Source organism: Balaenoptera ricei, chromosome 1 (assembly GCF_028023285.1).
Source record: "Balaenoptera ricei isolate mBalRic1 chromosome 1, mBalRic1.hap2, whole genome shotgun sequence".
In the NCBI taxonomy this organism is placed as follows: Eukaryota; Metazoa; Chordata; class Mammalia; order Artiodactyla; family Balaenopteridae; genus Balaenoptera; species Balaenoptera ricei.
In genome coordinates, this window is record NC_082639.1 from 39,840,683 (window position 1) to 39,901,630 (window position 60,948).

Consider the following 60,948-nt stretch of genomic DNA (forward strand, 5'->3'; position numbering starts at 1 on the left):
TATGGCCTTTATTATGTTGACGTAAGTTCCCTCTATGCCTACTTCCTGCAGGGCTTTTATCATAGATGGGTGTTGAATTTTGTCAAAAGCTTTCTCTGCATCTATTGAGATGATCATATGGTTTTTCTCCTTCAATTTGTTAATATGGTGTATTACATTGTTTGATTTGCCTATATTGAAGAATCCTTGCATTCCTGGGATAAACCCCACTTGATCATGGTGTATGATCCTTTTAATGTGCTGTTGGATTCTGTTTGCTAGTATTTTGTTGAGGATTTTTGCATCTATGTTCATCAGTGATATTGGCCTGTAGTTTTCGTTCTTTGTGACATCTTTGTCTGGTTTTGGTATCAGGGTAATGGTGACCTCGTAAAATGAGTTTGAGAGTGTTCCGCCCTCTGCTATATTTTGGAAGAGTTTGAGACGGATGGGTGTTAGCTCTTATCTAAATGTTTGATAGAATTCGCCTGTGAAGTCATCTGGTCCTGGACTTTTGTTGGTTGGAAGATTTTAAATCACAGTTTCAATTTCAGTGCGAGTGATTGGTCTGTTCATATTTTCTATTTCTTCCTGGTTCAGTCTCGGAAGGCTGTGCATTTCTAAGAATTTGTCCATTTTTTCCAGGTTGTCCATTTTATTGGCATATAGTTGCTTGTAGTAATCTCTAATGATCCTTTGTACTTCTGCAGTGTCAGATGTTACTTCTCCTTTTTCATTTCTAATTCTATTGATTTGAGTTTTCCTCCTTTTTTTTCCTTGATGAGTCTGGCTTATGGTTTATCAATTTTTTTAATCTTCTCAAAGAACCAGGTTTTAGTTTTATTGATCTTTGCTATCATTTCCTTCATTTCTTTTTCATTTATTCTTGAACTTATCTTTATGATTTCTTTCCTTCTGCTAACTTTGGGGTGTTTTTGTTCTTCTTTCTCTAATTGCTTTAGGTGTAAGGTTAGGTTGTTTATTTGAGATGTTTCTTGTTTCTTAAGGTAGGGTTGTATTGCTATGAACTTCCCTCTTAGAACTGCTCTTGCTGCATTCCATAGGTTTTGGGTCATCATGTTTCATTGTCATTTGTTTCTAGGTATTTTTTGATTTCCCCTTTGATTTCTTCAGTGACCTCTTGGTTAGTAAGTAGTGTATTGTTTAGCCTTCATGTGTTTGTATTTTTTACAGATATTTTTCCTGGATTGATATCTAGTCTCATAGCGTTGTGGTCAGAAAAGATACTTGATATGATTTCAATTTCCTTAAATTTACCAAGGCTTGATTTGTAACCCAAGATATGATCTATCCTGGACAATGTTCCATGAGCACTTGAGAAAAATGTGTATTCTGTTGATTTTGGATGGAATGTCCTATAAATATCAATCAAGTCCATCTTGTTTAATGAATCATTTAAAGCTTGTGTTTCCTTACTTATTTTCATTTTGGTTGATCTGTCCATTGGTGAAAGCGTGGTGTTAAAGTCCCCTATTATGATTGTGTAACTGCCGATTTCCCCTTTTATGGCTGTTAGCATTTGTCTTATATATTTAGGTGCTCCTATGTTGGGTGCATAAATATTTAGAATTGTTGTATCTTCTTCTTGGATTGATCCCTTGATCATTATGTAGTGTCCTTCTTTGTCTTTTGTAATAGTCTTTGTTTTAAAGTCTATTTTGTCTGATATGACAATTGCTACTCCACCTTTCTTTTGATTTCCATTTGCATGGAATATCTTTTTCCATCCCCTCACTTTCAGTCTGTATCTGTCTCTAGGTCTGAAGTGGGTCTCTTGTAGACAGCATAGATACGGTCTTGTTTTTGAATCCATTCAGCCAGTCTATGTCTTTTGGTTGGAGCATTTAATCTATCTACATCTAAGTAATTATCGATATGTATGTTCCTATTACCATTTTCTTAATTGTTTTGGGTTTGTTATTGTAGGTCTTTTCCTTCTCTTGTGTTTCCTGCCTAGAGAAATTCCTTTAGCATTTGTTGTAAAGATGGTTTGGTGGTGCTGTATTCTCTTAGCTTTTGCTTGACTGTAAAGGTTTTAATTTCTCCATCAAATCTGAATGAGATCCTTGCTGGGTAGAGTAATCTTGGTTGTAGGTTTTGCCCTTTCATCACTTTAAATATGTCCTGCTACTCCCTTCTTGCTTGCAGAGTTTCTGCTGAAAGATCAGCTGTTAACCTTATGGGGATTCCCTTGTATGTTATTTGCTGTATTTCCCTTGCTTCTTTTAATATTTTTTCTTTGTATTTGATTTTTGATAGTTTGATTAATATGTGTCTTGGAGTGTTTCTCCTTCTATTTATCCTGTATGGGACTCTCTGTGCTCCCTGGACTTGATTAACTACTTACTTTCCCATGTTAGGGAAGTTTTCAACTATAATCTCTTCAAATATTTTCTCAGTCCCTTTGTTTTTCTCTTCTTCTTCTGGGACCCCTATAATTCAAATGTTGGTGCATTTCATGTTGTCCCAGAGGTCTCTGAGACTGTCCTCAATTCTTTTCATTCTTTTTTCTTTATTCTGGGCTGCAGTAGTTATTTCCACTATTTTATCTTCCAGGTCATTTATCCGTTCTTCTGCCTCAGTTATTCTGCTATTGATCCCTTCTAGAGAATTTTTAATTTCATTTATTGTGTTGTTCATCATTGTTTCTTTGCTCTTTAGTTCTTCTAGGTCCTTGTTAAACGGTTCTTGTATTTTCTCCATTCTATTTCCAAGATTTTGGATCATCTTTACTATCATTATTCTGAATTCTTTTTCAGGTAGACTGCCTAATTCCTCTTCATTTGTTAGGTCTGGTGAGTTTTTACCTTGCTCCTTCATCTGCTGTGTGTTTCTCTGTCTTCTCATTTTGCTTCACTTACTGTGTTTGGGGTCTCCTTTTCGCAGGCTATAGGTTCGTAGTTCCCATTGTTTTTGGTGTCAGCCCCCAGTGGCTAAGGTTGGTTCAGTGGGTTGTGTAGGCTTACTGTTGGAGGGGACTAGTGCCTGTATTCTGGTGGATGAGGCTAGATGTTGTCTTTCTGGTGGGCAGGTCCACGTCTGGTGGTGTGTTTTGGGGTGTCTGTGACCTTATTATGGTTTTAGGCAGCCTCTCTGCTAATGGGTGGGGTTTTGTTCCTGTCTTGCTAGTTGTTTGGCATAGGGTGTCCAGCACTGTAGCTTGCTGGTCGTTGAGTGGAGTTGGGTCCTGGCGTTGAGATGGAGAACTCTTGGAGATTTTCGCTATTTGATATTATGTGGAGCTGCAAGGTCTCTGGTGGACCAATGTCCTGAACTTGGCTCTCCCACCTCAGAGGCAGAGCCCTGATGCCTGGCTGGAGCACCAAGAGCCTATCATCCACACTGCTTGGAATAAAAGGGAGAAAGAAAGAAAGAAAGAGAGAGACAGAGAGAGAGAGAGAGAGAGAGAGAGAAAGAAAGAAAGAAAGAAAGAAAGAAAGAAAGAAAGAGATAAAATAAAATAAGAGAAAATAAAATGAAATAAAATAAAGTTATTAAAATTAAAAAAATTATTTAAAAAATTTGAAAAATAATAAAAAGAAAGAAAGAAAGAAGAGAGCAACCATACCAAAAAACAAATCCACCAATGATAACAAGCGCTAAAAACTATACTAAAAAAAAAAAAAAAAATCTGACAGAAACTTAGGACAAATGGTAAAAGCAAAGCTATACAGACAAAATGACACACAGAAGCATACACATACACACTCACAAAAGGAGAAAAAGGGAAAAAAAAAATATATCATTGCTCCCAAAGTCCACCTCCTCAATTTGGGATGATTCGTTGTCTATTCAGGTATTCCACAGATGCAGGGTACATCAAGCTGATTGTGGAGATTTAATCCGCTGCTCCTGATGCTGCTGGGAGAGATTTCCCTTTCTCTTCTTTGTTCGCACAGCTCCCGGGGTCCAGCTTTGGATTTGGACCCGCCTCTGCGTGTAGGTCGCCTGAGGGCATCTGTTCTTCGCTCAGACAGGACGGGGTTAAAGTTGCAGCTGCTTCGGGGGCTCTGGCTCACTCAGGCGGGGGTTGGGGGGGAGGGAAGGATACGGATGTGGGGCGAGCCTGTGGCGGCAGAGGCCAGCATGACGTTGCACCAGCCTGAGGCACGCCGTGCGTTCTCCCAGGGAAGTTGTCCCCGGATCACGGGACCCTGGCAGTGCCGGGCTGCACAGGCTCCCGGGAGGGGCGGTGTGGAGAGTGACCTGTGCTCGCACACAGGCTTCTTGGTGGCGGCAGCAGCAGCCTTAGCGTCTCATGCCCGTCTCTGGGGTCCGCGCTGGTAGCCGCGGCTCGCGCCCGTCTCTGCAGCTCGTTTAGGCGGCGCTCTGAATCCCCTCTCCTTGCGCACCAGGAAACAAAGAAGCAAGAAAAAGTCTCTTGCCTCTTCGGCAGCGCCAGACATTTTCCTGGACTCCCTCCTGGCTAGCCGTGGCGCACTAGCCCCTTCAGGCTGTGTTCACGCCACCAACCCCAGTCCTCTCCCTGCGATCCGACTGAAGCCCGAGCCTCAGCTCCCAGCCCCCGCCCGCCCCGGCGGGTGAGCAGACAAGCCTCTCGGGTTGGTGAGTGCTACTCAGCACCGATCCTCTGTGCGGGAATCTCTCCGCTTTGCCCTCCGCACCCCTGTGGCTGCGCTCTCCTCCGCGTCTCCGAACCTCCCCCCCTCCGCCCCCCACAGTCCCCGCCCGCGAAGGGGCTTCCTAGTGTGTGGAAACCTTTCCTCCTTCACAGCTCCCTCCCACTGGTGCAGGTCCCGTCCCTCTTCTTTTGTCTCTGTTTTTTCTTTTTTCTTTTGCCCTACCCAGGTACGTGGGGAGTTTCTTGCCTTTTGGGAGGTCTGAGGTCTTCTGCCAGCGTTCAGTTGGTGTTCTATAGGAGCAGTTCCACGTGTAGATGTACTTCTGATGTATCTGTGGGGAGGAAGGTGATCTCCACGTCTTACTCTTTGGCCATCTTGAAGTCTGCCCCAGTATATATTTTTGTTTTTCACTAATCAGTCAATGGCATTTTAAGAAAGAAAATTAAGAGAGATGAAAGTGTCTTTAAATTTATCCACATATTTACTATTTCTAGAACTTTTCTCCTCTGATAGCTTGGAATTTACATCTGGTGTAATATTCCTTCACCCTGAAAACTTCACATTACATTTATGGTAGTGCAGAAATGCAGGCAAAAAATTCTCTCTGTGTTTATTTTTCTGAAGATTTTTGACTTACATTTTAATTTGATACAGAATTTAAGGCTGACTTTTTTTCTCTTGAAACCTGTTTCTCATTCCATATTGTTGGACCTTATTTTACTTCTACTGAGAAGTCAGTAGTGATTCTTATCTTTTGTCCCCTGTATCTAACATGTCTCATTTCTCTGGCTACTTTTAGTTTTAAACAATTTAATCATGAATGCCTTGGAGTGTTTTCCTTCATATCAATATTTCTCCTGCTTCCAGAGATGTCAAATACCTTATTTTTTCATTGTTGAAATGATTCTTACCTAGACTTCTCCCAGCCTTCTTCTTACAAACAAACTGTCAGAAACATTCTCTTTCATGTCTCCATGGGCACTTGCAAAAGAGTTTCTTTGAGGTATATAGCCAAATATGTCCTTAGTATGTCGTAAATACGTAAATCCTTAATTTAATGACGAGTTAAGAGATCCCAGAAAAGATGGGTTATTTTCATTTCCGCATTCCATGGATGTTAGCTCCCACTGTCCCAATCCTCATCAGTACTCAGTGTTATCCATCTTCTTAATTTTGCTCATCTGATCGGTAAGAAGTTTTATCTCTTTTTTCTTATATTTGTATTTATCTGATTACTAGCAAGATTATGAATTTCTTCATACAGGTTTAGATATTCGGATCTACCCTTTGTAGATTCCTTATTTACACAATTTAACAAATTATTTATCACATTTTCTGTCTTTTTCCTCTGTGATTTACAGGTATTCCTGTGTAGGTATTAATCCCTTAATATCATTAGGCTTTGAAAATATCTTCCCATCATGTCAGACATCTGCTGTCTTTGTCTATAGTGCCCTTAATTTAGCATAGATACTTAAGGTTGTCAAATTAATTTTCCCCATACAGTTTATACTTTGGGGTCTTATTAAGAAATCCTTTGCGCTCCAATGTCACAAAGACATTATCCTGAGTTTTTATTTGTATGTTTTTTTCCCATAGAGTAAGCCAGTTTTCCTCAAGAACCCCTCCTTTTCAACAAATATGTGATTCCACCCGTTTTTAGTCAGGACTTTGGCAAGGAACACAAGACAGATTCAGATGACATTCTGAAGAAAATCAGATGAAGAAAATGTTTATTTAAGAATGATTGGTCATTTTCACAATGTTGATTCTTAAAACCAAAGAGCATGGTATATCTCTCCATCTGCTTGTATCTTTCATCAATATCTTATAGTTTTCTGCATACAGGTCTTTTGTCTCCTTAGGTAGGTTTATTCCTAGGCATTTTATTCTTTTGGTTGCAGTGGTAAATGGGAGTGTTTCCTTAATTTCTCTTTCAGATTTTTCTTCGTTAGTGTATAGGAATGCAAGAGATTTCTGTGCATTAATTTTGTATCCTGCTGCTTTATCAAATTCATTGATTAGCTCTAGTAGCTTTCTGGTAGCATCTTTAGGATTCTCTATGTATAGTATCATGTAATCTGCAAACACTGACAGTTTTACTTCTTCTTTTCTGATTTGGATTCCTTTTATTTCTTTTTCTCCTCTGATTGCTGTGGCTAAAACTTCCAAAACTATGTTGAATAATAGTGGTGAGAGTGGACAACCTTGTCTTGTTCCTGATCTTAGAGGAAATGGTTTCAGTTTTTCACCACTGAGAATGATGTTGGCTGTGGGTTTGTCATATATGGCCTTTATTATGTTGAGGTAGGTTCCCTCTATGCCTACTTTCTGGAGAGTTTTGATCATAAATGGGTGTTGAATTTTGTCAGAAGCTTTTTCTGCATCTTTGAGACTCTCATATGGTTTTTCTCCTTCAATTTGTGAATATGGTGTATCACATTGATGATTTGCATATATTGAAGAATCCTTGCATTCCTGGGATAAACCCCACTTGATCATGGTGTATGATCCTTTTAATGTGCTGTTGGATTCTGTTTGCTAGTATTTTGTTGAGGATTTTTACATCTATGTTCATCAGTGATATTGGCTTATAGTTTTCTTTTTTTGAGACATATTTGTCTGGTTTTGGTATCAGGGTGATGGTGACCTCGTAAAATGAGTTTGGGAGTGTTCCTCCCCCTGCTTCATATTTTGGAAGAGTTTGAGAAGGATAGGTGTTAGCTCTTCTGTAATAGTTTGATAGAATTCGCCTGTGAAGCCATCTGGTCCTGGACTTTTGTTTGTTGGAAGATTTTTAATCACAGTTTCAATTTCAGTGTGAGTGATTGGTCTGTTCATATTTTCTATTTCTTTTTGATTCAGTCTTGGAAGGTTGTAGTTTTCTAAGAATTTGTCCATTTCTTCCAGGAAAAACTGGACAGCTACATGTAAAAGAATGAAATTAGAACACTTCCTAACACCATACACAAAGATAAACTCAAAATGGATTAAAGACCTAAATGTAAGGCCAGACACTTAAAACTCTTAGAGGAAAACATAGGCAGAACACTCTATACACAAATCACAGCAAGATCCCATTTGACCCACCTCCTAGAGAAATGGAAATAGAAACAAAAATAAGCAGATGGGACCTAATGAAACTTAAAAGCTTTTTCACAGCAGAGGGAACCATAAACAAGATGAAAAGACAACCCTCAGAGTGGGAGAAAATATTTGCAAATGAAGCAACTGACAAAGATTAATCTCCAAAAGATACAAGCAGCTCAATATCAAAAAAACAAACAACCCAATCCAAAAATGGGCAGAAGACCTAAATAGACATTTCTCCAGAGAAGGTATACAGATTGCCAACAAACACATGAAAGGATGCTCAACATCACTCATCATTAGAGAAATGGAAATCAAAACTACAATGAGGTATCACCTCATACCAGTCAGAATGGCCATCATCAAAAAATCTAGAAACAATAAATGCTGGAGAGGGTGTGGAGAAAAGGGCACCATCATGCACTGTTGGTAGGAACGTAAATTGATACAGCCACTATGGAGAACAGTATGGGGGTTCCTTAAAAAATTAAAAATAGAACTACCATATGACCTAGCAATCCCCCTACTGGGCATATACACTGAGAAAACCATAATTCAAGAAGAGTCATGTACCACAATGTTCATTGCAGCACTATTTGCAATAGGCAGGACATGGAAGCAACCTAAGTGTCCATCGACAGATGAATGCACAAAGAAGATGTGGCACATACATACAATGGAATATTACTCAGCCATAAAAAGAAATGAAATTGAGTTATTTGTAGTGAGGTGGATGGACGTAGAGTGTGTCATACAGAGTGAAGTAAGTCAGAAAGAGAAAAACAATACTGTATGCTAACACATATGTATGGAACCTAAAAAAAATGTTTCTGATGAACCTAGGGGCAGGACAGGAATAAAGATGCAGATGTAGAGGATGGACTTGAGAACACGGGGAGTGGGAAGTGTAAGCTGGGACGAAGTGAGAGAGTAACATTGACATATATACACTACCAAATGTAAAACCGATAGCTAGTGGGAAGCTGCCGCATAGCACAGGGAGATCAACTAGGTGCTTTGTGGTGACCTAGAGGGGTGGGATAAGGAGTGTAGGAGGAAGGCGCAAGAGGGAGGGGATATGGGGATATATGTAAACATATAGCTGATTCACTTTGTTATACAGCAGAAACACAACAATGTAGAGATATTATATTCCAATAAAGATGTTAAAAAAAAGAAGGAAGAGTGATTGGAATTAAGTGAGCCAGCAAGATCCGCAAGGTCTGTCTACAGTGGGAACTTATCACTCCTCAGCATTAATGACAAAGGTTGAAAAAGAGTGTCGCCAGAGCCTTGGCGATCCAGAGCCCTGGGTGATGGGCCATGCACAAGAGCTATAGCTGTAGGGGGATGAGCCCGTTGACGAAGTGTGGCAACAAAACAGGAAGGGAGCAAGGAAAGAGATGCTTTGGCCTCTTTTTCTTCCCATCCTTCAGTCTTCCACTGATGACTCTCATAGGCCAAAAGAGAAGGGGCCCCAGGTGACAGACTTGGTAGAGGTCAGCCCTGCAAGCTACTGAATAAAGAAAAGAAGGAGAGAATGGATCTGAGGGGACAAATGGAGAAGACCTACATACACCACTTATATCAAATACCACATTTTTCTCGACTCTCTAATCTATTCCACTTGGATTTGTCTTTTTTGCACCAATACTACTCTGTGTTTTTTTTCTTTTACTATGGCTTTATTATATATGTTAATATCTGGTACAGTGAATTTAAAACCTTTCTCTTTATTGTTTTATAATTATCTTAGTTATTAATAAATGTTAATTCTTCCACACAATTTTGAGATTAAACTACCCTATTGCTCCTAATATTCTGCTAGCATTGTATTAGAATTTTATGGTCTATATAGTAATATGAAGGCAAATTTTATCTTTAAAATGTTAATAGTTTCCTCCTCCATGAACATGATATTGTTATCCAGTTGCTTAGGTTTAGAAAAATCTTCTTAAAATTCCAAAGAGATCTCACACATTTTTAAAGTTAACTTAATCTGGAGAAAAGTTGTACTATTTTTTCAAATTTATTTGTATTTGTCCATTTTCTTATTACTTTCCATGTAAATTATGTCATCCACCTTTGTTCACTTTTCTCCTTCCTTTCTCATACTTGTGCTACACTGACGGCTTTATTTTCTTATTGTGTTAGATAAAAACCTTTACTTATTTAGATTTAAAGGGAAAGATTACAAAGATTTTTTTTCTCATTAAAATGTTTATGGAGATTTTTATTGATAGCCTTTATCAAGATAAGGAAGATCCTTCCTATTTCCATTTTCAGAGACTATAATCACAATATTCCTTGATATAATATTCTTAAGACATTACAGTGTAGTTTCTCCTTCATAGATAGTTTAAATTGATCCAGATTATATGCTACATAACAAACACTGTTTCATGCTTTACTTTCAAGGAGAGGCAAGTCAAGTTGAAACCTATTCTTGCTTGGGAATTGTTGATTCCTGATGGTAAAAATGAGTTTGAACAAGCAGTCCTACACACTGGGTGAAGTTGTCACCTTCACATTTCTCTTGTGAGGGGAAATTATATTAGGCTTGAAAAATAAGCAGTTGCATGCAGGCATCCACTGGGGTTCTTACAGAAGGCCCTGCTGGTTGCTGTGTGATGATAGCACATCTGCTAGTGGTTTCTGTGGCAGCAGGAACCCAGCTGATCCATGCATAGATCTACAAGGCATGTGGATGAGGTTCTTTCTGAAGGGCCTGGAGTCCTTCTTAGACCCGTGCTCTGTTCTCTGGGAACAAGTAAATGGGAAAATTTGAGATGCATTTATTTGTTCCATCTCTTTCATTACTCCTTTGCTTTGAGCTGCATAGAATGCTATCCAATGCCCTTGACCTTAGGTTCTTTTTATTCTGTCTGGGTTTTGTTTTGATTTGTTTTGTTTGTTTGTTTGTCTTTTTTGGGGGGAGGATGGGTGGTTTTTGCTCCTTTTTCACTTCTTTCCTTACAGAGCAGTTAGCTTTAGAAGTTAAGAAAAGTAATATGTAATATGTATGGTAGGTCTCTCTTACTTTAAAGAGTAGACTTCCTTCAACTTTCATTAGAAAGGAGGTAATAAACAAATAGTTATACGTGTGCCAAGTAGCAACAAGTATATGCTACTCATTCCTTTGGATTGATGATAATAGTAAAAAATATTGCCTATGTTCAAGATATCCCTAAAATAGAGTAAACTAATTGTTCCATTTCTAGATAGAGTAGAAGCCAAGATTATGCCCTAAGTAACTAAAATAACTCTGAGAATTTAAACAAAAATTTAATGAGTTGATTCATTTTATATATACATATGTGTATATATGTTTGTGTATACATATTAATATAAGTTTCATTACTTTATAAATCATGAATATAAATCTCCCACATATATAAGATATAATTTCAGTGATTTTTAGCCCATTTGTGTATGTTTAAGGGTGGGTGAGATACATTCAAAATACTGTATCTGGAAGGAATCTAGGTCTTTAAACAATTTTGGGAAGCTGGTTTACCATTCTTGAGATGCTTGCCTTTGGTCTTTCATCTTGTTTAAGAAAACTTTAAAGATAAATATTGAATTAGTATAAATATTATTTATAATATATTTGTATTATAAAGAATAACAATAAACTGAACAACCACGTAACTGCAACCCATTTAAGAAAAAAAGACATGTAAATTAAACGAGGTATAAGAAGACCGAAGTTGGTTTCCAAGGCTGGTGGGACAGCTTCATAAAGTTAAGGAACCAAGCTTCTTCTTTTTACTTGCTGCTCCATTTTCAGCCTCTTCCACTTCAAGTTCCGAGTTCTGTCTGAGGTATAGCCATAGGATGGCCTTCAGTCTGGCTCTAAGGAGGAAGGGAAGGTGTGCCTCCTGAATTTAGGGATTGAAGAAAATTCTTTACAGTTCTGTTTATATAGCATTTACCAGAAATCAGTCCTATTGTCTCACCTGGCTGCAAGGAATCTGAAAAGTGTAATCTTTGAGTTGTCCAAGTTATTCCATAAACACTGGATGTTCTTTCTAAGTAAGGAAGAAAGACAGAATTGTCTCTGTTAAGAGACAACTAGCAATTTGTATGGTAAGGAGTAATTAATATATTTTAGATATTGAGCCTTTTGAGCTCTAGTTGTTGTAAATGTCTTCTTCTTTATCAGGGCTTATCATTTTACTTTCTTTATAACGTCTTTAGATATAAACACTATTAAATTTAATGGAGTTGAATTTAACATTTGCCATTGACATTTTATTCATAGGAATAAAAGGAATTTGTTCATATTTCAATTTCATGAAAAGTTTGCTGATATAAAATGGTCTAACATTTGCATAGCTTTGGCTTTCACAAAGGATTAATCTTTGTTAATTTGATCCATTCGGGACACATTTGCGTGTGGTGTGAAGTGGAGATTCTAAGGCTCTGCTGAAGAGCTGATACAGGTGAGATAAATCTTGAATTCGGTCTTCATCAAGGAGTTTATTTAAATCTTTCTGAAGAATCGCTGTTAAGTGTTCACCTAGAAGTTGTTTTTCCACAGTAGCAATTAATGACTTTTGGGTGGTCTGATCTAAGTAAGTAATAAGTCTGTCTGCTTCTTCTTCTAGACGTTTGTTAACATGATGAAGATATTCAGGAACCTCTCTTTCCTGCATTAATTTTTGGCCTTCAGCTGCATAAAGTCGGTTAGTTTCTTCCACAAATGGTTGTTCAAAAGAATCCTGATAAATTTGCAAATCAGAGAGCATGCTTAAAAGGCTTCGGGGTAAACTTCCATCAATTGCTTCACTATTCTTTTCCCAAATGGAGGGTAGCATTGAATTTTGAAGAACGTAAGTCCTGTCCAGAAACAAAAAAATGTTCCTGATCATGATCATTTGTCTGCAATGGTTTTGCCAACATCCATCGATCTTCCTTAGAAAAAGAACACTATTCAATGAATCCTCTCTGAACTGATGAATTTGTGCTTTGATGTGATCTTCACAAATCTGTCTCAGCTGTTTGTACAAGTTTGCAGAAATCTTGTAAGAACAGAGATTTTCCACAGCCTGATCGAGTTCTTCTTAATTGTTCTTAATTGAAGTACTATTCTGGATTAGCTTCCACTGCTTTTTTCAGTTTCTGCCGTGTTTCATCTGTGTAGCTTTCTGGTAATTTAGGCTTATCTTTAAAGTTCTTGATCACTAACTTCTTTGCAGAGCCAGGCTTGCTGTTAGCAAAGCTAGAGACGGTGGTAGAAGATTTGGCTAGGCCATTTGCGTGATGCACCGAAGCCACAGAAGAGATTCATATACTCTTATTTTTAAGTTGCTGCTGCTGAGATGTTGCAGCAGTTGGTGAAGATGAGGAGGATTCCTCAGCCATCTTCGCATCAAACCCTACAAACTCCAGGGTGTCTTCAAAACGCAGCTTCTTCTGTATCGGTACGTGGCTGGGAGCAGCCACTGAAACCCCCAGGCAGGAGAAGGACGAGGTTGAAGGGGATGCTGAATCCCTGGGTTGTAAAGGCGTGGAAGAGGAGGGAGAGGTGGAATCAAGTCTTCTCTCTCGTTACTACTGTTACTGCCGCTACTGCTGCTGCTGCTGTTTAACTTTCTCTTCTCGGCAGAGGTGAGTGGTGGTGCTGGTATTACACCAGGGCGGAGCGGTGCTGGTGTTACCATCAGTGGCAGATCTGACCTCCTGAACAGCAGCAGCAGCAGCTGAGGGATTGGGGGGAAGAAAAACCTGTTGGAAACATGAAAATAGCGGGGTCAACAGGCAGACGAGCATCAAAAACCTACGTTTATATGCCTGCGTGCGTGTAGGAGAGAAGGTGGCAATGCTAGAGGGGGAAGGGAAGAAAGAGAGGAGAAACACAGAGGACGAGAAGGAAAGTGAAGGGGACGCCCCTTCACTTCACAACCGGGGGAATGGGAGGGTTTGGGAAGGAGGATAGGCTGACACCAGGAGTGAGCAGAACAAGGGGGGAGAGCGAATAAGGAGACAGACAGATAAACGGCCGTGCCGTCCCCCTCCCCTGCTTTTCCGTCTCTCTCCCCCCTTTCTGCAGGAGCAACTCAGTAAGTCTGTGAGGCTGCAGCTCCTCCTCCTTTTCTCCCTCTTGGCTTGTATGTTTAGGCTTCTTGTATTGTTCCAGTTTAGTTATTACCAATAATGTTATCAGGAAATTTATTGTATATATCCCTTGTGCATTTGTGCATACATTTCTATTGATTATGTTCCTAAAGTAGAATTGCTGGATCATAGGCTATGTTTATTTTCAACTCTAGTAGAAGATGCTAAAGTGCTTTCAAATATCATCCTACCACTGTACTCTCACCAGCCATGAACATGAGAAATGCCCTGTACACTGCATTACACCACATTACATCACATCCTCATCAAAACTTGGTATTGTCGGCCTTTTTTATGGTACCCATTCTAGTGAGTGTGATATTGCCTTGTGGTTTTAATATGCATTTTCCTGATTCTTAATGCGGGTTTCTACCTTTTCTTATCTTTACTGCTATTTGGGTATTTTCTATGCTGAGATTGTTCAAGTCCTTTAACTATTTTTCTTTCAGCATATCTACCTTAAAAATAATTTTTATAATTAAAATTTTGATATGAGCCCTTAATCAGTTGACGTTTTGCAAATATCTACCCCTACTCTTTGACGCTGCTTTCATCTATCACACTCTTTCCGAGTCCACTTATTTTTAAATGGATATATTAAATCACTGCAAGAGACACCTTACCTGTAACTTTTCTCTCCTTTAATACATTCTTTTATATTCTTGTATTGTAAAACACACATCTCAGAACAGATTTACACAGCTTATATTTTGCATTTATGCACTCCGTTTTCCAGCAGGTAAAATCTAGCATTTTATTTACTGACATATTTGAGATTCTTCATGAACCAGATGTTGCTTAACTGTTGAGTATATAAAACCAAATACATGTTCCTAATTCCAGCATGCTAATATGTATCTCCATACTTAAGCAGTGTTTTGTGTTGTTTTGTTTTTTCTCTGTTTAGGATCCCTAGGAAAAAGAGCCCGTGTCCAAATTATTACTAAATGTTTATTGGAGGAGGGTGACAATTTAGGCAGCAAGAGTGAGGGGGGAAATTAGGAAATAAAGCAAGAAAGGACAGGCATTTATCTTCTTACTTCTTCTAATTTCTTGTATCTGACTGATTCAACTTTATCTGGCAGGCAGTTAACACACCATTCCGTCTGATATTTTTTACACACCGTTCTACCTGATTTTTTTTAATGCAGGCCCTCTGTTCAGCTGCTGGGGAATCTAGATCCCACCTCCCTGATGTGGCATTTCCTTTGAATGTGGAAGTAATGGGTGGAGCCAGAAGGTCCATGGATCCAGGCAGGTCAGACCCTGCCAATAACAGTGGGATTATGAATGTTTTGCTAAAGCTGGCTTGTCGCCCAGAGGAGAGGGCACACAAGTGTTCCCATTAAGAAATGAGATAACCTCAGCGGCAGTAGCCAGGTCTCTGAACTGAGCAAGTGGCTTAAGCCAAGATGCAGATGAGGCTAAGTGAGTGTGGGATATGCATATCTGGGTTCTGTACACCTTTTATGCTCTTGTCTACCACAGATGCCCTTCACAGTAGTAATCTCATGAAGACAATGAGCCACAGTAAAGGCACAGGAAGGAAAGAGGAAAAGACATAATCTCAGTGGGTCCGACATCTGTGGTTTGACTAAATCATTTAGTTGCACATCAAAGGGAATTTTCTCAAAAGACAGGATTTCAAAATTCTCTGTTTCTTTTTCTGAGTTACCATGATTCTTGCTGCCTGATCCCACAATTGCTATTTCATTTTCCAGGTGTGATGGAGCTGGCATTTTCTTACGTATCTGGATACTCAGTGGTCATTCTCCTCTTACAGGTGATAGTAATCACCTCAGGTAGGGATATCTACTTCTTTTTCATAGTGTGTCACATCTATAAAGAAAAATAGTGAAGGTAAATGACAGTGAAGAAACTGAGGAGGCTTCTTCACTGCTGTTCCTCAGATTCTACCCTTTCTGTTCTAGTTCTGAGGATAGAAATTAGTGTTAAAACAACCTATGATTATAAAATGTTATTTCAGTTTCTGTGTCTTTCTGAGCCCCAGCTCCGTGCTGCAATGTTGTGCCAAGGAGAAGGGACAGATACCTGGCTAACGTCTACTCTCAGGAGACTCAAATTCTCACTGGCAAGTCATAATGATTAGATCCCTTATATTTAAGAACAAACCACGATCATTTATGTGATGATATGAATTATAAGTTTGGTAGGACCTCAGATAAAGGAGAAGTTGGTGTGAGCTGGAGCTGTCCACAGATTTTTCTTAGAGCAATAGGCCTTAAGTCTGATAATTTGGATACCTTACAGTGAAAAGGATAAACACTCTTGACAGAGACAGGAATGAATTTGGCATAATCAAAAGGAGGAAAAACTAAGATTATGGGAGGAGCTTGTGATAGTTACCTATAACTTCATAGCAAATTATCCCCCAAATTAGTGATTTAAAGCAACCATTTTATTATATCTCACATCTGGTTGGGCAGGAATTCTGGCCAGTGCTCAGCTGCGTGACTCTTCTGTTCCACGTGACATAGACTGAGGTCTCTTGGTATATTCAGCTAGTGGGTGGAGTGTTCCAAAGGGCTCAAGGTGGCTTCATTCACATGTCTAGCACTTTGGTGGAGTAGGCTGGAAGGTTGGGATCCCCTGGGATTGTCAACTGACATGTTAACCCATGGCCTTTCTGTCATGATGGTCTCAGGGTTGTCAGACTTTGTATATCGCTGCTGACGGCTTCCAGAAAGAATGGTACAAAAAACAAACAAACAAACAAACAAAAAAAACAAATGAGACCAGCTCATTTCTTAAGACAGACCCAGAAACTATTGCAGGTTGTCTTCTGCCATATTCTATTGAGCAAAGCAATATCAGAACACACAGTTTTAAGAGGAAGGGACATAGGCACTTTCTCTTCATGGATGGAGCATCAATATATTTGTGGCCATTTTTAACTCGCCAAAAACTGATACTGAAAAAAGCAGCTGGTGTATTTGATAAGTAAAGGCTGTTGTTCAGCAGTAGTGGTCCACATCCCACCTCTCAATATTGGGGACTATCCACATTCCTTTATGAAGTATTTACGGAGTGCCTACCACATTCAGGCAATGCTTTATGCACTGGGGATAATAAAGAGAATTTTTTAAAAAGATAGAGACTCTGTTGTTGTGTGGCTTACATATTAATTGGTTATGAGAGAAAATAAAGATAGGAATTAAAAATATCAGGTAATGATACGTGCTACTGAAGATATGATTAGGGGAAATGTTAAGTGGATGGTGATAAAATTTTTCTCTAAGGAGTTGACATTTAAGCTGGGACTTGAGAGGTAAGAAGGAGGCAGAGATGGGAGGGTCTGAGAGAAGAGCGCTGCTGTCAGAGCGAAGATATCTCTGAGAACAAAGTTCTGAAGTCAGAAAGGACTTGGCATCAAGAATCGGGAAGAAGGCCAATGTGTCCAGAGCAGAGGGACCTAGGTGAAGCATTCTCCTGTGGCCTTCAGAATAAATCCGGTCTCCGACTTCTTCCGCAGAGCAGTTCACTGTGAGCGGCTCCAGGAGCCACCAGGTGGTCCTGGTGGGCGGAAGTGCTGAGCTCAGCTGCCAGCTGTCCCTGCCACAGTGTGCTTTCATGAGCACTATTCCCATCTGGCTTACCTGTACAAGGATGGGGAAGAACTCTCTGGAAAAAGCACTCACAGCTATATGAATCGCACAGTGCTCCTGAAGGACACCCTGGGAGAGGGCAAAGTGACCCTCAGGATCCACAATCAGTGTTCTTGGTGGGGGGCAGTACCACTCTTTCTTTAAAGACCATGACGCCTATGAGGAGGCCATCATGTTTCTGAGGGTAGCAGGTAAGGACAGGAAAGAGTCATCTCCACATTTCCTTGGTAATGTTACCCTGGACCACTTCCTGATATAGTTTGCATATTTATATATGTGCATAACATACATATACATACACTTGTAGGGACTTCCCTTGTGGTCCAGTGGCTAAGACTCCATGCTCCCAATGCACGGGGCCCGGGTTCGATCCCTGGTCAGGGAACTAGATCCTACATGCTGCAACTAAGAGTTCACGTGCCGCAACTAAGAGAGCTCGCATGCCACAACTAAGACTTGGTGCAGCCAAATAAATAAATAAATAAATATTTTAAAAGATACACATGTACATACATACAGATATAAAAGTATTATATACATCAATATATAAATATTTATATATCCATATCTTCTTTTTAAATGCTAATATGGTATATGCTTTGCAGCTTGGTTTTTTTTTTAACATAATTGTATAAACAGAAGGAAACTTCATATCACTGTATGATTTTTTTCCTATTCCTTCTATGGTTGCAAAGTTTTCCATTGTTTGGATGATTCAGAATTATTTTACACATATTCTACTTTTTTTTTTGCAGGTCATCACCATTTTATTTTATTTTATTATTTTTTTTAACATCTTTATTGGAGTATAATTGCTTTACAATGGTGTGTTAGTTTCTGCTTTATAACAAAGTGAATCAGCTATACATATACACATGTTCCCATATCTCTTCCCTCTTGCATCTCCCTCCCTCCCACCCTCCCTATCCCACCCCTCTAGGTGGTCACAAAGTACCGAGCTGATCTCCCTGTGCTATGCGGCTGCTTCCCACTAGCTATCTATTTTACATTTGGCAGTGTATATATGTCCATGACACTCTCTCACTTCATCCCAGCTTACCCTTCCCCCTTCCCATGTCCTCAAGGCCATTCTCTAGTAGGTCTGCATCTTTATTCCCGTCCTGCTTCTAGGTTCTTCAGAACCTTTTTTTTTTTTTTTTAGATTCCATATATATGTGTTAGCATACGGTATTTGTTTTTCTCTTTCTGACTTACTTCACTCTTTATGACAGACTCTAGGTCCATCCACCTCACTACAAATAACTCAATTTTGTTTCCTTTTATGGCTGAGTAATATTCCATTGTATATATGTGCCACATCTTCTTTATCCATTCATCTGTCAATGGACACTTAGGTTGCTTTCATGACCTGGCTATTGGAAATAGAGCTGGAATGAATATTGTGGTACATGACTCTTTTTGAATTATGGTTCCTCAGGGTATATGCCCAGTAGTGGGATTGCTGGGTCGTATGGTAGTTCTATTCTTAGTTTTTTAAGGAAACTCCATACTGTTCTCCATAGTGCTGTATCAATTTACATTCCCACCAACAGTGCAAGAGGGTTCCCTTTTCTCCACACCCTCTCCAGCATTTATTGTTTGTAGATTTTTTGATGATGGCCATTCTGACTGGTGTGAGATGATATCTCATTGTAGTTTTGATTTGCATTACTCTAATGATTAGTGATGTTGAGCACTCTTTCATGTGTTTGTTGGCAATCTGTATATCTTCTTTGGAGAAATGTCAGTTTTTTTTGGATTGGGTTTTTTGTTTTTTTGATATTGAGCTGCATGTGCTGCTTGTAAATTTTGGAAATTAATCCTTTGTCAGTTGCTTCATTTACAAATATTTTCTCCCATTCTGAGGTTGTCTTTTTGTCTTGTTTATGGTTTCCTTTGCTATGCAAAAGCTTTTAAGTTTCATTAGGTTCCATTTGTTTATTTTTGTTTTTATTTCCATTTCTCTAGGAGGTGGGTCAAAAAGGATCTTGCTGTGATTTATGCCATAGAGTGTTCTGCCTATGTTTTCCTCTAAGAGTTTTACAGTGTCTAGCATAAAATTTAGGTCTTTAATCCATTTTGAGTTTATTTTTGTGTATGGTGTTAGGGAGTGTTCTAATTTCATTCTTTTACATGTAGCTGTCCAGTTTTCCCAGCACCACTTATTGAAGAGGCTGTCTTTTCTTCATTGTATATTCTTGCCTCCTTTATCAAAGATAAGGTGACCATATGTGCGTGGATTTATCTCTAGGCTTTCTATCCTGTTCCATTGATCTACGTTTCTGTTTTTGTGCCAGTATCATACTGTCTTGATTACTGTAGCCTTGTAGTATAGTCTGAAGTCAGGGAGCCTGATTCCGCCATCTCCGTTTTTCTTTCTCAAGATTGCTTTGGCTATTCGGGGTCTTTTGTGTTTCCATACAAATTGTGAAATTTTTTGTTCTAGTTCTGTGAAAAATGGCATTGGTAGTTTGATAGGGATTGCACTGAATCTGTAGGTTGCTTTGGGAAGTATAGTCACTTTCACAATGTTGATTCTCCCAATCCAAGAACATGGTATATCTCTCCATCTATTTGTATCATCTTTAATTTCTTTCATCAGTGTCTTATAGTTTTCTGCATCAAGGTCTTTTGTCTCCATAGGTAGGTTTATTCCTAGGTATTTTATTCTTTTTGTTGTAATGGTAAATGGGAGTGTTTCCTTAATTTCTCTTTCAGATTTTTCATCATTAGTGTATAAGAATGCAAGAGATTTCTGTGCATTAATTTTGTATCCTGCTACTTTACCAAATTCATTGATTAGCTCTAGTAGTTTTCTGGTAGCTTCTTTAGGAGTCTCTATGTATAGTATCATGTCATCTGCAAACAGTGACAGCTTTACTTCTTTTCTGATTTAGATTCCTTTTATTTCTTTTTCTTCTCTGATTGCTGTGGCTAAAACTTCCAAAGCTATGTTGAATAATAGTTGTGAGAGTGGACAATCTTGTCTTGTTTCTGATCTTAGTGGAAATGGTTTCAGTTTTTCACCATTGAGAATGATGTTGGCTATGGGTTTGTCATATATGGCCTTTATTATGTTGAGGTAAGTTCCCTCTATGCCTACTTTCTGGAGGATTTTTATCATAAATTGGTGTTGAATTTTGTCAAAAGCTTTCTCTGCAGCTATTGAGATGACCATATGGTTTTTCTCCTTCAATTTGTGAATATGGTGTATCACAATGATTGATTTGCATATACTGAAGAATGCTTGCATTCCTGGGATAAACCCCACTTGATCATGGTGTGTGATCCTTTTAATGTGCTGTTGGATTCTGTTTGCTAGTATTTTGTTGAGGATTTTTGCATCTATGTTCATCAGTGATATTGGCCTGTAGTTTTCTTTCTTTGTGACTTCTTTGTCTGGTTCTGGTATCAGGGTGATGGTCGACTCATAAAATGAGTTTTGGAGTGCTCCTCCCTCTGTTATATTTTGGAAGAGTTTGAGACGGATAGGTGTTAGCTCTTTTCTAGTGAAGCCATCTGGTCCTGGGCTTTTGTTTGTTGGAAGATTTTTAATCACAGTTTCAATTTCAATGCTTGTGATTGGTCTGTTTGTATTTTCTATTTCTTCCTGGTTCAGTCTCGGAAGGTTGTGCTTTTCTAAGAATTTGTCCATTTCTCCAGGTTGTCCATTTTATTGGCATAGAGTTGCTTGTAGTAATCTCTCTTGATCCTATGTATTTCTGCAGTGTCATTTGTTACTTCTCCATTTTCATTTCTAATTCTATAGCTTTGAGTCTTCTCCCTTTTTTTCTTCATGAGTCTGGCTAATGGTTTATTAATTTTGTTTATCTTCTCAGAGAACCAGCTTTTAGTTTTATTGGTCTTTGCTATTGTTTCCTTCATTTCTTTTTCATTTGTTTCTGCTCTGATGTTTATGATTTCTTTCATTCTGTTAACTTCTGGGTTTTTTTGTTCTTCTTTCTCTAATTGCTTTAGGCATAAGGTTAAGTTGTTTATTTGAGATGTTTCTTGTTTCTTGAGGTAAGATTGTATTGCTATAAACTTCCCACTTATAACTGTTTTTGCTGAATCCCATAGGTGTTGGGTGGTCGTGTTTTCATTGTCATTTGTTTCTAGGTATTTTTTGGTTTCCTCTTTGATTTCTTCAGTGATCTTTCGGTCATTTAGTAGTGTAGTGTTTAGCCTCCATGTGTTTGTATTTTTTACAGACTTTTTCCTGTAATTGATATCTAGTCTCATAGCGTTGTGGTTGGAAAAGATACTTGATATGATTTCAATTTTCTTAAATCTACCAAGGCTTGATTTTTGATCCAAGATATGATCTATCCTGGAGAATGTTCCATGAGCACTTGAGAAGAAAGTGTATTCTGTTGTTTTTGTTTGGAATGTCCTATAAATATCAATTAAGTCCATTCTTGTTTAATGTATCATTTAAAGCTTGTGCTTCCTTATTTATTTTCATTTTTGATGATCTGTCCATTGGTGAAAGTGGGGTGTTAAACTCCCCTACTATGATTGTGTTAATGTTGATTTCCCCTTTTACGGGTGTTAGCATTTGCCTTATGTATTGAGGTTCTCCTATGTTGGGTGTATAAATATTTACAATTGTCATATCTTCTTCTTGGATTGATCATTATGTAGTGTCCTTTTTTGTCTCTTGTAGTAGTCTTTATTTTAAAGTCTGTTTTGTCTGATATGAGAATTGCTACTCCAGCTTTCTTTTGATTTCCATTTGCATGAATTGTCTTTTTCCATCCCCTCACTTTCAGTCTGTATGTGTCCCTAGGTCTGAAGTGGGTCTCTTGTAGACAGCATATATATTGGTTTTGTTTTTGTATCCATTAAGCCAGTCTATGTCTTTTGGTTGGAGCATTTAATCCATTTACATTTAAGGTAATTATTGATATGCATGTTCCTATTATCATTTTCTTAATTGTTTTGGGTTTGTTATTGTAGGTCTTTTCCTTCTCTTATGTTTCCATCCTAGAGAAGTTCCTTTAGCATTTGTTGTAAAGCTGGTTTGGTGGTGCTGAATTTTCTTAGCTTTTACTAGTCTGTAAAGGTTTTAATTTCTCCGTTGAATCTGAATGAGATCCTTGCTGGATAGAGTAATCTTCATTGTAAGTTTTTTCCCTTTCATCACTTTAAATATGTCCTGTCACTTCCTTCTGGCTTGCAGAGTTTCTGCTGAAAGATCAGCTGTTAAACTTATGGGGATTCCTTTGTATGTTATTTGTTGTTTTCCCTTGCTGCTTTTAATATTCTTTCTTTGTATTTAATTTTTGATAGTTTGATTAATACGTGTCTTGGCATGTATCTCCTTGGATTTATCCTGTATGGGACTCTCTGTACTTCCTGGACTTGATTAACTATTTCCTTTCCAATATTAGGGAAGTTTTCAACTATAATCTCTGCAAATATTTTCTCAGTCCCTTTCTTTTTCTCTTCTTCTTCTGGGAGCCCTATAATTTGAATGTTGGTGCATTTAATGTTGTCCCAGAGGTCTCTGAGAGTGTCCTCAATTCTTTTCATTCTTTTTTCTTTATTCTGGTCTGCAGTAGTTATTTCCACTATTTTATCTTCCAGGTCGCTTACCCGTTCTTCTACCTCTTCTACCTGCTATTGATCCCTTCTAGAGTATTTTTAATTTCATTTGTTGTGTTTTTCATCATTGTTTGTTTGCTCTTTAGTTCTTCTAGGTCCTTGTTAAACGTTTCTTGTATTTTCTCCATTCTGTTTCCAAGATTTTGGATTCTCTTTACTATCATTATTCTGAATCCTTTTTCAGGTAGACTGCCTATTTCCTCTTCATTTGTTTGGTCTGGTGTGTTTTGACCCTGCTCCTTCATCTGCTGTGTGTTTCTCTGTCTTCTCATTTTGCTTCACTTACTGTGTTTGGAGTCTCCTTTTCACTGGCTGCAGATTCATAGTTCCCATTTTTTTGGGGTCTGCCCCTCTGTGGCTAAGGTTTGTTTAGTGGGTTGTGTAGACTTCCTGGTGGAGTGGACTAGTGCCTGTGTTCTGGTGGATGAGGCTGGATCTTGTCTTTCTGGTGGGCAGGACTGCATCTGGTGGTGTGTTTTGGCATGTCTGTGACCTTGATATGATTTTAGGCAGCCTCTCTGCTAATGGGTGGGGTTTTATTCCTGTCTTGCTAGTTGTTTGGCTTAGGGTGTCCAGCACTGTAGCTTGCTGGTCATTGGTTCTGGGTCTTAGCATTGAGATGGAGATCTCTGGGAGAGCTTTCATCATTTGATATTACGTGGAGCCGTGATGTCTCTCGTGGACCAATGTCCTGAATTCGGCTCTCCCACCTCAGCGGTGCAGGCCTGACACCCAGCTGGAGCACCAAGACCCTGTCAGCCACACGGCTCAGAAGAAAATGGAGAGAAAAAGAAAGAAGGAAAGAAAAAAATAATAAAATAATATAAATTAATTAAAATTAAAAATAATTATTAAAAATAAAAAAATTATAAAGTAATAATAAAAAGAAAAAAAAAGAAAGAAAAAAGTAGAGAGCAACGAAACCGAAAAACAAATCCACCAATGATAACAAGCACTAAAAATATACTTAAAAAACAAAAAGCAAAAAAAGGGCAGGCAGAACCCTATGACAAATGGTAAAAGCAAAGCTATACAGACAAAATCACACAAAGAAGCATACAAATACATATTCAGAAAAAGAGAAAAATGAAAAAAATTGTATATCGTTGATCCCAAAGTCCACCTTCTCAATTTGGAATGATTCGTTGTCTATTCAGGTATTCCACAGATGCAGCATACATCAACTTGATTGTGGAGATTTAATCTGCTGCTCCTGAGGCTGCTGGGAGAGATTTCTCTTTCTCTTCTTTGTTTGCCCAGCTCCTGGGGTTCAGCTTTGAGTTTGGTCCTGCCTCTGTGTGTAGGTCACCTGAGGACGTTTGTTCCCAGCCCAGACAGGATGGGGTTAAAGTAGCAGCTGATTAGGGGTCTCTGGCTCACTCAGAACTGGGAGAGGGAGGGTTAGGGAATGAGGGGCGAGCCTGTGGCGGCAGAGGCCAGTGTGATGTTGCACCAGCCTGAGGTGCTCAGTGTGTTCTCCTAGGGAAGTTGTCCCTGGATCACGGGACCCTGGCAGTGGCAGGCTGCACAGGCTCCCGGAAGGGGAGGTGTGGAGAGTGACCTGTGCTTGCACACAGGCTTCTTGGTGGCTGCAGCAGCAGCCTTAGCGTCTCATGCCCGTCTCTGGGGTCCGCGCTGATGGCTGCGGGTCACGCCCGTCTCTGGAGCTCATTTAGGCGGTGCTCTGAATCCCCTCTCTTCGCACTCCCCGGAACAGTGGTCTCTTGCCTCTTTGCCAGCTCCAGACTTTTTCCTGGACTCCCTCCCAGCTAGCTGTGGCGCACTAGCCCCCTTCAGGCTGTGTTCACGCAGCCAACCCCAGTCCTCTCCCTGGGATCTGACCCCCGAAGTCCGAGCCTCAGCTCCCAGCCCCCACCCGCCCCAGTGGGTGAGCAGAGAAGCCTCTCGGGCTGGTGAGTGCCAGTTGTCACCGATCCTCTGTGCGGGAATCTCTCCGCTTTGCCCTCTGCAGCCCTGTGGCTGCGCTCTCCTCCGTGGCTCCGAAGCTTCCCCCACGCCAGCCCCCACCCCACCCCGTCTCCGCTATTGAAGGGGTTTCCTAGTGTGTGGAAACTATCCCTCCTTCACAGCTGCCTCCCAGAGGTGCAGGTCCCGTCCCTATTCTTTTGTCTCTGTTTTTTCTTTTTTCTTTTGCCCTTCCCAGGTACGTGGGTAGTTTCTTGCCTTTTGGGAAATCTGAGGTCTTCCGCCAGCATTCAGTAGGAGTTCTGTAAGAGTTGTTCCACATGTAGATGTATTTCTGATGTATTTGTGGGCAGGAAGATGATCTCCACGTCTCACCCCTCTGTCATATTGAAGGTCCTCTTATGCATGAGTCTTTGATAAAAGACATCTGTGCTAATCCTTGGTATAGTCACGATGCTCTGATGTGTGTTAATCCTCCCAATATTGTCTTGAGACATTAGGCTGCCTCCCTCCCCTCGCAGCTGCTTGTAGGAACAACTGGCCCCAAGGATGTGCAATGGAGTGGCTCTGGGCTGCTGCAGCCTTGGCCCTCGGCAGCCTCTCATACCTTCCTAACTAATCTCTGTTGAAGGGCACTTGGGACCAAACCCAATTATTTTTTAAAATTTATTTTATTGAAAGATAATGGATTTACAATGTTGTGTTAGTTTCTGCTGTACAGCAAAGTGGTTGAATTATACATATATATATTCTTTTCATATTCTTTTCCATTATAAAACCCAATTATTGATGTTACCTATAGGTTGGCTCCAAGTCATGATTCATAAGCATTTTTGGATTAGAGATCTTCTTTGAGAAATTAATGAAAAAATTAAAATACAAAATTTTACTTATTTTATTTCCTACTCAGTTTCAAGACTATTGAAACCTACCATTTAACCCTCTTGACTATGCATTTAGATGTCATTTAGAAGTGAGATTATACTATATCATATGCCTTATTATGATAGTATCTGAGAATTTAGCAATACCTTTCATTATTTTGCAGTCACCGGGAAGTATTTACATAAGACAATGACTATCAAAGTAAGCAAAAGAATCACTTTATTATTTTCTAAGGCTTTTTCAAATTTATTACACATTTCTGAATACCCACAAACAAAGCACATTACATCTCTTTGTAGCTCCAATTATAAACTCAAGTTTCAAATCTTAACAAAGATGAACACAAAGGACAGCTCTATGAGGTCAATTAGAAAGTAGTAAGAATATGTAAGAGTGTACAAAATGGAATTCTGTTTCCAGCCATATGGGAGGTCTGAATACCCTAAACAACCCTCAGACTACAATAAATATGCTGCAATACCTATCTATCTATCTATCTATCTATCTATCTATCTATCTATCATCTATCTATCATCTATTTGTCTATCATCTATCTGTCATGTATCTACACACCATTGTTTTTAAGTTATTTTTGAGCTATTGAGAAGCATTGCTAAAGGAAATTTTTCAAACAGAAGGTAAATAATACCAGAAAGAGATGTGGACATTGGGAATTAAGGAAGAGTAAGAGAAATGGTAAATATCTGGGTAAATCTGTTAGAATGTTCTTCTCCTCTTGAGTTCTTGAAAAACCATTGACTATTTTTCTCCACGTTGTCCTACTAATTGGTTCTGGATACAGTTGAGGTACAGTCACAGGAAGTGTATAGCAAATTGTATGTCTTAGTCCATTCAGGCTGCTATAACAAAATGCCACAAATCTGGTAGCTTCTAAACAACAGAAATTTATTTCTCACAGTTCTGGAGGCTGAAATGTTCAAGATCAAGGTGCCAGGATGGTCACATTCTGGTGAGGGCCCTCTTCCTGGTTCATAGCTGGCACCTCCCCACTGTGTCCTACCATGGAAGAAGGGATTCAGGGAGCTTTGCATGATCTCCTTCATAATAGCACTAATCCCATTCATGAGGGTTCCAACCTCATGACCTCCGAAAGTCTGCTAATACCATCATATCCGGTGTTGGGATTTTGATATGTAAATTTTGGGAGGGACACAAAAATTTAGACCATAGCAGTGGAGGTAAGTAAAAAAAAAAACCTTTAAAACATGTGTGATGGTGGAAAGCAAAAATCAATATTGTCTGATTGGATTTTAATGTATCTAGATATAGATGTAATATATAAGACAACTACAACATAAATAGGGACAGTAGAGGGACCTAACTGTAGTGGTAAAATTGGGATTCTAAGTAGGTTGTAGAAAGTCGAATATGTATATTTTAATACCTAGAGCAACCACTGAAACCAAACAAATGGACAAAAACTATACAAAATGATAAATTTCAAAGCACAAAAGATAAATTAAAGTGTAATAATAAAAAGTTCAAAGTACTCCAAAAATTCAGGAAAATGGAAACAGAAATAAGAAGTAGGGAAAATATAGAAAATAAATAATAAAACTGTAAACTTAAATCCAAACATATCAATAATTACATTGAATGTAAATTATCTAATTTGTCAATTTTTTCTTTACATGCTTGAAGCCATATTAGGTATATGCACATTTAAAATTGATAAATGTTACTGATGAAAGAGAACAATCATCATTACAGTGTAGCTAATAATGCTTTCTTACCTTAGTAGCTATTTTGTCAAATGTAGTATGGCTACACCAGTAGTCTTTTGCTTTGTATTTGCATTGTCTATCTTTTTCTAACCTTCAATCTTATAAAATCTTTTATATTTAAACTTGTCTGTGTGCTTATGCTTTTATGTTCCTTTTGTAAAAGTCATATAATTAAATTTTAATTTGTAAATCTATTTTGACAATAATTGTCATTTAAATGGATCATTTATCTCTTTTGCTTATTGATGTTTCAAACCTCTAACAATTTTTGTGCTTATTTGACCTTCCTCTTTTATATACATGTTTACATTCTTACATTCACTTTTATTTTATTGTGTATTTTTAGTAATTCCATTTTTATTTTTATAATTTCAATCATTCTATCTGTTATCACTTATAATTGGCATATAATTTATACAGTATTTCTATTATTTAAGTTATTCCCTTAGAAATTATAACAGGTACACTTAACTTACCAAGCTTAAAGTAAATTAATACCTTAAACACTCTCAGATTATAAAACAACCTTGGAATAATTTAATAACGTTTAGCCCCATTCAGTTACATACTGTGGTTATTGGGGATTTTAATTCTAGGTATAGTTAAGCCTCATAAGAGGTTATTATAATCATGCTTTATATAACATTGTTCATTTATATTTATCCATATATTTACAGCTTTTTTTTTTTTTTTTTTTAATCTTTATTCTTTCTTGCAGTTCAGACTTTTCTTTCCGTCTGGCAACCTTTACCTCAACTTTATTTCAATGGCTACAGAATTTTAGGTTGGAAGTTGTTTTCTTTCAGTGCACTGAATATATTATTTCACTCTTTTGGCTTCCACTGCTGCTATTCTATTGAGAAATCTGCTGTCAGTTTGATTGCGACTCTTGAATGTGAACTGTTCTATTCTCTGGCTGATTAAAGAGATTTTATTTGCCTTTGTGTGTGTGTGCATACCTCAGTGTGGAATTCTTTTAATTTTTCATGATAGGGATTTGTAGGGCTCCCTGATTTTCTAAGTTAATGTTTTTTACCAGGTCTCAAATATTATCAACTACCATTGTTTCAAATACTTCCCTTTCTCCATTCTTTAACTCTTCTTCTTTTACAACTTTAGATAACTATCAGTCAGAAATTTCTACTCCATGGTATATGGCTCTTTCCTTCTCTTCTTTATTTGCCACGTTTTCTCTTCATGTTCATGTCTTCCCATTTATACCCAGCTTATTAATTACCTCCTGAAATATGACTACTTTGTTGTGAAACCCATCCTTCGAATTCTCTATTTTAGGTATTATGTTTCAGTACCGTCTGTTCTATTTACTACTTTTCACATGTACCATTGCTCATGTTACTTGTTATCATTTTCTGTCCTGCATAGATTTCTTAGCTTGTCTCTTTCAATTTTTGAAATATAATATGTATAAGTGTTTTATAATATTCTGTCTTATAATTGAAATATCTAAAATTGTTTTGGATCTGTTTCTGATTTCTGCTGAACGTTGTTTTTGTAGCTCTAATTTATTTAACAGATATTTAATAAGGGCCTACTATGTGCCAGGCATATTTCTAAATACTGGGGATTCAACAATAAACAAAAAATTAAAAGACCCTGACCTTCTAGAGCTTACATTTTAGTGACAACATTTGGCATTAATGAAATGAAAACTACCATCTCTAACTTCTCTATTGACCCTTTAAGGGTCTTATGAATATGACAGACTTTTAAAGATTTGAATTGAATGATCATGGCTCCTTCTTTATCACTATTTGTCCATTTGTTACTTAAATAGATTGACTTCGAGCTCCTTCAACATTGTGATGATACCTAGTGCATATTGCATATTCAAATTTTGCCTTCTACCACTGAGCTGCAATTACAAATAATTTTGTTTTATCAAACTGCCCAGTGGCCCATTGTATTACCTCTATGACATTTCTGGAACTCTTTGCTTCTACAGCTCCTAACCAAGAGTATAAAAGCAAATAAGAGTCTGTCTTTGGTTACCTGTGGATAAGTGGGTAGAGATGGCACCTCATAGTTTGCATTCATGGTTCAGCCCAAATTGCATGCACCCTCTGGCTCATCCAAACTACCAAGTCTTATCTTGTCATAAAGCCTGGAGTTGCTGTCACAAAATAGGCTCAGAAAAGACAAGTAAATGAGGGCTAGAAGACAGATTTTCCTTTGTCAATGCTCCCTCTTCTCCTTGTTTAGGGGGCTCTACACATCTGTTTCCCTTATTTGTGCATCTTTTCCAGTCTCCGTTTCATTTTGTTTAAAAAAATATTGTTTTTTTAATCTTCTCTTTTTTCCAGTCTCTGTTTCCAATGACCTGTTCCCATTGTATCATACTTGGATGTGTGATATACGTGTAATCCTGACTGTACTGATGATATTTTTTGCCATACTTATTTCTCGTCTACTGCAAGCCCTGAAGGGTAAGGGAGGCAGCAAGGGTAGGAGCTCTGAGGATGTTGTCTCCTATAACCCCACCTGAATCCCCTGAGTGTTAAGCCTACACTCTTAAAACTTCTGTTACAGGATTAAATAAGCTCTAGAAGAAAATGGTAACGTGGGTTATTCACATGTTTTCTTCTGCATCAGCAGGAAGAACAAGGGCATTTTAGGGTTTACCTCATGTCTTGCTAAGTGCTCATTCTACTAAATTCCAAAATCCCCCTTAACCGATAAAAGAACACATAATTGTGACAATAGGGGTTTTAACATTTACATTAAAGACTCAGCGTCAGCAGAGAAAGACCTCAGCCCAGCCACACCTAGCTGCTGACCAATTAATTGTTGAAAGTTTTCTTTCCACAGGGAAGGTCCTCTTTGACATCTCTATGTAACTCTTCCTTCACCTAAAACTTATGACATGGTAATGAAGACACATGTCGAGGGTCGGGTAGCATATGATCCAAATCATGAACAATTCCCATGTGAGTCACATGTAAGCAAAAAGAAAGAGCAGATGCATAAGAGCCAGAGCAACAAAAGCAGATTCATTTCATACCCTTCTGAATGCCATAGCTCCAAACCCTAATTAATCACTCAACCATTATACTTCTCTGGGACTAATAAATAAGTGTAGTTCCTTTAAGAAATTGGGGGTTACATAGTGAGGAAGAATGGAGATCACATTAAGCTTCATACTCTGCCCTTTCAAGCCCATGAATAAAACTTCAAAAAAAAATCCCACTTACTGAAACTTTTCTCATTTTGCTTAAAGTTCAACATTTAATTCTAGAGGCTTTTTCCCCCATGTGGGCCATAGACACCTAAACTTTAGTCTCTTTTATAATCATTTCTTCCAGTTCTAGATACTGGAAATAGAAATGAGGTAGAGATATTTGGGCAGGGTTACAGAATCTGAATCTTCACTTCTTGTTATTTACTATCCACTGATTATACCAACAATATTCCCAAGGGAAGTAATAAACAGAGGAATGGCTAGGAAAATTAGCACTCCATAGTATTAAGAACTTTCTCCAAAAGAGTTAAACTTCAGCAAGTGGAGATTGGGCCTACTGCTATTTAAATTTGAGTTAAGCCTCATACCATGAACTAAAATGGCACCAGATGGTTTAGACCCATAAGTTCAACAAAGATCTGCCCTGTTGACTTTACTACTACAGTTGTGAAGGAAGGCTAGTACAACAGGGCACAACAGTCAGGAAGAAAATCAGGACAAGGGTAAGAAAGACAGGACAAAAGTGTGTTTGCCCCAGTGGAGTATTTTGTTAAGGCTCTGCTTCCTGCCAGAGATGAAAATGAAGGTCCACATACAGGGAGAGGTAGCATATCATCCAAATAGTAAACAATGTCCATGTAAGAATAGCATGCCAACAAAAAGAAAGAGCAAAAGAAACAGCATATGAGCCAGAAACGGGCTGTGCTCACTCTAACATAAGTTCATTTTGTCCCTTTCTTGCCACTGTTCTAGGTTTTTCCCTTCTGTCAAAAGAGGATCAGGTAGATTCCAAATTGGTCCTAATTTGGTGGTGTCCAAAATATCTACCAGTGCCCTAAGCTTGTGAATCAGGAATGCCCCTTTTCTGAGAGGGGCCAAAGTGTGTGTCTTGTCCTGACTTGTTTCTATCTAAGTCAAGCAATTGCAGAGGTATCAGGCTTCCTTTACCTGGACTGCAATTGCCAAAGGAATGGGTCATAGCTATGATATTTGAGTTAATGTTCTACTTCCAAACCATATCACTTAACTTCTTCCCTGACAAATATATTCCAAATATCCCAATATGGAATTAGAACTGTACGTGTCTTGGGAGAGACTCTACTCCCTTTTCAAAACTGTACTCTCCAAGTTTATAGTAGACAGCTCTCAAATTTTGTAGCTTGCATGATACTTAAACCGTTATCTTTGCTTGTCTTTATGTATCTCTCCATCATTCAAGGCTTCTTGAATGACACTTGTAATTTACATGAAAATGATTGTTTGTTCTTGTTTACACTCTAGTACTTAACTGTACAAAACATTACAGTCAAAGGGGTTCTTTTCTTTCTCCAATTTTGTTCTATATAGAAAATGTAGATTTTCACCTTGATCTTCATTGTCCTGTGGAGGTCAGTGAGTACCAGCATGGCCTCTGATGTACACTTCTCCCCCATATCTAACTTTAATTAGGCTTGAATCTATACACCTTTAGTAATGCTCACTGCTTCCCTAACAGGTTTTCTACAGGGATGGACATTCAACTTCTCATCTGAAACATAGGACACTTGAAGACAGTAGAACCAGTAAAATAAAACTTCGAGGAAAAAGCATTTTGGACTAAGAGCCTGCACTTTTGTGCAAGCCCAAATAGTTTCCAATGTATGAGAGCAAATTAAAATTTTCATAGATGTTCAAAGAGTTCTAAAATATATTACCTATGTATCTTCTTTGCAAATTTACATGAGAAATTACCTGAGCCAAATGTAATTGTACCATAGTTAAGATCTCAAGCTGGGAGAATATCTCATATGTAGGAAAAGTGGTAAGTTAAGAAACAAATAAATGTATCATAAAATCTAAATATTTCCCTGAAATGATCCAAATGTACCATAATCAGAAATATAAATGGACTAAAATCTCTGATTTTCAAACTGAGACTCAAATTGGATGAAATTACAAAATAGAAGATGGTTGGTTTTCAGGACATATGCTATGATGGTTAATTTTATGTGTCAACTTGACTGGGCTATGGGATGCCCAGATAACTGATAAAACATTATTTCTGGGTGTGTCTGTGAGCATGTTGCCAAAGGGTTTAGAATTTGAACTAGTAGACCGAGTAAAGCAGATGGCTCTCTCCAATATGGGCAGGAATCATCCAATCTGTTGAACCATCCAATCCAATAAAACAAAAAGGTGGAGGAAGGGCAAATTCTGTCTTTCTTGAACTGAGATGTCCATATTCTCCTGCCCTCAGACATCAGAGATCCTGGTTCTCAGGCCTTCATACTCCAGGACTTAATACCAATAACCCTCAGTTCTTAGGCTATTAGCTTTAGATTGGGAGTTACACTTTCAGCTCCCCTGGTTCTCAGACATTTGGATTTGGACTGAATTATACCACCAGCTTTCCAGGTTCTCCAGCTTGCAGATGGCAGACTGTGGTACTTCGTGGTCTCTGTAACCACATGAGCTAATTCCTATTAACATATGTCCTGTTACATCTGGAGAATCCTGACTAGAGTGTATGCTTAAAACTTAATGATGAAGTCAGTTTCAGTGCAAAGGGATGAAAAAATAAATACCTGAAAAATAATGCTGCATACTGATATTAATACTAGTAATTACACAGAAAATATAATTGCTACACATTAGTAATAGGTGCCAGTGTTTTAAATTTTAGCCATTCCGGTTGGCATGTGGTGCTATCTCACTGGGTCTTAATTTGTATTTATGTGATGACTACAAATATAACTCAGTGAAATGCATTGGGAAAAAGAATACATTTAAACATGATATACTTGTCTTCTCAGTGCAAAATGAATCCAAGGCAATGTATGAGTGTCTACATGAGACTTAAAGAGAGTGAACTTTTATACCTTAATCCAAAATACCAGAGAAGGAAAAGTTTGACGTGGACCTAACAACTCAAAGAAAGATTTCTGAAGAAGGTGGGGTTTGAATTGGACTTTTAAGATAATTAATGTTTTGGGCTCAGAAATTAGGAGAAAATAAAGCAATAGGGGGCAACACTCAGTGATGCTAAGGGATAGAGTTTTTGTAAGAAAGGCTTGTTTTTAAGCAGTCTTGATTCTCTCTTAGCTCCCTGGTGATTTGAAAAGTTCCTCTGTAAGATCTGAGTGGTGGATGAGAACTAGGAACATGCTAATGTACTTCTCTGATGACACAGTTAAATGAATTGTAGAATCTGAGTTCAGCATATTTCTGAGAATGTGTTGTATCTGGAAATCCTTGGCTTTCCGGCAGGACTGAATTTTTATCATATAGGAATATTTTGTTCAATATTATTAGGTCTGAAGAGTAAATTGAAAAGGACATTTTTTTCTAGGGTTGTACAGGTACACAGATTATTCATTTCCTTTTCTTTAAGCCTAAAACAATCATGGTCCATAAGGTAATTCACATATTGATTTTAAAATATATATATTAATACACTATTATAAATTGTTACACATAAATTTTAGAATCACAGGCACTATATTAAGTTACGGAAAATATTTAAAATGATTTAGGAAAATATTTGTTTATTGCCCTCTCCTTGGGCACATCTAGAAATGCTTAAACTTATTTAAAACATCAATGTTGCTTCTTGGAGAAAAGAACTTCACTTAATTGAGATGCGGTACTGTTTTTCATGGCCAAGATGTGTGACAAGATAGTAAATGAGCTCATTAAAGTCACCTTGTCTTGGGACTCATTTCCTCGTTGGTCATTACTGAGTTTTGATAAACTAATTTTTACTGAAGTGTCAATATTTTGTCATCCCTGAAACATGACATTCTACCACATTGTCCCATTACATTTTAGTAGTGGTCTGAGGTTGGTTAAAGCAGTCGTATAAAGTTCAGTGAACTGGATTTTAAAGAATCATGGCCAACACAACTAGTCACAGGAGGGAGATTTTTTGACTGAACAACTCTTTAGCAGTCAGCAATTTGTACCAAAGGAGCAACATGAGATTTAGTTTAGCAAAACTTCCGATAAAAGCAGTAATGGCTTCAATAACCCTATATGTCTCAGATATTTGTACCCACCATCCCCTATTCTGATGGTTCTCTAAAATATTAGTATTACAGAGAACTCTTTTACATTTACTACTCTATAGTTTTGTTTTCTTGTGCAACATCATCTAATTTTCCACTTTCACATATTTCTGTTAAGTTGATGATTTCGTTATCTCACTTGTCATGACCTAAGACCAGATCCCGATCCAATTGCCTGCTACCTATCTTTACCATAGACACATCAAAATCAATACCCAGAATTGGTACGCCTTCCCCTTCAATGCTCTGTAATTCTGTTTTCCGCACTCCTATTTTTCTATCTTGATTATTAGTATCTCTATTTTTATGATCTCTCAAAAAATAAACCTGGGCATCGCTCTTAACTTTTTTCATCTTCTCTTTTCCTGCCCCCAACACATCCACTTGTTTAATCAGTACTGTTCATTTTTCCCTCAAAATATGTCTTTTAGAAGTACTTCTCACTAATGAGGAATTGACGAATCACATTGGGAACTCCAAGGAGGGCAAGTATATTAGAAATTTTGGAACAGGGAAGGGATAGGAATTAACACCATGCATTTGAAAAATCTCCAGATGACAACCCTAGCTGTCAAATTAAAATAAAATGTAAAATATACCACAAAAATGTTTAAAATATGGGGTAAATTACATGAAGACAATAAAATATAAGAAAATGATTAATAATATATTATTCAAAACTATTATTCTGATGATAGAGACTGTTTTATGGACAAAGATAAATGAACAGAATTGACTTAAAATACTGAAAATCATACTATATCAACCACAGTATATCAGGGATGATTCTTAGAAAAGTAAGGGGTACAAATTGTTGCCAAAATTCTATTCCTGGAGTTTGAGGTAGGGCAGACATTGAATATTAGTGACAGTATATTGTGAGTCATAGATTACAACAAATATATTTCTCGATACCTCAAGTTTATTTAAAAACATACAGAATTGTCTCTTAAGTAGGTTATAGATGAGCTATTTTTAAATAACTCTTTTTTAAATCTTTCATAACAGACTTTTCAATGGTGCACTTTTTTTTTTCTTGAAGGGAAGGGGAAAAAAAAGGAGCAAATTTTCCTAATTATTTGACAAAGCTAGCATATATTGATATGCACACTGTCAAAGAGCACCAAAAAAATAAATACAACTTTTGAATTTAGCCAAGAATTATACATATAGTACTTGTAAGTGAAATTAAACATTACATGAAAATTAACTTCTAGCTCATCCAAGTAGAGGATCAGAGGATCTTTACTATTAGGAAACTTATTAGCATAATATAATGCATCAATTATTCCAATGAGAAATATGATAATGTTAATACAGTTGATGCCATTAGAGTTATTACATTTCAAATGAGTTCCTAATTCAAGAATTAATCAAAAGTAAAATGTCTATTTAACATTACATATATTAACTTTCAAATAGAGAGTATTGGAAATATCAAGTATTATTATTATTAAGTAGCTAGAGAGAATGTTCCTTATTCCTGGCATTAACTCATTTAAGAAGGTAGGTAGGTATGCCTGTAGGAGATGGCCTAAGATACAGAATTTTAAAATGAGCCCAAGATCAAAGAGTAAAAAGCCCCTGTATTTTTGAGATGTTGTTTATATTGGATACCATTGGTAAAAACTTTGGAAGAAGATCTGAGTATCCTGTGGTTTGACTGATACTACACTTCTAGTGGAGTCTGAGGTGAAGATCTCTGAGTCTATATACACCAGAAAGGGGTCATGTTTCATTTGAGAGTATACCCTTACCGAGTCAAGAAGCTAGATACAAACCAAGAAACTAGAAAATGAATTTCAGAAAGTAAAATGTAGAATCAATTAATATAAAAACAGAAATCAAATAAAAAATGTTCAGATTCCCAACAAAAAGAACTGATTTTTCCCCTAGTAAAACAGACACACACCATTGTTAAGATTTGTTATGAAAAAAAGGGACAGGTCATATATAAAAATATAACAGGAAGGAGTAGATAGTTCTGCCTCAAGCCATGACAGAACAAGTGGTTCCTGAACTCTTCTTTGAGAACTACTGAAAGAGATGAATAAAACACGTATTTATAAAATGCTTGAGTACATCAGTGAAAATGGTAAAGTAAGAAACTTCAAAAATCCTTCCCTGGTACAGACTGAATGTTTGTGGTCCACGCCCTTGCCCAAAATTCATATGTTGACACCCTAACCCCTAATGTAACTTACTTGGAGATAGGGCCTTTACAGAAATAATTAAGGTTAAATGAGGTGATAAAGATAGGGCCATGATCCAGTAGGATTAGTGTCTGTATAAGAAGAGACATGAGAACTCGTATACTCTCTCTCTCTCCCCTTGCTTGCACAAAAAGAAGGGGTCATGTGAGCACACAACAAGATGGTGGCCACCTACAAGCCAGAAAGAGAAGCCTCACCAGAAACTAACCATGCAGGCACCCTGATGTGGGACTTCCAGCCTCCAGGACTGTGAGAAAAGAAATGCCTGTTGTTTAAGCCACCCAGTTTATGGTATTTTATTATGGCAACCTGAGCTGATTGATACTTTCCCTTTATAAAACTGTAAGTAAACTAGGAAAAAATGCACCAGAAATCAACTTTTTTCAGAACTCTGGAAACTAACCACAAGCTTGCAACCAGGGGAACACTTAATCAGAAAAAAATAGTTGAATTTCAGTAAGAACAGTGAGCTTTGTGGCATTCTAACTGGCATTCTAACTTAACCTGTTCTTATCCCCTGCTTTCCAGCTCAGTGGTAACGTTGAATATAACAGCCTGAATTCCCCTATTAGTACTGGAAGAGGGAGTAGAATGGACTTCAATAGCAAGGGTACAAGCAGGATGGAACCCACATGCATGAAGTAGACCCTCACTAGGATGGACTGAAACCCATATGCATTCTTATTGCTTTTGACCTTGTTGAAGAGAGTATGTTGCAGAAGCCAGAGCCCTTTATCACAATTGACACACACACATTTGGCTTAGGACTCAGAGAAATTGAAGGTGGATTCATGGGAAAGTAGAGCAATTGCAGGTCTAGCTTCTACATCATGCCAATGAAAGGAATCAGCAGATCAGCAGCAACATATACAAGCTACAAAAATGGCTGCTGCTTCCTTTCCACCCTCCGTCTCCCAGGAATTTTCCTTATGGCCTACCCTAACTGGAAACATAAATGAAAGGGCATTCTGGAAAGTGTAGTCAAGTTGACACACATTTAAGGACATGATCACAATGTCCTTAGATCAATTTTTTATTTTTACATATGAGAAAGGACAGAACCCTCTGAACTTAAACTAAGGGAAAAAATGGACAATAGAAACAGACCTAACAGACTAAAGTTGACTGAGATAGTGAAATTAGCTGATAAGTTTAAAATAACTTTAATTGATTTGTTCAAGCATGCAGAGGAAGAGATAGATAACATTACCATAGAAGTGGAATCTATGGTAGGAAAATATTGGGGATTCCCAGGAGGAGAAAATATAACTTCTGAAATAAAAAACTCATTAAAAAGAGTTTAGCAGCATATTCAGCAGAAAGAACATGGGATTAGGGAATTGGGAGACTATTTAATTGTAAATATCCAAACTGAAGAACAGAGAGGAAAAAGAATATAAAATAAAGAAAAATTCATAGGGATATAAGAGAAACAGTGAAAGGATATAACAGATATGTAACTAGACACCCGAAAGCAGAAGATGTATTTGAAGAAATAATGACTGGAATGCTATTTTTAAACCCATGTATTCATGGAGTTATGTGAACCTCAAGCAGGATAAACCATATCAAACACATCGTAGTCAGACTATGGAAATCAAATTGAAACAAATCTGTTTAAAGCAGTCTGAGAATAAAAGACATATTGTCTTCAAAGAAACAACAATAGGACAGATAGCTGACTTTTCAACAGATAATACAAAAGGCAGAAAATAATGGGATTATCTATTTGACACAACGGAAGGAAATAAGCTCCAACCAGGATTTTGTTCCATATGATGCTATCCTTTAAAAACGTAGGTTAAATAAAGACGATTCCATAGTGGCCTTAGAGAAGTAATTCTACTTTAGTTTAAGGAGAAATTTACAGGCAACCAAATCTCCTGGTTCTTGAATCAAATTAAACAACGTTATATGCCTTTATCCTGGCATAAAAAGCTCAGTCAATGACTGTATTTCCGTAAGTCAGTATTTTTGCTTCAGGACTTCTAGCTTTTTAGGAAGACTATCTCCCTGATATCTACCATGTTGATTTCCCTCTGAATGTAAACTTCTTCCAAGTTTCTTCTAGATTATAGTTGGAACTTGTTTCTGCCCTTGACCTTTGTTATAAATTCAGTCATTATGAAAGCCAACCCTGAAATAAATTTGTATACTAAAATTTTCCCTTGTGTCACTTATCAGAGTAAGTATTCTGGCTTCATTTGGAAACTTTATGCCTCCTACACTTATTTTACAAAATCATTCTTTTAGTTCAATGCACAAAAGACCTGTTATCTGTTTATTTAATTTTTAACTGTAGACTTTCATGCTAATAGCCCTCTGATGCATTTCCCTGATTGACGTCAGATTTCCTCTGATAGATATGTAATTTATGAGCTCCAAAACTACCAATAAACCATAATTGAAGGATGTAGAGAATTGTCTTTTAGAGTTCTCTGCTTAGGAATTTTTGTCTGATTTTCTTCTCCAAAATGATTATTTACTGTAATTTGTCTTAAAGTTTACTCTCCTTACCCCTTTACATGGATGTAGATTTTAACACATCCTAGAAAGAAAATTCTAACATTCAGAATTCTCCAGCCAGGAAGAAGTCTGTCTCAAGATAATCGTGAGTTCACCATACTTGGGAGTATTCAAGCAAATAATTGACAGCCTAATTAAAAGATAAAAGAAATTAACGGAATTTCTTCCCTATGCTAGGTAACTTGATGTTTGAAGTCCTTTGTCTATGTGTTATTATGGGACTCCAATTACTTTGTTTTCTTAGCATCCTCAGAAATCCTTAAGCCACAGCTGTGATTTTCCCATATCTTTCAGTATATCTGTATACAGGGAGTGATGTCTAATTACAGCCATATGCTGGCTCTACTCAAAATCACTTGAAACTCCAAGCTCTGCCACATCTCTGGGTCTTGCTCTTCTTCCTTACTGATCCTAATTTCTAAATAACTCCATATAGAACTAAAAGTAAACAAGAACTTAGAGACAAGGGTTAATACTGCTTTTTCAACATGTTCCTGTTAGAAAATCCTGGTTTCCTAATTTTTACATTTCCTTTCTCTTTCTTCCATATTTCCAATTCCCACCAAATGCTTATTGGATGAAAAGTGTGCTGTAAAGCATATTTATACTCATGATTAGTATAGCCATGCTAATTTTATTACTGTATTATTTTGGACTGATAAATGTGCATGGCAGATAGTGTGGGTGCTCTGAGGTATTCTTTCTCTGCCTCATTTTAAAGTCCTCTGAGATTTGTTTGTCATTGTTGTATGATTCCTTGTCTCAGGTAAGTTCAGATAGGAAAAACATTGATCTGGGTTACATTTCCAAGATCTTCTACCTCAGTAGTCTTGGTTGAGTTCTAGGTATCCAGGTTCTCATGCTATTTGGGGTTGCTTTCAGTAAAAATTTTATTGCTTCAACACCCTTATCAGCATTAAGCAGGAATTAAGGTTCATCTTTACTGTGAATTTATAAGTGTGTGTGTATATTTTATAACATTGTGTGCATATGTCTATTTAAAATTTCATTTTAAGGCATTTTTCTCAGCATTCTTTTGCATTGGCATGTAACACTTTATGTGTCATTCTCCTATTTCCAATTTTTGGTACTAAATGCAATGCTGCTAAGAAAATTATTCAATGCATCTCGTTGTATAGGAGCTTCAATGAGATGTATGTGGAATTTCAGAATTAAAGGCTATTTGAATTTTCAGCTTTACTTGATATAGCTGCCATTTATAAAATATACCTGCCAAGTATCTTGATGAATGGATCAAATAATGAAGGAAAATGACAGGAGGCACAATACATGCAAACTCAGAGTTAAAGGGGAAATTGAAAATTCACTTGTATTAAGCATTATAATCCTGAAATATTTTCAAATGACTATTTAGATTGATGATATTTATGTAAAGATAAAAATATATCTGTGAGATCCAATTTAACAAATATTTTATAAGCCACTAATATCTCTTCTCATTGGTTAAACCTGACAGATGGAAACTAATGTAGTAGAGGGAAAATGCATAAAAATTGCTAGAATATGGACAAAGTTAAAATGTTCAGGAAACTTTTTGTTGTTGAGAAAAATAGTTAATAGAGTGATAAATTTTATACCTTTTAAACTTAATTTTAAATTCCCAAATCTCTAATGGGGTCTCTAATATTGCACAAGTAGAATTAAAATATTTGAACAAGAGAAGAAAAATATATACTGAGAAAAATCCAATCTATCCCAAAGAGAACATTAAGGAAAATAAATAACAAAGCATAAAAAAGATGAGACAAATAGTAAACACAAAATAAGATAGTAAATTTAACTATCTTCATAATCACAATAAGTTTAAATGGACTAGGAACTCCAGTAAAACTTAAAAAATGAATTTAAAAAATCCAGCAGTATGCTATTTAAATGAAATCTAATTAAAACTTAAGACTACAGAACGTTTAATTATAAAAGGCTAGGGAAAAAATAATCCCTAAGCAATAATCAAAAGAAATCTGATATAGTTGGATAATATACAAAATAAGATGAAAGAAGTACAGAGTTTCAATATCTAATGATAAAAATTTCATTCTTTCCAACCATAAATAAAACATTAACAAACAGTAATCACATATTATAATTACAGAAGTCCAAAAACTTTAATAATAAGTACCATACAGGCCACATTCTCTGATGACACTGAAATTTAGTTGGATATCAATTTTTTAAAAAATATTTAAAACAATTTAAAGTCTTCTAGAAATTCAAAAATATTTTAAATAATTATAGGCATAAAGAAAATTATATATAAAAATTTACACACAAAGGAAATTCTGGAAAGATAGAAAATGTGACCTAGAACCTAAATCTTCCTCTTTCTCCACACAATAATAAACAGAGAAACTTTTGGGCCAACCCAATGGATAGCTAAAACAAAATCCACTGGGAAACATTACCAACAAAAACTAAGTGCCAATGTATATTCATGAATAAAGATATACAAAGGATTGGAGAAAATGTGAGAAATAAGTGAATACAGGCAAAGAAGATTCAAAATATGTATAATAGCAGACATTGGAATGCAAAGCCAAATCAAAAGAACAAAACAAATACTAAAAACTATAATTCAAGAAAACCTTCCATTAAAAAAAAAAAAAACCACCCAGATTTGATGCTACATATTAACTAAGCACATCACATGCAGAAGAATTCAGACTCAAAACAATCATTAGCAAGACATGTTCTATTAAAATTCTTGGACATTTAAAGTAAAAGAAAAATATCCCTCTGGTCACCTAGCCAAACAACAAGCAACATGAAAGGAAAATAAAATCAGATTATGATCAGATATTTCAATAGTAATACTTTAAGCTAGAAGACAGTAGTGTGACAGATTTAAGGTATTCAGGAAAGTAAATAAAACTCAAAGATTTATAAGCAGAAGAAATGACTTTGGAAAATAAAAGTTACTGCTAAAAGTTACTGCTATTAAATGTAGTAGTTACTTTTAGAACTAAAATGAAATGAAGGTTAAGAACATGAAAAATGTTTAATATCATAGTTTTTAAGGAAAGACAAATTAAAACCACAGTGAGTTACTGTTATGCACACATTAGAATGGCTAAAAATGCAAAGACTGGCCTTACAAGCGTTGACTAGAATGTGGAGCAATTGAAACTCTCATTCACTTCTGGTACAACTTTCAAATGGTATAACCACTTTTAAAATAATTGGCAGTTTTGTAAACAGTGAAGCTTACACATATAATATGACCTAGCCATTCCACTACTAAATATTTAACCAAAGAAAATGAAGACATATACAATCATGCAAAAACTTACACGCAAATGTTCATAGCAGCTCTATTTGTTAGAGCAAAGAACCTGGAAACAATACAAAAGTCCATCAACAGTTGAATGGTTAAACAAAGAGTTGCATGTCCATACAATAGAATACTATTCAACTGTACATAAAACAACAAGGACAAATCTGAAAATAATTAATCTGGATAAAAGAAGTGTGATAAAAATGAATATGCCCTTTATGACTCCACTTAAATGAAATTCTAAAAACTACATACTAGGGACTTCCCTGGTGGCACAATGGTTAAGAATCCACCTGACAAGGCAGGGAATACGGGTTCGAGCCCTGGTCCGGGAAGATCCCACAGGCCGCAGAACAACCAAACCCGTGCACCACAGCTACTGAGCCTGCGCTCTAGAGCCTGCGAGCCACAACTACCGAGCCCACGTGCCACAACTACTGAAGCCCACACACCTAGAGCCCATGCTCTGCAACAAGAGAAGCCACCACAATGAGAAGCCCGCACACTGCAACAAAGAGTAGCCCCCGCTCAGTGCAACTAGAGAAAGCCTGTGCGCAGCAACGAAGACCCAATGCAGCCAAAAATAAACAAATAAATTTATTAAAAAAAAAATACATACTAATCTCTGTTGATAGAAAACATCAATGTTTGCCTGAGGATGGTGGTGGGGAGAGAGTAAAGAATGGATTATCAAGAAGTATGAAGAAAATTTTGGAATTAATGGATATTAATTATATAGTTTAAAGGGTGTATGGATATGTCAAAATTCGTCATATTGTACACTTTAAATGTATGCGATATAATGTACATCATTATACCTGGATAAAGTTTTAAAAAAGAGAATAAAAGGGCTAACTCTCTCTCTATAAAAACAGGGAGAATTAAAGGAGCATATGCAAATTCTTTGAAATTTTGACAGCACTTTGAATATGCCCTCTCGTTACCTTACATCCTCCACTGATTTTGATAAGTCAACCATGAATGATGTGGTTCCCTTGTACATGATGAGTCTTACGCAGATATATATACCATAACTTCTTCATCCATTCATCTGTTGATGGTCAGTTAGGTTGTTTCCATGCCTTAGCTATTGTAGACAGTTGTGCAATGAACATTGGGGTGCATGTATCTTTCCAAACTAGAGTTTTTGTCTTTTCTGGATATTTGCCCAGGAGTGGGATTGCTGGATCATATGATAACTTTATTTTTAGTTTTTAAAGGAGCCTCCATACTGTTCTCCATAGTGGTTGCACCAATTTGCATTCCCACCAACAGTGTAGGAAGGTTAAGAGTGCATTATTAGTGTTTATGTACTATGCACTAATTTTTAGAAAGTTTTGGTTCATGGTTCTTATCTTTATTTTGTGGATGACCTTTTTATTCCTACTTATTTCTTTTTAATTATTTTTTACAGAATATTAATATATCTTTCAACATATATTTTGGTAAAAGTTGCATAGTTTTGGTCTTTGCATCCCTGTATTTTCAACTTTTCTGTCATTGAGCATTAGTTAAGTCTCTTGTAAACATCATAGATTTGAAAATAGTTTTCTTTCAATGGACATGTTTAATTACGGATAGATATGACAGTTAATTACTGATGGGTATAGATTTATTTCTATTTTCAGAGTTACTTCCATTTTGCCCTGGAGATTATTTGTTTTTATTCCAGTCATTCCCCTAATTTGTTGTCTTCTGTCTTCTGATTACTTTCTATCTATCTTCTGATTACTTTCTATCCTTTTTTTTTTTTTTTTAAGTTAACATAGTTTGCAGAAGAGCTACAAGCGAAATGCAAACTTGAGTGTACAAATATATTTTACTTGCCCTCCATCTGGCAATTATTTGGCTTTATATAAAATTGTAAAGCCACAGTTACTTTCTTTGGAAATCTTAGCATATTGTTCCTCTGTAGTCTCTTTATCCACTGTCCCAGATGAAACATTTGATGCTTGTTTAATCCCTTAATTTTGCAGGAAACCTGTCAAGGAAATAAAATGTACTTGAGGTATTGTAAATTCAAATTTTACTAAAGGCAAGTAGCTGAAATAAAAACATGTTTGAGAACAAATTGATTTCCTCTGAGATGCCAAAAACATCTTTGGAAAAGCCATGAGAAACAACTTTTATGTAGAAGTCATTAACTTGAATTCCCTGGCTTAAATCAATGAGAGGGAAACCTCTGCTGGGAGAAAGTGTACAAGGAATAAAGGCATTCTAGAAAGGAGTCTGATTTAATTTGCACAGTATCTCTTTGCAACTGAAGTAAATGAATACCCCAGTGAAAATATAATCAATAATATATATTCACTCTCTCTTTCTTTCTGCCTTCTCCCTCCCCCACTCTCTTCCTGTACCCTCATAACTCAGATAACAGTAAATCACTATATGTTGTGTTTGTTTGCTTGGAAAAGGCTATTGCACAATAATAGTGATGCTTACATCATAAGACACATCAGAAACTGCAGTAGATTTGTGGATTTGCTTTTAAAATTTTTCTAAATATTCTTATGCATCCCCTTACCCTTCTGGAACTTGAAAAATTGTGAAACATAAGAGACATCAAAATGGAATAATTAACTTTTCAACACAGGAGAAGAGCTAAACTCATTCAATGAAAGGATGCAGAGAAAGCAGTTATTGAAAAAACAATGAGATTCATACTAAAACCCTAACACAAACTTGGTAGAACCAGAGAAAACATTAAGACAAATTGTAGAAAATGAATTTGGGGAAATTATTTTTTCTTTGTAAAACAAAATTGACTTGATTATGGGAAGTGGTTGATTTTTTTAAATTTAAAAATCTCATAGCTAATTTAGAGCATTTCAATTTATGGTCAAGTTTGACCATTTTCAATTTTGGCCTGTCATGAGGTTGCTGCTATAAACTCTATAATATTAGCAGTGTGAGACATATTAATAGAGTGTCAATGGTGACAAGTAGAGTGAACTGGGTCTTTTCAGTTGACTACATTGTATAATCTCTCTTTCAAATCAATTAATGTATTGTCTTAATTTTTTTAAGTAGAGATCTGGGAAAACCAAAAAGATAATTGGCAAAATCTTTAAGCGGCTAATGCAACTCTATCGTTGGTCTCCATGGGATACAGAGGAGCAGTGCTGAGAAATGGCCTTAGGGCGCCAAGTGGATGAAAACAGGATTCGTTTTTAACAATTCTGGTCCCCTCCACTGTGAATGACAGTAAAATTTCTCCTTGATTCTAACTCTTCTTTTAATCCCACTGGGTCAGCAGGTAAACCTGACTTTTTTTTTTAACATCTTTATTGGAGTATAATTGCTTTACAATGGTGTGCTAGTTTCTGCTTTACAACAAAGTGAATCAGCTATACATATACATATATCCCCATATCTCCTCCCTCTTGTGTCTCCCTCCCACCCGTCTAGGTGGACACAAAACACCGAGCTGATCTCCCTGTGCCATGCGGCTGCTTCCCACTAGCTAGCTATTTTACATTTGGTAGTGTATATATGTCCATGCCACTATCTCACTTCATCCCACCTTACCCTTCCCCCTCCCTGTGTCCTCAAGGCCATTCTCTACGCCTGCATCTTTATTCCTGTCCTGCCCATAGGTTCTTCAGAACCTTTTTTTCTTTTTTTTGTTCCATATATATGTGTTAGCATACAGTATTTGTTTTTCTCTTTCTGACTTACTTCACTCTGTATGACAGTCTCTAGGTCCACCCACCTCACTACAAATAACTCAATTTTGTTTCTTTTTATGGCCGAGTAATATTCCATTGTATATATGTGCCACATCTTCTTTATCCATTCATTTGTTGATGGACACTTAGGTTGCTTCCACGTCCTGGCTATTGTAAATAGAGCTGCAATGAATATTGTGGTACATGACTCTTTTTGAATTATGGTTTTCTCAGGGTATATGCCCAGTAGTGGGATTGCTGGGTCATATGGTAGTTCTATTTTTAGTTTTTTAAGGAACCTCCATACTGTTCTCCATAGTGGCTGTATCAATTAACATTCCCACCAACAGTGCAAGAGGGTTCCCTTTTCTCCACACCCTCTCCAGCATTTATTGTTTGTAGATTTTTTGATGATGGCCATTCTGACTGGTGTGAGGTGATACCTCATTGTAGTTTTGATCTGCATTTCTCCAATAATTAGTGATGTCGAGCATCTTTTCAAGTGCCTCTTGGCTATCTGTATGTCTTCTTTGGAGACATGTTTATTTAGGTCTTCTGCCCATTTTTTGATTGGGTTGTTTGTCTTTTTGATATTGAGCTGCATGAGCTGTTTGTATATTCTGGAGATTAATCCCTTGTCAGTTGCTTCATTTGCAAATATTTTCTCCCATTCTGAGGGTTGTCTTTTCATCTTGTTTATGGTTTCCTTTGCTGTGCAAAAGCCTTTAAGTTTCATTAAGTCCCATTTGTTTGTTTTTATTTCCCTTCCTCTAAGAGGTGGGTCAAAAAGGATCTTGCTGTGATTTATGTCATAGAGTGTTCTGCCTATGTTTTCCTCTAAGAGTTTTATAGTGTCTCTCCTTACATTTAGGTCTTTAATCCATTTTGAGTTTATCTTTGTGTATGGTGTTAATGCACAGAAATCTCTTGCATTCCTATACACTAATGATGAAAAATCTAAAAGAGAAATTAAGGAAACACTCCCATATACCATTGCAACCAAAAGAATAAAATACCTAGGAATAAACCTACCTAAGGAGACAAAAGACCTGTATGCAGAAAACTATAAGACATTGATGAAATAAATTAAAGATGATACAAATAGGGGGCTTCCCTGGTGGCGCAGTGGTTGAGAATCTGCCTGCCAATGCAGGGGACATGGGTTCGAGCCATGGTCTGGGAAGATCCCACATGCCGTGGAGCGACTAGGCCCGTGAGCCACAATTGCTGAGCCTGCGCATCTGGAGCCTGTGCTCCGCAACAAGAGAGGCCGCAATAGTGAGAGGCCCGTGCACCGTGATGAAGAGTGGCCCCCACTTGTCGCAACTAGAGAAAGCCCTCGCACAGAAACGAAGACCCAAAACAGCCATAAATAAATAAATAAATAAATAAATTAATTAATTAATTTAAAAAAAAGATGATACAAATAGATAGAGAGATATACCATGTTCTTGGATTGGAAGAATCAACATTGTGAAAATGACTATACTACCCAAAGTAATCTACAGATTCAATGCAATCCCTATCAAAATACCAATGGCATTTTTCACAGAATTAGAAGAAAAAATTGCACAATTTGTATGGAAACACAAAAGACCCCGAATAGCCAAAGCAATCTTGAGAAAGAAAAACAGAGCTGGTGGAATCAGGCTCTTGGACTTCAGACTATACTACAAAGCTATAGTAATCAAGACAGTATGGTACTGACACAAAACCAGAAATATAGATCAATGGAACAGGATAGAAAGCTCAGAGATAAACCTACACACATATGGTCACCTTATCTTTGATAAAGGAGGCAAGAATATACAATGGAGAATAGACAGCCTCTTCAATAAGTGGTGCTGGGAAAACTGTACAGCTACATGTAAAAGAATGAAATTAAAACCTTACTTTTGAGTGGATGAATACTGGGTACAGGCTCCTTTCTTCTTCCTTGTATCATTAACCTGTGCCTTTGGATGCAAAGATATTGATTGGGTTGTTTTCCTTAGTGGCAGAAACTAGGCATGAGAAGCATAAATCTGCACTGTAGGAATCATGGACTTGTCCTTGCCTTTGTTTAATCTCAAAGGGTGGAATGTTTCTCCACATTGGAGAGGTAATGAGGGTCTGACTCCAGGCCAGATTCCCATGTGTGATTCCTTATGTCTGACCATAGGAAATTACAAAGGCTTTGCATAGCAGACCCCATGCGGGAAAGCTGTCCTCCCCACACCAGACTTGGTGCAGAGTCAACGCCTTGCACTTTCTGGAGGAAGCTGCAGTCAAGGACTAGGTCTCCGGCCCCCAGCAGCCATGCTCATATGCATACCTGCATTCCCAGTCCAGGTACCTCCTTTTGTAGGCCTCGTTTTTGGGGTCCTCAGCTGAGATGCTTTTTAGTCGCCTCTTCTGAGACCTTCTTTTATTGGGAGACAGTGTCTTGACTAAAAGCTTCTCCTCCACTCTGACTCAGTATTTTTCCATTCTAGCCCTTCTCTGTCTCTCCTCCCCATCCGCTCTCCCCTGGGTCCATAAAATGGCAGGAGCCTTTTGTTCAGTGTTCTTTATAGTGAGACACAATTTCCCCCACCTGTGCTGCATGTCACCTGACCCTTACCCAGTGCTGTTCTATGGGGGAAATGGAACTGTGAGGAGCCACCACAACTTTCCTTTTTTGGCCTCTTATACGCCCACAATAAGGGGATAAAAGCTTGACTGTTACTTTTAGTTTTGCTCGTTGTCCTAATTGGCCACGTCAACATCTAGCAGCTCTCAACAGGTAGTACAGAGAAAGCCAAGAGTCAATGGATGCAAAGATGAAAAAACAAATACCCATTTTTGTGGTTCTAGGTTATAGGCCTTTTTTTTGGTTTAAGTAAAAATAATTTATCTGTATTGTCCATAATAACTTATCATGGATTTGCATTGTATTCGGGGGAAAAAGTCTGCTAGTAATTAAGAGTACATGTTTGCATAACCTTGCATACATTTTTTAATGGAACGTTTTAGGATTGTAGATTACTGGTGGAACACAAGAATTAAAATTTTTCTTCCCGTGTGACTAATTCTACATTTCCTTCCATTTTTCATAAGAAGATTATATCTGCACAATAAAGCCAGGACTTTCATCGTTGGGCATTAGTTAGGGGATTTCAAATTAGTTAGGGGATTTCATTAGTTCACATGCCTTACCGTGAACATAGGCTCATAAATCTTCCTGTCCAGCCTTTGTGGACATCTACAAGTTTCTATAATATTAAATTATTATTATTAACTATGATATTAAATTTTTAATTCTGCCTTTGAGATCAAAATAGAAGAAAACATCTAAACCTCACAAAGAGCTCAGTATTGAATGTTTCTGGATGAAACACTTGGACCTTCCAATTTTACTTGAGAGAACTATCACAGGTGTGAAGTCAGAAATGAGACTGTCACTGGAGTTTGAGGCACTAATACTGCACTTGTAGAAACCCCGGAGCCTCAAGGCAGCTACAATCAGAAAGCCCTTATAAGGCATAAGTCTTCCTCCTTTCCCTCCCTCCTCCCTCCCTCCCTTCCTCCCTTCCTTCCCTCCTTCCTTCCTTCTTTCCTTCCTTCCCTCCTTCCTTTCTTTCCTTCTTTCTTTCTCTCTTCCTTTCCTTTTTTAGGAAGGAACTGTATTGTGTACATTTCTTTCAGTGATATCAGCTGATACCTCTATGAGATTTTGAGAGAACAGGTAGAGACAGTGAGAGGCAGTAGAGGTAGATGTTTCAAGAGATATAGAAGCAGAGAGGAAGAGATAGACAGATTTCACTGGGGTAGAATCTGACCAATTCTGGTCTTCTCCCCCTCTGATTGTCTCCCTGATGTGTGTGTATGTGCAGGTATATGCATGCATGTGTGTGCATGTGATATTTATTGAGTGTTTACCAGGCACAATGTTAGACCTTTTACATCAAAATTCCTAATCTTCACAATCTCATAATTATCTTCTGCATTTCGTGGAGGAAATAAAACTAGATCAGAAGGGATAAGCCATTAACCCAAGGTCACTCAGCATGGTTAAGTCAGGATAAAAACCCAACTCTCTGGATTCAAAAACTATGTTCTTTTCATTAAGCAACCTTTCTTCTCTAGCCTGAGTAAAACCTGGTCTCAAAATCACCTTTTTTTTTTTTTTTTTAATAAACAGGGTACTCCCCTCACTTCTTTTTTCTTTCCTCCATAATCATATTTAGTTGAATTTAGAGTTATCCTGAGAATATTATCATCCTGGTTTGGCCAGCTTCATTACATGTGCAGTTTCATTACATGTGCCAAAGACATCATGTTAGAAAAGTACACATTCTGGCAAGAAAATCTCTAATGTATTATTCTCACATCAAATCCACCAAGAGCTTTGCACATTAACAGATCAACAGAAAATCTACAGGTCTTTGTTTCTTTCCCCAGTTATTAAGGCACAAAGACTGGAAAGGTCACTTTTGTAGAAACCCCAGGAGCCTCAAGAAGGCTACAATCTGAGATTGTACCTGTAGATCAGTTGGAAGAAAGATGCCTTCTGAGTTACCACCCTTCCCATTCCATTTACCTCTGAATCTAAAGGAAATAAAGGAAATGACCATGGTGATAAAGACCATCAGAACACACAGGATCAGAGTCATATCTTCCAACTACATGACATCCAACTGGAAATGTGGATCTGAAATGGGGACTGGAAAGAGATGCAAGAATTAAAAGGGTCACAGAGGGAAAGGAGAACTGAATTACAGACCAATAAACTTATTTTTCACATTCCTATTGCTCCATACTTCTGGACTTATGTGAGGGTGAAGGAGAAGTAGGCTGGGTTATGTGGATGATCCTGGAGATGAGTACATTTGGCCTAAGTCTGGAAGAAGGCTGCAAAGAGGCAGATACCCATTCTTCCACCCAAGCATCATGACACTTGCTCTGGTTGGCCAGAGTCTGAAGGACAGATAGACACATTATACCTTTATCTTCTTTATGTGGTGCTGTAGCCCCTCAAGAATTCTAGACCTCTTGAGGCGTATGGTGAAGTAGAATAGTCTAAGATGAACAGAATCTCTGAGATGAAAGAGATCTTACAATTCTCAAAAGTCATCCTCTTATCTGGAGCAGAAGTCTTTTGTAAAGTATGTTTTCTGGATGATTATAAAAGTGGAAAACACCCCTAACTCATAATACTGATTAATATGTCTTGTGATGGGAGAACCATTGCCAACAGTTAGGGTATCTGTCTCATTACTGGACAGCTATGTCTATTAAAAATTACTTTCTTATATCAACCCTAGTTTGTTTCACTGACATGATTGTTCACTGATTCATACTACCTTGTAGAGAAAGACAACCAAGGTGGTGAGGATGAGGAAGCCGAAGTTAGGAGTCTTAAGTCCATGTCCTTGAAATAACAGTTGAAATAATTGATAATATTCTCATTGGAGAAGTGAAAACTCAAAAGTCACCAAGGTTGTTGCCCACATGATATATTCCATGTGGTCTTAGACTGTACAAATGAAGGGTAAAGCATTCACCTAATTAATATCTACTTTCCCCTATAATTTGATATAAATTCTCTGCCCTTAACTAGATCAGAGATCCCTTTTATAAGGGTAATAGCATACATTTTTAAAAATAGCAAAATTGCCCTGGGAGTGTGTGCATAAGGATCAGAGAGTGGAGAGTCTGTAAGTCTCTCTCTTGGTCACATACCTCTATTTTTCTCACACTAACATTTAGGAGAACTTCAAGCCTCTTCCCATAAGGGATAGAAAATACTTTAAAACAAAATTGAAAGAAAAACTTGGAAGTAAGATAGTACAAAGATGCTAAGAGTATTTATTCAGAGGATTGTGTGTGTGTGTGTTTAAATCTAAGCTGAGTTTTTAATTTTCTTTCCTTCCTACATGGCTAGGAAGCATGGCTTCTAAGCATGGCTAGAGCTGTCCATGCTTAGAAGGAAAGTTAAGATGATGGTGGGGTACGAGTGAAGAAAGACATGCCATAAGCTTAGGAGAAAAGGGGAGAAGGATGATGGCAAACACATGTAGCAGATGAGACACCAGAGAAGGAATTGAGACAGAATCCCTAGATTATGCTAATAGTAATGATAGTAACAATAATATCATACATTAGTGTTGTTTGTACTATGTGCGAAGCCAGGCTAAATGACTTTGATGTATTGACTAATTTAACCTAAAATAACCTTATGAAGTAGGCATTATCATCAATATTTTAAGGATGAGGAAACTGCAGTTCAGAGACTTTAAATAACTTTCCCAAGTTCACACAGGTAATAGTATTGCCAAGAAGTCTGACTCTAGTCTGGCACTGATTCTTGGAAATAAATGGTATACATCTCTTGCAGATTGAGAGTCTTCTGCATCTCTTGCAGAATTAAAATGTACAATGCTTGTGGAATTTCCTGGCAATTCATATTTGTTAAATGAATTGATAAAGAGATTTCTGAATTGATAAACCTCAAGAAGGAAAATCAGTCCAGAAAGGCACAGCAAACAGAAAGTTGCCTAAATAGGGAAGAAGGCTGCTAAATGAGATAGTTGTAGAGGAAGCAGTACCTTCAGGGGGAAGTCCATTTTAGGTAAAGAGAAGAAAGTTCAGTAGCAATTATAAAAGAGGTTAGTGGATGGGTGTTACCTGCATAATTACCAGGAGTTGTGAGCAGTGTGGGTGGAGGCCTCTGTGATCAATGACTCAATTTTAGGTCCTCAAGGTAGAGCAAGCAAAAATAAAATTTTAATTCCCAGATTCATTCTTAAGGATTCCAGGTCTGCTTCAACAGTGACAGTGACCTGCAGCCTATTCTTGGGGCTTTCAGTTATATCTAATGGAAGCCTCATAAGTCGCTAAATGCCCAGGCTATATTTCCCTGTAATGATAAATTCCTTTTCACAAGGCTGCTATGACTAAATCTCTCTTTTTTTTTTTACTTTATTTTTAGTCTTTTCATAGAGGAACAGTACACTACAGTTGTTGAAACAGAAGGCTAAGGAGTCTAAGTGCCTGGCTGGGGTCCTGGCACCACCATCACTTAACTGTGTGAATAGCTATTCAACTTCTTTGTGTACCAGATTTTATCACAGATAAAATCTAATTCACTGAAAATTAAATATATTAATCTTATAAAATGCATACTGCACATAATAAATATTTAATATATACTAGCTATTATCATAGCATCTTGATCCTTTCCTCCAACATTGATGGATACGGCATTTAGTCTGTTAACATGGTTAATAAGAAAGACTCAGGTATGGACTTTCTTAGAATAAAATATAAAAGCACTTTCAGTCTGGTCTGGTTTAGGGTATTTTGTCTTTATTTCATAGGAGAATATTAATAAATAAAATCCTCTGAATTGTTCAGCGCTACTTTGTGACTTCCGCATTGTGATTTTAGGCTATAGCTACAGCTCCAGCTATAATAAAAAAAATTACCTTACCTTGCTGATCATTGACATGTATACATAATTTCCATGGGGACCTCAAAGATAGAGCTGATGACAAATTTTAAAATATGTTGGGTTCAGCTATCCTCAAACTTGCACAATTGCCTTTTCAATTTCACCCTCAAAGAGAGTCAAAGAGGAGAAGGATCAGTTTCAGTTGTCCATACAGACCATAAACTTAAGCGAAATATCTGTGGACATATGAATTATTTTGAGAAGAGGACTTTTTTACTTTGCACCAGTCTCTAAAATAATCTATGACCCCAAAAGTTTAAGATATACTGAATTATTATCTCCTCTAAGATTCAAGTACAGGAAGAATTGGCATATTTTATTACGTGAAATGATGGCTGGATTTTTGGCAAAAATATAGTTATCACAGTGAAAGAAATATATTATTTTGCTATGGAGGAGAAGCATCAGCAGTTTGTATCATTAAGTCCATAAATTCTAGGGGCTGGAATCCAAACTCAATGACAAGAGATCCAAAAGTTTATTGTTCATGTAATTCAAACAAATATTTGAGGTACAAGAAGCTCAGGCTTTCTTATAAATAGCCTGTTACTCTTCTTCAGCTAAATGTTTTGCCAGCTACTAAACACTTGGGAAAGGAGATACTTTCATGAAGTTCTCATCTTTCTGGTCCCACATACCTCTTTTTTTGTGATGCAAATAGATAATGAGGAAGACAGTCACACATATTGAAGTCAAGACTACCGGTGTGCCCACTGACCAAGGAGGTATCACATTGCAGGAGCAATCTGAAGGAAAAAAGAGATAATCATCAGTTATTGATGTGGAGACACTTTGCACTGGGGGAAATGTACCAAGAAAGCAAGAGTTATGTTTTAATGCCATCCCTTTGTATTTATTTAGAATAGGACCAAGGGAAAAAAAATATAGCTAAGGCTTAGGACTAGAGGATCCCAAGGATCTAAAGGCTTAGGTCTAAAGCTGTTTGTCACTGAGACAATAAGCAGAGCTGTTTCTAGGATGGGACCAGTTTGGGGCTAAGCCTAAACAGACCCAGAGAAAAGCAACTTATCTTTCTTTTTCTCTATCTAGTCCATCAATCAACGTGCCTCATTTGGAGGATGAGACAAAGTTATGCACTAGTCCTTGTACTGTCTAGGTTCAAAATAGGCCGGAGTAGGATAGGTCTGGAGACCTCTGAACTGCCTAAGAGATCATAAGAGCTCTGGAAGTAAGAATTTCATCAGTGGAAGGGTGGTTAGACAGCATTTTGTTTAAAATCTTATTTAGCACATGTCGTGGTGTCACTTGGCTATATAGCCTTTCCATGAAAACAGTCTATGACGGGAGTGCTTACTACCACAGGTCGTGCCCAGTCCTCTGCTGGAGAGTATTATGCACAGTCTAACTTAGTGTTTAAAATATGGGATACAAAGTCTCATGAGCATCATGGTGGCATAAGATAGCCCTCATTTTTATCTCCCCATCAACAACAAAAATGTGGCATCCATGCATAAACAGAAGTACCTCTATAGGATTTGTGGGACACAGCACCATACACCAAGGGACCCGGGAGGAGTCTTGCTCACCTGTGTGTCAGGTAATAAGCAGACAGTATTTGGTACCTGCTCTGGAACATACAAGAGACTGTGAACTGTGGTTCCTCTCAGCTGTGCTCCTGGAGAACATGCAGAACATTGACCTACCAAAGAGAGAGTCTTTGTGGAAGTCCAGGTTTTCAGGCAGAAAGAGACCTCAGAAGAATGTAATCTTGAAAGATAGAGCTATACCAGAAAGGAACTGTGCATTTGAAGCTTTTAAAATTGAGCACACCCTCAAATCAAACAGCTATTTTATTGTGTCTTAAAATTTTCCCCCAAATCCTCCAAGTCCATTTCCCCCAATACAACATAGTTGAGATGGATGAAAACTTTCTCCCTAGGAAGGGTAGGCCACCTGGTGTAACTCTCCCTGCATGTTCTATTTTCCTGATGCCGTGGACCATTAAGTGACCTCTGCTCCGCTGTTTCTGCCCTGTGTAATTAGCACTTTATTTCCTGCCCCTGACAGGGTCATTGGACCATTTAAGGAGTCAAGTAAGAAATATGTGTAAACTGTGTTACATGTTAAATGCTAAATGTTAAAAAGATCTCCCAGTTTGTTTGGAAAGCTATCACCATACAGGAAAAAAAAAAAGGATTTCAATTTGACTGAGGTACAAGAAAGTCCAGGCTTTCAGATAAACAGCATTGTCAGAAGCTCCGCGGCTAAAGAAGAATATCTAGGACCAAGGAATGATGAAGGGCATATGTCTAACATTTGTCCAGAGAGTTTAGAACTTCCTGAGGTAGATGGGCTTGGGAATCAAGGGTCAGGCAGCTTTAGCTCTCCCACCCCCACTTTATATCTCCTGCCCTTCAAACCCACTTACCTTGTAATCTGTAATATAAATCGACACTAGACACCATGATAAAGGTCGGCAGCAGAACCAGAATTATGACCAGAATCAGTATCCAAATTGTATTCCGTGGAAACAGTTAATCAGAAATAGATTCATCCAAAGCATTCAAGACCCCATGACAGTGGGATATTAGACCTAAGCCAGTTTGGGGAGGTAGTTATAATTGGGTGAGTGAAAAGTGACAAAGGGTCTGGAGTGGGACTGAGCCAAGTGTGATTAGTTTGGGACTGGAGCAAAGGTGAATGAAAGCTGCTCACCCCAATTCTTCCCATCCATTCTGTCTCATGTTCTCCCTAAGGCAGAGCTGGGTTCTTCCTTCTAAGCCTCAGACCAACTCAGTCCTTCCGTCCTTTTGTCTAAGCAACCAATATATGCACAGTTCTGAATTCTCCAGTGTATTCACTGGGTCTGGCATTATTCTTCTTGAATACATTGAGACATACATTTACACAAGCTTTCCTCCTTTCCTATTCATGTGAACAAGCATCTGCTTTGGTTTACTGGTTTGCACATACTGGGCATAGACACCTATCATTTTGTTTGGGAATCTGATGTCTTTCTGCCCAGAGAAATAAACACAAAAATGTTCTAAAAGTAGTAAACTGCTAAACCTGTTGGAGACTTATTCCTATTATAATAATCTTGAATTGGGATACCCCTCTCAGCATCTGTCCAACATTAATTTCACGGACATATACAAATACTAATACATGTACATTTACTTAGCAGTTTCCAAGGCACTCATTTTATTTTATTTCAATCATTCAAGTATTGAATATTTATTGCTTACCTACTATGTGCCATGCAATATTTGAAGAAACTGGGGTATATTACAACAAAGATCTCTATCTTCATGTTTTAGAAAGGGAGATAGATAAGTGACAATAAACATAATAAATGTTACATAGCAGGTTAAAAGGTGATGCTACTATATAAAAAAGAAAAATTAAAAGAGGGTAAGGTGATAGGAAATGCCAGGTGGAGGGCGTGGTAAAGGTTGCATTTTTTCAAGTTGGTTTGTCAAAGTGGTCCTTACTTATAAGGTGAGACTTGAGTATAGATTTGAAGGAGATAGGTAATTTATTGGAAGTATAGCATTCTGGGAAGAGGGAACAACTGGAGCAAAGACCCCAGGCAGGAGCTGTTCTGTCATGGTTGGGGAACAGTAAGGAGTTCTGTGTGACTAGACCAGAGGAGACACAGAGAACATTAGGGGATGAGGTCAGATAGGTAACGGGGGCAGAGATATTGCAGGACATTGTGGGGCATTTTACTTTGAATAAAATGGGGAACAATTGCAGGGTCTTGAACAGAGGGTGACATATATCTCATGTTTTAAATGGATCCTCCTATCCATGTGTTGAGAATATACCATAGTGGACAAGAGAAGTAGGGAGAACTTTTCAGTTGCTATTGCCAATGTTCAGACCATGGGTGATGGTGTCTCAGACTTGGAGGGCAGCAAAGGTGGTAAGAAGTGGTGAGACTCTGGGTATATTTTAAAGGTAAAGCTAGTATTAACTCTTGACACGTGTGATATAGAATATAAGAGAAAGATGGGAGTCAAGGATGACTTCAAGGATTTTTTTCTGAGAAAATAAAAATAAGAAGTGTGACTGGGAAGGCAGTAAATCACACAAGTTGACAGGTGATTAAGAGTTTAGTTTTTGATCTGTTTGATTCCGAATATTTACTAGACTTCCACACTGAGATGCTGAGTTTAGAGATGAGACTAGAGTTTGGGAGAGAGGTCTGGGTAGAAGATATCATTCGAGGCATTCTTATCATATTGATTTTATGTAAAGCCATGAGATAGAATTAAGTCACAATAGAGAAAAAAGACTCAAAGACTATGCCCTGGGAAACTCATATATCAAGAAGGCGGAGTGAAAAAGATGAAGTAGCAGAAGAGAATAAGAAAGAAGACAAGCAAGATGGTGAACAAAGCCAATAGAATATAATATCCTAAAAACCAAGTGAAGAAAGTATATTAATTTTGCTCTTTAGTTTATAAATTCGATGACAATGGCCATCATTTGAAGAACAAACACACAGATCTCACCTGATAGGACAATGCTTGTTCCTTCCTCTTGACCAGTTACAGGTTTCGAAGGTAGCAAGTGACATTCCCATAGGAGCTCCATCTTAGAAGAGGGGTCATCTTCAGGTTGAACGATTTGTCAGTATCCTGTGAGTGGAATTTTGATGAAGGTAGAATGATCTCTCCTCTGCTGTCTCTCCATTCCATTTGACGTTGCGGGAACCAACCTCTTGAATTACACTCCACCAAAGGACCTTTGGTATTAGGAGGATGCACAGGAACCTGCGTTTCCAGGCTTGTAGCTGGTTGGAAAGAAAGGGGAAAACAATATTTAGGTGAAAGGATGGGGAAACATAAGAGAGAAAGAAAAGCCCCCTTCTTCTACTTTAAACCTTATGCCCTTAGGTATACTGATAGTCAAACACTGTGGGACTCTGATTGCTTCTACAAGCTAATCAAAAGGGAAAAAGGCTAAGCCAGACTGAAGGGTTATGATATCCAGATTAACAACCTGGTCCTAAAAAGTCAGGAGAGGAAATGCCTGTTTGTTTCATTTATTCACTTAGTCAGTCAAAAATATTTATTGATTATTTACTAAATCTAGGAGACAGGGCTAGGTCCATGGACATAATGATGAACAAAAACAATCAAGATCTTAGTCCTCATAGAAATTATAGTGTAACATTTTTTCTTGTATCTTCATCATTAGTCACATATGAGCTACCGTAATTTATTAATAAGCAGTAAATAGCATAAAGGCAAGTTTGCAACTTTAATTGAAACTTTAATTTATGTGCTCTTTGATTAAAACAGGTAACGCACTACTATTATCAAAATAAAGCAGTATATATCAGTTTAAAGAAAATAAACAAGTTTTTGAAAATTTTCAGTATATTGCTGGGGATGTTAAGAATTGTCTAATGCGTGGGCAAAGAAAGAATGAGTAGAGATTTAAGGAGTTACTCTAGAGCAGCTCTGTCTGATAAAAATTTCTGCAATGATGGAAATATTCCCTATCTGTGCTGTCCAATCAGTAGCTTTTTACAACGTGAGACTTTAGCACCCAAGATGTCGTCAGTGATCCCTTCTTGGCCTTTTGGCTAAGATCAAGATGTGGTCAGTGAGACTAAAGAACTAAATTTTCAATTTTATTTAATTTTTTACTTTAAACTTTAATTTTATTTAATTTAAATATAAATTTAAGTAGCCACATGTGACTAGTGGCTATCATATTGGATAGCTTAGCTCTAGGAAATACAGATGAGCGTCACAATAGCCAATGAAAATGTTAAATGTGAATGGGCCTAGGACCCTACCTTGTGCCCTCACATTTGGAAGCCTTCCAGTTTACTTCAAGTCCTCCATCTTGCCACTATTTCTTTGTTATTCAGAAAACTAAGACTGAGGTGATATTGGAGGACACAGAAGAATATAGATGAAGGCTTTTTGAACTAGATTTAAGAACTAAGTAGTCAGCAAATTGAGTCAGGGAGAAATGGGAATAAGAATGATCATTAAGGAGACAGTTGTAAAGATTTAGGTGGTTTATAGAGTCAAGTTTTACTAAAGTGATGTCAAAAATAATTGAAAAAAATAGTAACAAATCCTGAAAGGATTCTGTTGATACTTTAAAGATCTAACAGTGCACATGGACATGGGAAAACAGACAGTTCTTGCTGATAAAGGTAATATGTGCACAGACACAACTTGCATTCTTAATCCTACACTCTTCCCCACTTAAAGACTAAATGCATGAATTTGAACTTGCTAACCAAACCCTGTACTACGAGATGGTCAGAAACACTAAGAATATTCCTAATACTCAGCCTCAGATGGATTGAGAATCGTGGATGCATAGAAGCCTCAGAGGGATCCATCCTTGCCTGTGACCTTCACTTCTCTGATGGCCTCATCACAGAAATCACCATCTTTGAAGAAACAGTGGTACCACCCATCAGCAGCAGCATTCACATTAAGGATCCTGAGGGTCACCTTACCCTCTCCAGTGGCTTCTTTTCAGGAGCTCTGTCCACTCCACATACTTGGAGATGGTTTCTCCATACAAGTCTTTACCATTCTAGTACAGGTGAACAGGTTTTGTGTAGTGGTTCCAGAACCAGCGTATTTCCATGTGTTCTGCACTCTGTGGTGGGGACAGCTGGCTACTGAACTCAACTTTTCCACCTAATGGAGCCAAGATTGGCCCCTGTATGCCATTCACTGTGAACTGCTCTGTGAAGGAAGACAGTAACCAAAAGGTGAGAGTATGAACCAGGAGTCACTGTGTATTTGATTCATATATGTACATGATGAGTTCCTAGCTTTCTAGGTATCAACGGGTTCTTAGTATTCCTTCCAAATACCACCTATAGGACTGCCTTACCTTTTTAGTATCTTTCCAGAGACTCCCAAAATTTCCCTTTCATTTGATTCTCTTTAAATAGGATTAAGACAGAAATTTCAAGAAAATAAAGAAGAGACCAGTTAAAAGAGG

At 37.5% G+C, this 60,948-nt stretch overlaps 1 protein-coding gene and 1 pseudogene across 1 annotated transcript; both read right to left on the reverse strand.

Annotated features, from left to right (window-relative positions):
• Window positions 1–12,040: 12,040 nt before the first annotated feature.
• Window positions 12,041–13,416, reverse strand: LOC132354902 (cullin-4B-like; annotated as a pseudogene).
• Window positions 13,417–17,252: 3,836 nt separating this feature from the next.
• Window positions 17,253–60,705, reverse strand: LOC132355649 (putative selection and upkeep of intraepithelial T-cells protein 1 homolog; the record flags this gene model as incomplete). The annotated part of the gene is given in 8 exon segments (XM_059908451.1): window positions 17,253–17,410; window positions 51,082–51,204; window positions 54,633–54,740; window positions 56,384–56,479; window positions 58,461–58,520; window positions 58,523–58,756; window positions 60,338–60,470; window positions 60,472–60,705. Coding segments are annotated over 8 exon segments (1,146 nt in total), but the record flags the coding sequence as incomplete, so codon positions are not given.
• Between the last annotated feature and the right edge of the window lie 243 nt (window positions 60,706–60,948).